Consider the following 71854-nt stretch of genomic DNA (forward strand, 5'->3'; position numbering starts at 1 on the left):
TTGTTTTTTGTTTTGTTTTGTTTTGATTGTCTCTCTGATGACTTTAAGACATAGTCTCACTAACTTGCCAACCTGGCCTTGAACTCACACTATTGTCCAGACTGACCCAGAACTTGAGATAATCCTCCCTCAGGGCCCCAAGTAGTTTCCATCACCAGCCTACGCCAACAGACCCAGCTTCCAAGAATGTTTCAGCAAGAATAGCATCAGACACACATTGTCTTAGTTGGGATTTTTATTGCTGTCCATGACCATGGCAACTAACAAAGAAAACATTTGATTGGGGTGGCATGTTTACGGTTTCAGAGGTTCAGTCCACTATTGTGATAGAGAGCATGGCAGCATGCAGGCAGACATGGTGCTACAGCAGCTGAGGGTCTTACATGTTGCAGGCAACAGGAAGTCGACTGACACACTGGGCGGTATCCTGAGCATAGGAAACCTCAAAGCCCACCCACATCAACAAAGGCAACCTCCTAACAGTACTATGAGATTATGGGGCAATTATATTCAAACTACCACACACATTAACCAGGTATGGTGACACACACCTTCCATCCAGCACTCAGGAGCCTGAGACAGGAGGATCACTTGAGCCCAGGGTTGGAGACCTTGAACACATGCAAAGACTCCATCTCAGAAAATAAAAGGAGCACAGTTTCTCTAAGTCATTGCTACTGAAAATAAAACTCTTTATTCTGACAGTACCTACCATGTTTTACCCACAGTAAGCAATTCAAGAAAAGGAAAATAAATAGAGCATCCATATTTTTAGATTACTTTTTATGTGTATGGGTTTTTGGCCTGTGTGTATGACTGATACCTGCAGAGGACAGAGTGGCCACTGGATCCCCTGGAACTGGAGTTAGAGCCGCCATGCAGTTTGTGGGACTCGAACCGAGTCCTGGGAAGAACAAGTGCTCTCAACAGCTGAGCCAACTTCCAAGCCCCAGATGTACATGTTTTAATGTGTTATATTATGCTTACACTGAATGTTACACAGTTACATTTTATAAATAGAAAGATGGCGACTGGAGAGAAGACTCAGTGGCTAAGAGCATTTGTTACTCTAGCAGAAGACCCAGATTTGGTTCCCAGTGCCCACACTGTGAATCACAGCTCCAGTTCCGAAGGTCCAGATGCGCCCTTCTGACCTCCCCAGGCAGGAGGAACACGTGTACGTGGTGCCGGGGCATACATGCAGACAAGACACTCCTGCACATAAAAGTAAGCAAACAATCTTTCTTAAAAATACAAAGTCAAGGGGCTGGAGAGATGGCTCAGAGGTTAAGAGCACTGGCTGCTCTTCCAGAGGTCCTGAGTTCAATTCCCAGCAACCACATGGTGGCTCACAACCATCTGTAATGAGACTGGTTCCCTCTTCTGGTGTGTAGGGATACATGCAGACAGAACACTGTATACATAATAAATAAATAAATTTAAAAAAAAAAAAAAAAAAAAAAAAAATACAAAGTCAAACTGGAAAGAATTCAGCAAATTGATCCTCTGAGTTAAAAGAATGAAAAGGAATTCTGTCTAAGCAGTAGCCATAACTCATGAAGCCAGAAATTATTTCTCATTCTTATGTTCAAGCTGTAGCCTAGGATTAGCGATCAGAAGATATGAAAATAACATGAGTAGCAGGGAGTTGTTTTTAAAACATTTCTAATTTTCTGATATCATTTCAAATACTTGAGAGAATAGTCATTCACCTATAAACAAACTTATCTCCCCTTCTTTGTCTGCTCAATGGACTTCTCCTTCCTCACCCCGTGGGTCAATACTGGACACTTTGTATAAGGTAAGACCCTCCCAGACCTGAGAAGACTCAGTCTGGGAGATAGGTCCCAGATATCACTGTCCTGAGGACCGGTCATTTGGAGATCTTCAGATCACAGATGGAAAGCCCCCAGGGAGCAGGGATCTCCCCCATTCCCCCACGAAGATCACTGTGTGGCCTTGATTCAGCAGCAGACTGCTCTCAACTTTCACGTTCATTACTTCCACGAGGCTTGCAAGCAACGGAATATAAAACCCCAAGTTCATCCTTTTTTAACTAGACAATTCTAACAGCAGCACATCTTAGGATCTCATTCTTGGATTCCTTTCATCTCGGTTTCAAAGACGAAGCTACTGGAATCCATCTGAAGGGCAGGAAAGGAACGAAGTCCTAGATAATCTAGGACTTTATCAGCCCCTTGGTAACGTTACCATAACCACCTCTTACTGTTTCAGGTTAAGTCCTCAAAAAATCACTGGAAGCCAGGCATGGTGACACACACTTTTGGTCCTGGCACTCGGGAGGCAGAGGCAGGTGGATCTCTGTGAGTTCGAGGCCAGCCTGGGCTACCAAGTGAGTTCCAGGCTAGCCATAGCTATATAATAAGAATGCCTCAAAGTTTTTTTAAATGCACTTGAATTTCTGGTTCTTTTAGAAAGAGCTTTCACTGAGCGTTTACTGAGCCAGGATTAGACATAGGAAGATTATGGGCTGAGAAGGCCATTCTGCTTTTGGTGTTATTAGACTCTGCCATGCTGAATCCAAAAGGTGAACATGGTACATCCAGATCACAAACAAAATGGGGACAGCTCAGAGGGAGGGAGTCCTTCCAAGCTCTGTGGTAACTGAAGAAAGAAGCGGATCAGGGAAGGCTTCGGGCAACACGAACAGAGGTGAAGGGTGAGCAGGTGTGGGGCCTTCCAGTTAGTTATTCAGTGAGCATGAAAGGAAACCCGTGATCCATCTGGCTGCAACCTGCAAGTACATGGGGTGAATGTAGGGACAGTGGGAAGGAAGTCTGTCAAGTTTAAAACATGGAAGGGCTAGATGATCGGGAAAGTTTTATGAGAACTGTGTGAGTTAGAACTAAACGCAGTGCAAATCGTGAGCTTAGAAAATGAGACAGGAGACAGAAAGGCCCTTTAGGAAGTCATTTAAATCACACAGTGGAGGAACGGCTATTCTAACTGTACAGCAGTTCGCCCATGGTCTCCTCAGTCCAGCCATTCTGTTTGTGTTCTCTATGTAGATAAAGCCAAAGCTGAAAATTTGGGAGCCATATGAGGAACCAGAAACATTAAAATCATGGCATGGGTAAGAGTGAGCCGAGCATTGTGGTTCACACCTTGAATCCCAGGCAGAGGCAGGTAGCTCTCTACAAGTTCAGTGCCAGCCAGGGCTAAACAGTGAGTTCAGTGCCAACCAGAGCTAAATAGTGAGTTCAGTGCCAGCCAGGGCTAAACAGTAAGTTCAGTGCCAGCCAGGGCTAAACAGTAAGTTCAGTGCCAGCCAGGGCTAAACAGTGAGTTCAGTGCCAGCCAGGGCTAAACAGTGAGTTCAGTGCCAGCCAGGGCTAAATCATGAGTTCAGTGCCAGCCAGGGCTAAACAGTGAGTTCAGTGACAGCCAGGGCTAAATCATGAGTTCAGTGCCAGCCAGGGCTAAACAGTGAGTTCAGTGCCAGCCAGGGCTAAACAGTGAGTTCAGTGCCAGCCAGGGCTAAATCATGAGTTCAGTGCCAGCCAGGGCTAAATTGTGAGACATTGTCTCAAGCTTCCAACTCCCCAAAATTATAATATTCCTAGAACAAGATGAGAATGTTATAAAAAATTACAATCGAAAGAAAAACTCGAGATATGATATCTTATACCTGCAATCCCAGCACTTGGGAGACTCGAGCAGGAGGAGAACCAAGAGTTCAAGACCAGCCTGCGCAACATTATGAGTTCTAGACCAGTCAGGATGCAGACTGAGACCTTGTCTCAAGAATAAAGAAGGAGAAAAAGAAAAGGAGAAGAGGAAGAAAAAGGAAAGAGTTTCAAGTAATGAATAAACAAGATCGCCCAAACAAAACTAATCTAAGTATACTAGAACATAAAATAAATAGTGAGGTATTGGTCAGTATCTTATCCTAGGTGGGATAAACAGACTGTTGTGAGACAGAGCCTCACATAGCCTAGGTGGCCTAGAATTCAACAGAGGGTGACTTGAAATCCCAATCCCCCTGCCTCTACTCCCCAGTGCTGGGATTACAGGCATGCACCACTTCACCTGGAAATAGATTTTTTTTAACTATCCTTTTTTGTTCCTTTTGTGCTTTGGGGTGTGTGTGTGTGTGTGTGTGTGTGTGTGTGTGTGTGTGTGTGTGAGAGAGAGAGAGAGAGAGAGAGAGAGAGAGAGAGAGAGAGAGAGAGAGAAACACACACACAGAGAAACACAGAGAGAGAGAGAAACAGACAGACAGACAGAGAGACACAGAGAGAGAGACACACAGAGAGACAGAGAGAGAGAGAAACGGGCTTTATACAGCCCAGGCTTAATAGGGCCCCACAGAGGCTCCCTAGTAAGGTCTTACTCAGGTCAGAAAGTCTGAGCTTGCTTTGCCCAGCAGGGCTGCATAATGGAATGATTTGGCCAAGGGCGTGGTTACCAGGTGTTTTGAAGGGTCTATGCTTGTTGGTACTTTATACCTCGACCTTGGAAGAGGGAGGTCTTTTGCCCATCCCTCGATGATGGATAAAAGGCCCATTATGAATAAAGTCGGGGCGACTGGGTATTGACCCGGGGCCCTCCCGAAGCGATCCTGTGTCTCTGTCTTTCTTTCTCTCCATCTACGTCTATATTTCTATCTAACATTTCCTCATTCCTCACTCCTCCCCCCAAGAACCCTTGGACATGTCAGAGTCCAGCTCCGACCTGTCTGGCCTTGAACTCTGTTCTTCTGTTTGACCTCTTGATCACTGGCATTATGGACTTGTAGCACCACATCCCTTTGATTTTGATTTTCTATTTTCTTCCTCTTCATTTTGTTTTCTTTTTTCTTTTTTTCTTTTTTTTTTTTTAATGATCTCATTGTGTAGCCCAGGCCATCCTGGGACTCACTATGTAGTGTAGGTTGGCTTAGAACTGTCAATTCTCCTGCCTTAGCCTACAGAGCAGTGATTCTCAACCTGTGGATCTCCACCCCTGTGACAGTTGAACAACATTTCACAGTGGTTGCCTAAGACCATTGAAAACCACAGATATTTACATTACGATTCATAATAATAGCAAAATCAGTTATGATGTAGCAACACAATAATTTTGTGGTTGGGGTCACCACAAGATGAGGAGCTGTATTAAAGGGTCCCGTCACTAGGAAGACTGAGAACCACTGCTCTAGAGTATTTAGAACACTGGTCTATATTTCCATGCTCCACCAACCTTGAGCTTTTCTTAAGGAAGCCTGAGAGCAGGAGGGTAAAAATCAGAAGGCTCTACTTCAAACGAACAGATCCTAAGAAAGAACAGAACCTAATGGAAAAGGAGTTCTAGAATAAAACACTTCTACAACTGAAAGTCCAAAGTGAACAGGGCACCTGAGGGGCCCATTCTATGGGTTTCAAAACAATTGAGGAGCAGGAGAAATGGCTCCGTGGTTAAGAGCACCTATTCTGCGCCACGAGGACCTGAGTTTGGATCCATGTAACAATCCAGGTGTTGCTGTAAATGCCTGTTACCCCAGCTTCAAGAAGGGAAGAGGTAGGAAGATAGCCCGGGGGCTGGCTGATCAGCCGCCTGCCCAAGAAAACACAAGCCCCAGATGGAAGGAGAGACTCTGCCTCGAAAGGGGTAAACATGGGTGATGGAAGAGGACATCCTACTCCCTTCGACCTCTGCACCCTCACACTCACACAGACAAATAAAAGTTTATTTTAACGTTCCTTACCCCCCCCCAAAATTAAATACACATCACTGTAAATTTTCAGAGCAATACCAGGCGTAGTGGTATACGCCTTTAATCCTAGCACTTAGGAGGCAGAGGTAGGCAGATCTCTGTGAGGTCAGCCTGGTCTACAAAGCTAGTTCCAAGACAGTCAGGGCAACACAGAGAAACTCAGTCTCAAAAAACTACAAAATAATAATAATAATAAATAATAATAATTGCAGAACAAGGAGAATAAACAAGTGGTCCTGTCTTAGGTGAGTGGCTTCCAAATGCATTCACAGGGTCTAGGATTTGACAGTTTCTTTGGAGAGGTATGTTAGTTTCTTTTATTGTCTATTCTTTTCTTCTGTGATAAAATATTTGATAAATGCCACTTAAGGGGATAAGTGCTTATTTTCAGCTTTCAGTGTGAGCAGTCACGGCAAGGAAGGCTTGTAGTGGCAACATTAACAGCCATAGTCATGAAGGAGAGAGAGAGAAATGTTGGTGTTTGGCTAACTCTTCTCTTCCTGGTCTGGAATGCCAGCCATGGGAGATTGCAAACTAAATTCAAAGTGGGTTTTCCTTCCTCGGTCAAACCTTTCTAGAAATCCTTTCTTTCTTTTTAAGCCTACAGCACACAGTATCCCCAGGCCGTCTCCCACCCAAGTGCTAACCAGGCCTGATCTTGCTTAGCTTCCTAGAACAGATGAGATCAGGTGCATTCAGGGTGGTATGGCCATAGACTAGAAACACTTTCATAGATATACCCAGAGATGTGTTTCCATGGTGATTCTAAATCCAGCCATGTTTGCAATAAAGGTTAACTGTCACAGTTCTACCCCTTGTCAACTTGGCACATCACTTTTTTTAATTGTACTTCATTTGGGTTAGGGAGATGGTTCAGTGGGTAAGAGTGCTTGCTGTGAAAGCAAGAGGATCTGCTTTCAAAACTCCACCAACCACATTTCTTTCTTTATAGATTTATTTTATGAGTGTTTATCTACATGTATGTATGAGCACCACATACATGCCTGATACCCTGCAGAGTTCAGAAGAGGTCACTAGAGCCCCTTGAATTGGGGTTACAGATGGTTATTGTATTAGTCAGTGTTCTCTGGAGAAACAGATAGAACTGACAGAATATATATATTCTATATATGTGTGTGGGATTTTTTAGCATGGCTTACAGGTATAGATTATGGTCTGACTGTTCCAATAATAGCTGTCTCCTGATGGAAAATCCAAGAACCCAGTGGTTGTTCAGTCCTCAGGCTGGATGTCTCAGCTGGAATCCTGAAGAAGTCGGCTCTACTACCAGTGAAGGAATGGTCTTGCCAATGAGAGTGAGGGCAAGCAGGCAAAGAGAAAAAGCTTCTTTCTTCCATGTCCTTTACACAGCCTGCCACCAGAAGGTGTGGCCCAAAGTTAAGGTGGATCTTCCCACCTCAGAAGATCCAGATTTAGGGTAGGTCTTCCCACTTCAAATAATTCAATCAAGAAAAATCCCTCACAAGTGTACCCAGCTGCTTGGTTTTTAGTTAATTCTAGTGTAGTCAAGTTCACAGTCAAGAATAGCCATCACAATTATGAACCACCATATGGGTACCAGGAACTGAACCCAGGTCCTCTGCAAGAGCAACAAGTGCTCAACCAGAGTCATCTCTTCCCCCTCCCCAAACCAGATGAAAACAAAACAGAGACTGTACATACATGCCTGTAACTCCAGCATTGGAGAGTGGGACAGGTGAATCCCAAGAGCTTACAGGCTGACCAGCCTAGCTCAAACTGTCAGTTTCCAGTCCAGTAAAAGACCATGTCTTTTAAATAAGATAGACTAGTGGCTTATTTAATCCCAGCAGAAACAAATGGGTTTCTGTGAGCTCATGTCAGCCTGGTCTACATAGTGTAAACTAAAACTCCTGAAAAGAAACTATGTTTGCAGAAACTGAGTGATTCAATTTTCAGTACTGTGGAGAGAGTGAGATGTTGCAGATCCAGAGGATAATTACCTCATTTGGGGCTAGTTCTAGCCCTCTGGAGCAGCCAGTCTTTACCCATCTGTGTCAGAACTAACATCTTGTGAGTACTGGGAACCTTTTGTTATCTATTAACTTAGCAGACCAATACCAATCCAAACGCCTACAGATACTGTAAGCAAGTGTTGCAACTCTGGGGAAAAACTGCCAGGACAGCTCTGACAGCTGGAGTTGCAATGCAACAGCTCAGCTCTGGAGGGAAGGTATCCTGACTGTTCGGGAGTCAGGCTGTACCTGGAGCTGCCAGGACAGCTCTGGCCCCTGGAGCCGCAACGGGACGGCTCAGCTCTGGAGGGAAGGTATCCTGACTCTTCGGGAGTCAGGCTGTACCTGGAGTTGGGGTATGGTGGGGAATGGTCACCCTGAAGGATATAGCAATCCTGCTCCTTTGCTGGAGAGCTGCTACAGCTGATTTGCTCAGCTCCCACTTAAGGGGGCTTCTAGGCAGAGCTCTGCTTCTTCTTCAGCCCAAGATGTTGCTTCTTTTGTTTCACTAAAGAGGAAATTCCCCGCAGAAATGTAGCAATCTCCTCTGCTCCTGCAAAAAGTTGTTACTTTTTCTGCTCCGCCTTTGCTCAGTTCCCTAAGGGATGTCTCAGCAAGATTCTCTTCAGCTTCGCCTTGCTTAGCCCCCGCTAAGAGAACGTCTCTGCAAGGTTTTTTCTGCTCAGTCCCCTAAGCGAGTCTTGGCAAGAGTCTTGGCAAGGTTCTTCTCCGCACTGACAAATGAAGATCTTCACACCCAAGATTCTTTTGAGAAAGAGATTTATTTGGGAAGGAGTCGTCCAGGAGAGTGACTACCTCTGCCCGAGTGGGAAAGAACAGCCAACAGCTGAACAGGCAGGGTGGTTTATATAGGGCTTCTTGGGGGTGGAGTTTCTCCAGGGAGAAGATTTTCTGTTCAGGGACTGGTTAGTTTTTCCTGCTCAGAGACTGGTTAGTTTCATTGGTCAGGGTCAGAGATGGCCCTAATTTCAGAGCCTAACTGTGTTTCTTTCACTGGCCTTTCTTAGTTTTGGCTTTGAGGCCAGGGCATATTTCTTTCACTGCCTCTGACTCCAGGGACAAAGTGTGTTTCATACACATCACATATAAAAACAAACTTTTAAAAACTGCACCGCCTTCAAGTTTTCAGGACACAGGCAGAATTGCATCTGGTTTCTTCTCAAGAGTATAATACAAACTGCCTCTAACACAGTCCCTGATATAGTACTTGTTCCTCCTGAAACTCATGAGCTGGGCCTCCACTGTTCTATTTCTCTTAGCATTCTGTTTTGTTTTGTTTTGTTTTTTTTTTTTGGGGGGGGGGGGGTTCAAGACAGCATTTCTTTGTATAAGTCCCAGGACTCGCTCTGTAGACCAGGCTGGCCTCTAACTCACAAATCCACCTGCCTCTGCCTCCCAAGTGCTGGAATTAAACATGTGCACCACTGCCACCACCCAGCTCATTCTGGTTTTCTAAACTCCCACCAGAATGGCCCTGTCAAGCCCTGCTTACAGTATTCTAGGGCTTCTCTAGCCTGCAGCTTCCAACTCTCCCCCATTTCTCCTGCAAACTAGTTCTAAAGGCCTAAGAACCACACAGGTTTATCACAGAAAAGTCCCAGTCCCCAATTTTCTGTATTAGTTATTTTTCTCATTGTAACAAAGTATCTGACAAAAACCAATTTAAGGAAGGAAGGGTTGTTTGGCTCAGAGTCTGAGGACACAGTCCATCAGGACAGGGAAGGGTTGGTGGCGGATATGGAAGAAGATGGCTGCCACGCTGTGTCTGCAAAGAGAGAGAGGTAAGTGTGGGTGCTTAATTTGCTGTCTTTTTATTCACCCCCCAAGCCCCAGCCTACGGGATGGTGCTCCTACATTCAGGCTAGGTCCTCCCTCCTCATTTATATCATCCTGGAAGCACGCTCACAGAGACACACAGGTGTCTAGCCAGAAGTTTTCTCCGGTCCTGCAGAATCTCTCCATCCCCCGTCCCACAGCCGCTTGGTCCCAAATAAACACACAGAGGCTTATATTATTTTTAAACTATGGCCATGGCAGGCTTCTTGCTAGCTAGCTCTTATATCTTAAATTAACCCATTTCTATAAATCTATACTTTGCCTCATGGCTTACCGGTACCTCTACATCTTGTTTCTCCTGGCAGCGGCTCGCAGCATCTGCCTTGCCTCTCCTTTCTCTTCCTGTCTATCTGTTTGGATTTCCCACCTGCCTCTAAGTTGCCTTGCCATAGGCCAAACAGCTTTATTTATCAACCAATCAGAGCAACACATATTCACAGCATACAGAAAGACATACACAGCACAGGTGATTCCATTGGGACTCTAAATTCAGCCCATGTTGACAATGAAAAGCAACTACTGCAGCAGCTGACCCCAAAGAAATAGTACAAGAGATGGGGGCTGGAGAGATGGCTCAGAGGTTAAGAGCACTGATTGCTCTTCCAGAGGTCCTGAGTTCAATTCCCAGCAACCACATGGTAGCTCACAACCATCTGTAATGAGATCAGGTGCCCTCTTCTGGCCTGCAGTCATACATGCTGTATATATAATAAATAAATAAATCTTTAAAAAAAAAAAAAAAAGAAATAGTACAAGAGAAGCGGCAAGTCAGTCATGGAAGGAAATGTTTACCTGGCAGGACACCATGATCACAAAGGTAGTTTTCCCAAGACAAGTCTCATCTGTTCCATTAAATCGTGCTGAGTGCACTCTACCAACTCAGCTACATCCCAGCTGTCCCCTCACCAATTCAAAATTTCTTAATGAAGGCCTAGGGAGATGGCTCGGCAGGTAAGAGCACTTCCTGTTCTTCCAAAGGACCAGAGTTTGGTTTCCAGCACCTACATGGGGAATTGCTTGTAACTCCAGCTCTAAAGGATCCAGAGCCTTCTTCTAGACTCCTAAGGTACCTGCACTCACCTGACATCACACACACACACACACACACACACACACACACACACACACACACACAATCTTGCTTATGTGTATGGGTGTTTTGCCTGCATGTAAGTAATGGGGACTATTGGGGTCCAGCCGCTCGATAGCCCACTCTCAGGGTCTGTGAAAAAATCTACAACCAGCTGATAATCTAATCTTTAATGATATTAAATGAATCTACATGCACGAAACTCTTTAGTCCATACACTTTATTCTTCTGAGCCAGTTCTCTCTACATAGCTTCTTTTCTGCTCTCACACTTAGCTCCTTTCTTTCCTGATTCTCTTTACATCTTTCTGCTGTTCCCTCTAAGACTACCTTAATTCCTTATAAGACAAATTGCTAAATGGTCTTATTAATTAAAAACCCGGAGCCAGATATTGGGGTGAAAACAGAGATCACAGGAATAGGACAAGCCACAGCCATCCTCACCTTACCGACTCCTCAGCCTCCAAAGAGACCTACTTCCTGTAATATCCACGCCTATATGCCTTTCTGTCCCTGCCCTCTGACTTACTTACTGGGGTCCTCTTTCCACCCAGCTCTATCACTTCCGGTCTGTCTGTACAGACCTACAGACCTCTATGGTTAACTAGTGCTGGGAATTAAAGGCGTGTGCCACCATACCTGGCTCTGTTCCCAGTGTGGCCTTGAACTCAGAGATCCAGATGGATCCCTGCCTCCTGAATGCTAAGATTAATGGTGTGTGCTACCATTGCCTGACTCCTATATTTAATATAGTGGCTGGCTTTTTCCTCTGGTCCTCAGATAAGTTTTATTGGGGTGCAAATAAAATATGACAATTCCTTTATTTAATTCTGCCCCATCTTGGTCTTTCTCATCTCGTTCTTACCCACCCAGTTCTTCCCTCTTCCTCATCGTCCATCTCGTCCTTCTAGTTCTCTCTAGTCCTTCGATCCAGTTCTCCTCTAATCCAGTTCTCTTCTTATCTAGTTCTTCCCCATCTCAGTTTGTTCCTCTCCAGTTCTTACCCATCCAGTTCTTCCTTTCTCTTTTTTCTTCTCTGTCCCTGCTCTGAAAATAAAATTGCCTTTTATCCCTTTGGCCCTTATCTCTCCAAGCCGTTTTCTGGGGGTGGGAAGTGTACTCAGTCTCTAGGCAACTCCCATCACAGCTAAATGTACCTGGTAATTGTTAAAAGGAGATCTAAAACTAGAGATAAGATTTGGAAAAGGAGAAAGTTAAGCTTAATTAGCACATCTGCCAGGCCTTCTCAGATAGTCTGGATGCTTATGTCTGTTCTTAGAAATCTGTGAGGTATCTCAGATAAGATACTTTCGTCTGTCCGTCTAGGAATGGTCCTGGCTGGATGCTGTTATTGACGGTAATTACAGAAAGGCCTGAAATTAGGGATCCTGGCTGTGTTACTGCTCAGAAGGTTATCTAAATATTCCATTAGTAGAGGGGAAATTGTGCCCAATGAATGATGGAAAAGCTACAATAGCACACAAGAAATTCATCGCAGGAAACGGCTAATAATCAAAAGTCAATATCACCAAGACTCCTTGAGCGTCGGCTTGACCTCTAGAAGAGTTCTTAACTCCTCCAAGTCTAGCTTTATCATATCAGCTGAATTCCTACTTCATATATTTTTTTAGCCTGCAGCATGAAAGTATGTGTACCACATTCATGCCTGGTGTCTGTAAAGATCAGAACTGAAGTTACAGATAGTTGTGGTATAGCCCCAAAAGTAAATCCTAAAGAGAAGTGGAAGAGTGGGGAGCTGGAAAGACAGCTAAGCTAAAGACAGTTCAGAGCATGTCCTGCTTTTCCAGAGGACCAGAGTTAAGGCAGTTCACAACAGCCTGTAACTCCAGCTCCAGGGCCATTCAATGCCTTTGGTCTCCTCAGACACCTGCACAAACATGCACACATCCACACACAGGTACATACACATGATTACAAATAATAAAATTAGTCTGGTCGTGGTGGTGCCTCCAACACTCTGGAGGCAAGGGCAGATAAATCTCTGTGAGTTCAAGGCAAGCCTGGACTATGGAGCAAGTTCCAGGACACCCAGGGCTAAAAGGAGAGACCCTGTCTGAAAAACAAAAAGATTCTGAATGAGCCAGCTTCCTAGACCCCAAGCATCCCAAATGGACCTATTAGACTGGTGCAACTTTTCTTCCCCTTGAGATAGTTCTGTGCCCTGTATGGACAAACCTCTGTAAGTGTTCATCAAGGGTCTCCACTCCCACACCCTACTGTGGCTTCTCAGCTTCCACTGCCACTCTCAAGACCTATGATACAGCAAGCCCTCAGCTCTGCATCTCAAACACCATCCCTAACTCACCTGCTTCAGGCATTTGGTTCCCTATAGAGACTTTCATAGGCAGTATGTCTCTGAAACTCCTCCACTATAAAATGATTATAAAACTGTACATGAGATCTGTTCAGACCACTTACATATTAGGCTAAACTAAACCCCATTAGGGGCTATTTCTGACCACTGAACTTAAGTCATCTTTAAATGGTCACACTTCCCGGATTTCAGGTGAACTTTCAGTATAGCACAAATTGAAGACTCCTCTCACAGTGACTAAATGCTAGCATATCACAGTCCTGTGGTGGGGGTAACTTACTCCTTTGGATAAGGTTTGCAAGTGCCATTTCACCTTTCCATTCAGATAAGCTGGAAGGTTAGTGCTGTGACACACCAGTCCCAGGTCTGTCCCAGGGATGGCTGATGGATGCCATCATGGGGGCAGGGGAAGGATCATCAAATCCCAACTACCTCCCAAAGGCCCATGGATGCCACTGGGGGTGGGGGGGTGGATCATCTAACCCCAACTACTTCCCAAAGGCCCATGGATGCCATCATAGGGGCGGTCATCTAATCCTAACTCCTCCCAAAGGCCCATCTCCAAAAGCCATTACCCTATGACTTTAAGGATTAAATTCTCAACATATTAATTCTGAGAAACACCCAAACCAGCATTGCAGCTGAGTGCAGAGGTCCAAAATTTCCAATACACAGGGGAGTGGACAGGGTAGGTGCAAGCCTTGATTCCAGCTAAAAGTAAAACTGTAAGCTTAAGGGATATTTAAACATCTATGTACATATGTATGTATGTATGTATGTATATATGTATGTATGTATTTTTGAGATAGGATTTCTGTATACAGCCCTGGCTGACCTGGAACCTGCTATGTAGAGGGTAGGGGCAAGCACTGATTCCAGCTAAAAGTAAAACTATAAGCTTAAGGGATATTTAAACATGTATTTATTTATTTATTTATTTATTTATTTATTTATTTATTTATTTATTTATTTTTGAGATAGGATTTCTCTATACAGCCTGGCTGACCTGGAACCTGCTATGTAGACCAGGCTAGTCTTGAACTCATAGAGAGCTGCCTGTCTCTGTCTCCTGAGTGCTATGATTAAAGGCATGCAACATCCATGCCCAACTAATGCTTATTTTTTGATTGACACAGTAACTGTATATATCTGTGGGGTAACCTCTTTGATTTTTACATTTAGGAAGTGAGTTCCCCCAGGCCTGTGGCTAGGTTATAGCTCTGTAGTAAAGCACTTCCTGGCATGCATAAGACTCTGGGTAAAATCCCCAGTACAGGAAAAATGGAAACAAACAACCAAACTTCCCATGTCTGCATGACTGCTAAGAAACCACAGCAAACCAGTGAGCCAGTGACAGTCGAATATCAAAAATGCAAAGAAGTCACTCAAAAATTATTGACCAAAAAAAGCCTTCAGACTGGGATGTGGCAGAGGTCCCTGCTTCCTCACCATGGTCAGCCTCCCTCATTACAGCATCTTGACCGGTTCCTTCTGCTCCAGATCCCTGGTGAGGATCAAAAGCCCAGGGCAATGACCGCTCCTAGAGTGTCTAGGAGTTCAGACACTAGGAGCTCCTTAGTGTCTAGGAACTAAGAAAGCAACAAACCATGGCCAACATCTGCCATACAGACAGAAGTGTGTGTGTGTGTGTGTTCCTTTGAAACATAATAAAACACTTAACAAGTGACATTTAATAGTTTGTGTATTTCTACATCTGGAGGCAGGTGGCCTCTGGGACCAGAGACCATCTCCTGGCTAATCAATCAGGAAAAAAACAAAGTGTCACCTTCACTCCTCCTGGCTGACAACCAGCAAAGGGGAAAGGCACTTCAGTCCTGTGGCTGTAAAGATGCACACACACCCTCTGCCAATGGCCTGAGACACTAGAATGGACACTTGCCTGGCCACGTCTCCAAGAGAGAACACTACCTAACCCGGTTCCTTATCGCCTTTGTGAGCTCGTGTTGAATGCACTGCTTAACTGTGGCCAGGCTCCTGACAAGACAACGAATGTATGTTATTCTATACGCCTGAGGTCAGGTTACACAGCAACAGGGCAGCACACAATAAGCCAAGCCGAGGAAGGAACAATTAGCTGCAGTGGGATCTGTTTAAAATATTTTATGCTCCATTTAAAATGGAGGTAGAGCAGACATCTATAATCGAGGCAACAGGGAGGTAGGAGCAGGAGGATCAGGAGCTCAGGGTCATCCTCAGCTACATGGTGAGTTTAAGGGCAGCCTGGGCTACATGATGCCCTGTGAAGGTTAAGAGAGTTGAGGCAAAAGAAGGCTATAAGTGATCCTTCAAAGGATTATGGGCAGCTGCTTAACATAAAGAGAAAAGTATGTATAGTGATAAAATATGAGCAGGCTATGCTGAGAAACACTGTCATCTCGGGTACAATCACCTATAGGTCAGTTACAGCAATCATCCTGATAAAAGAACAGAAAGATATTCAAAGCTATGCATGAAAATCAGAGGGGAACACTGTAGCACAACTGTGTCCAGCCCAAATAGCCTCAGGAAATACCTGATATCTCAAGTCTTTTCTAAGTGAAAGGACATGAACAATAGTTGTTAATAGTACTTTATTTAGTGTTGTTTTTAGTAAGCATACAAAACATTTTCACATGCACACCACTCAACTTTGCTCTGACTTGCTGCTCCATTTCTGTCTGCTACCCCACCAACTTGTCAACACTCCCCCACTTTTCAGGTCCTCTGTGGGTGTGCGTGGGTGTGCGCCTGCCTGCTCGTGCATGCATGTTTAGGTCAGTCACAGGAAAACTTGAAAGTTACCCTGTCCTTCCACTGAGGGTTCCAGGGATTGAACAATCCCAGGTTGTGAGGCTTGCATGCCAAGTGCAGACTCATCTTGTCAACCCCTAAAACTCATTTCTTTATAAAGCACCCAACCTCTAGTACTTTGTTATAACAATAGAAAATGGACCAAACACTAAGAAACAAATACTCCAAAACCATTTAATTCCAGGAAGCTAATTTAATAAATAAGGAACCCCAAAGTCTTCAAAGATGCACCAAAAATGAAATGAATAATCAGTCCCGTCATTACTCATGGGAAAATTAAAAAGAAAAAAGGGAGAAGAAATAGAGGTTGATAACCATTCTTTCCATAGAGATAAATACTGTTTTAATGACTCAATGTCACTGAAAGATATGACTAGGAAAGAGGAAAATAGGAGTCCACATCTGCTTTATACAGTGCTGGGAAGTCAATTACCTGTCACACTGTTCAAGAATGGCTTGCTAAAACGTTGAAGAAATGAAAGACTTCATCTTTGTCATAGACTGCCACTTCAGTGGAACACTCTGTGCACATGACAGGGTGATAGATTTCCTCCATGTCTGTCTCCACGGGATCTTCAGGGTTAGACCTCATCTTCTTAGCACCCCACTTTTTCTTCCTGTTTTCTGGATTCTTGTATCTTAGAACCTCCTCTCTGTTGACAGAACAATTCATCACAAACATTGCTCTGTACTGAGTCTTGTAGGATTCATGCCTAGAAGGAGAATGAAAAGGAGAGTTTGGATTTAATAGTAGTCATTTTTAGATCAAATTGAGAACACCTACATGAACAGCCACCAAAATAAAGATGGGGATTAAATTTGAAAGAGTCGTTTATTTACTTATTTTTTTTTTGAGACAGACCTACAAAAGCTAACCTAGAACTCACAATCCTCCTGTCTCAACCTTTCAAATAATGAGAATGCAGGCATGCACCATCATTCCGTGGAGAAATATATTTCTTAAATGTAATGTAAGGTTGGGCACAGTGGCACATGCCTTAGATTCCAGCACTCTAAGGAGGCAGAGACAGAGGGGTTTCTGTGAGTTCATGGCCAGTCTGATCTACATAGTGAATTCTAGGACAACCAGGGCTATATAGAGACTCTGCCTCAAAAATAAATAGATAGTCAGACAGACAGACAGACTACTACATAGTGAGTTGTAGGACAACCAGGGCTACACAGAGACCCTGCCTCAAAAAAAGATAGATAGATAGATAGATAGATAGATAGATAGATAGATAGATAGATAGATAGATAGATAGTAGACAGACAGACAAATAAATAAATGGGAACATATTGCTGGGTTGGAATATAGTTCAATGGTAAAGCATACCCAAAGTCTTGAGGTTTGATCTCCAGCACTGAAAAAATTAATTTTTTTTAGACAGAGTCTCACTATGTAGCCCTGACTGGCCTGGAACTCCATATGTAAACCAAGCTGGTATCATACTCACAGAGATTTGCCTGCTTCTGCCTCCTGATTACCAAGCTCAAAGGCATGTACCACCATGCCTGGCTCCATTTGAAGCTTTTAAAATTTTATTTTCCATTGATACAAAAATACTCAACAAAATATTGGCAAACCGAATCCAAGAACACATCAAAAAAAAATTATCCATCATGACCAAGTAGGTTTCATCCCAGGGATGCAAGAATGGTTCAACATACAAAAATCTGTCTATGTAATACACCATATAAACAAACTGAAAGAAAAAAAAACCACATGATCATCTCATTAGATGCTGAAAAAGCCTTTGACAAAATCCAACAACCCTTCATGATAAAGGTCTTAGAGAGATCAGGAATACAAGGAACATTCCTAAACATAATAAAGGCAATTTATAGCAAGCCAACAGCCAACATCAAATTAAATGGAGAGAAACTCAAAGCGATTCCACTAAAATCAGGAACAAGACAAGGCTGTCCACTCTCCCCATATTTATTCAATACAGTACTTGAAGTTCTAGCCAGAGCAATAAGACAACAAAAGGAGATCAAAGGGATACAAATTGGAAAGGAAGAAGTCAAACTTACACTATTTGCAGATGATATGAGAGTATACATAAGTGACCCCAAAAATTCTACCAGGGAACTCCTACAGCTGATAAACTCCTTCAGTAAAGTGGCAGGATACAAGATCAACTCAAAAAAATCAGTAGCCCTCCTATACACAAATGATAAAAGGGCTGAGAAAGAAGTCAGAGAAACATCACCCTTTACAATAGCCACAAATAATATAAAATACCTTGTGATAACACTAACTAAACAAGTGAAGGACCTTTTTGATAACAACTTTTTTTTTTTTTTTTTTTTTTTTTGGCTTTTCGAGACAGGGTTTCTCTGTGTAGCTTTGCGCCTTTCCTGGAACTCACTTGGTAGTCCAGGCTGGCCTCGAACTCACAGAGATCCGCCTGGCTCTGCCTCCCGAGTGCTGGGATTAAAGGCGTGCGCCACCACCGCCCGGCGATAACAACTTTAAATCTCTAAAAAAAGAAATTGAAGAAGATATCAGAAAATGGAAGAATCTCCCATGCTCATGGATAGGTAGGATTAACACAGTAAAAATGGCAATCTTACCAAAAGCAATCTACAGATTCAAAATCCCCATCAAAATCCCAACACAATTCTTCACAGACTTGGAAAGAAAAATACTCAACTTCATATGGAAAAACAAAAGACCCAGGATAGCTAAAAGAATCCTGTATAATAAAGCAACCTCTGGAGGCATCACCATCCCTAACATCAAGCTCTACTATAGAGCTATAGTAATAAAAACAGGTTGGTACTGGTATAAAAACCGACATATGGACCAATGGAATCAAATTGAAGACCCTGACATTAATCCACGCACATATGAACACCTGATTTTTGACAAAGAAGCCAAAACTATACAATGGAAAAAGGAAAGCATCTTCAACAAATGGTGCTGGCATAACTGGATGTCGACATGTATTAGAATGCAAATAGATCCATATCTGTCACCATGCACAAAACTCAAGTCCAAGTGGATCAAAGACCTCAACATAAATCCAGTTACACTGAACTTGATAGAAGAGAAAGTAGGAAGTACTCTTGAACGCATTGGCACAGGAGATCACTTCCTAAATATAACACCAGCAGCACAGACACTGAGCACAACAATTAATAAATAGGATCTCTTGAAACTGAGAAGCTTTTGTAGGGCAAAAGACATGGTCAATAAGACAAAAAGAGCCTACAGAATGGGAAAAGACCTTCACCAATCCCACATCTGACAGAGGACTGATCTTCAAAGTATATAAAGAACTCAAGAAACTAGACATCAAAATACTGAACAATCCAATCAAAAAATGGGCTAAAGAGCTAAACAGAATTCTCAAAAGAAGAATCTCAAATGGCTGAAAGACATTTAAAGAAATGCTCAACATCCTTAGTCAAAGAAATGCAAATCAAAACGACTCTGAGATATCACCTTACACCTGTCAGAATGGCTAAGATCAAAAACACTAATGACAGTCAATGTTGGAGAGGATGCGGAGCAAGGGGAACACTCCTCCACTGTTGGTGGAAATGCAAACTTGTACAACCACTGTGGAAATCAGTATGGCGGTTTCTCAGAAAATTGGGAATCGATCTACCTCAAGATCCAGCCATACCACTCTTGGGCATATACCCAAGGAATGCTCAATCATACCACAAAGATACATACATGCTCAACTATGTTCACAGCAGCATTATTCATAATAGCCAGAACCTGGATGCCCGTCAACAGAAGAATGGATTAAGAAAATGTGTTTGACCCAGAAGGACAAACATGGTATGTACTCACTCATAAGTGGATTCTAGATATAAAGCAAAGAACAATCAGACTGCAACCTACAGACAGAACCAGGGAGGCTATATAGCAGGGGGGCCCTAGGATGACTCTGGCTTATAAGTTTTGGTTTTACTCAATTACTGGGCAAGCCTCAATGAAACATTTCACTATTAGGATAAGAATTTATACTGTATCAAGCTGATAATAGAAAAATAAAAATAAATAAAAAAATAAAATAAAATTTTGTTTTCTCCTTTTGAGACAGGTTCTCACTATGTTTCCCTGGCTGGCCTGGAACTCTCAGAGGCCCACCTGAAAAAGACCGCTGTACATTTCACAGGGAAACTTTGTCTCAAAACACCAAAAAAATAAACAAACAAACTTAGGAAGACAAAAAAGTTGCTGGGAATTTGATGAAAAATGTTTAAATTTTTGTTTATTTATTTATTTATTTGGATTTTTGGAGATAGGGTTCCTCTGTGTAACAGTCCTGGCTGTTCTGGAACTCACTTTGTAGACCAGGCTGGCCTCGAACTCACAGAGATTCACCTGTCTCTGCCTCTGCCTCCCAAGTGCTAGGATTAAAGGTGTGCGCCACCGCCGCCGCCCCCCCCCCCCCCCCCCCCCCCCCCCCCCGCCACTCCCCACCGCCACCACCACTCGGCTATGTTTAAGTTTTTTGAGACAGGTCTTTACTCAGACCAGCTCTGTAACTAAGGCTGGCCTCTAACTCCTGGTCCTCAAGCTTTGCCTTCCAGGTCGGGGACACAGGCATGCACCACCATGCCAGCCCTGCATCTGTGGAGGTGGGGTTTGGAGAGGTGGGCACACAGCACAGAATGTGTGTGGAGCTCAGAGAGAGTCAGTTCTCTTCTCCCACGACACAGGTCTTGGAGTGGAGCTCAGGTTGGGTGGTTTACCAACACCTTTATCATCTAGGCCATCTCACCTAAATTTTATTTTTCAAGACAAAGTCTTGCTATACAATCCAAGCTGGACTTGAACTTGATATGTAGCTGAAGTAAGCGTAGAAATCGGGCTCTTCCTCTCCACCTTCCAAATGCTGTGGTTTTAGATGTGTGCTGCTCTGAGCAGTTTGAACCAAATTCTAGAGAACTCTTACAGGAAGGAGCCAACAAGGAACCACAGTATATTGGAGACGAGAAAGGACTGCCCAGAGTTTGAGGCCTGCCTAGTCTACATAGCGAGACTGTTTCCGAAAAGAAACAACGACAAAACACACACTTTAAATCTCCATATGTGCAGAAATACTGAACTGATTCAAGTCTAAAATCAAATTGGAAACAAAATGCAAGTAAGAGGACCATGATACCTCACAACAGTGGCTGACACTTCAACGAAAGTCAGAAACACTTAATGCTCTGTCTAGAATTATTTGAGGTTTGTATTGTTTTGTTTAAAAAAAAAGTTTAGGCCCCAGAGAAGCTAGGTAACAAGGAGGACCCTAAGAGGGACACATGGATCACCCTGGGAAGGGGAAATAGATGAGATCTCCATGAGTAAACTGGGGGAAGGGGGAGTGTGGAGGGATGGGAACATAAGGAAGGGATCAGGATGGCCGAGTTGGGAGAAGGACAGAGAGGGAGAGCAATGAAAGAGAGATCTTGATGGAGCCATTATAGGGTTAGGGAGAAACCTGGTACCAGGGAAACTCCCAGGAATCCACAAGGATGACCCCAGCTAAGACTCCCAGCAATAGTGGAGAGGGTGCCTGAACTGATCTTTTCCTGTAATCAAATGGTGACTACCCTAATTGTCATCATAGACCTTTCATTCAGTAGCTGATGGAAGCAGATGCAGAGATCCACAGTCAAGCACTGGGCTGAACTCCAGAAGCCCAGTTGAAGAGTGGGAGGAGGGATTATATTAGCAAGGGGGCGTCAAGATCATGACTGGAAAACCCACAGAGACAGCTGACCTGAGCTTGTGGGAGTTCACGGACTTGGACCAACAGCTAGGGGGCCTGCATGGGACCAACCTAGGCCCTCCGCATGTGGGTGAAGTTGTGTAGCTTATTCTGTTTGTGAGGCCCCTAGCAGTGGGACCAGGACCTGTCCCTGATGCATGAGCTGGCTTTTTGGAACTTATTCCCTATGGTGGGATGCCTTGCTCAGCCTTGATGCAGGGGGGAGGAGCTTGGTCCTGCCTCAGCTTGATATACCATGCTTTGTTGACTCCCATAGGAGGCCTTACCCTTTCTGAATGGAGATGGAAGAGGAGTGGATGGGGAAGGGGTAGAAGGGAGGTAGGGGGAGGAAAGGGGGGGAGAGGAGGGAGGAGAAACTGTGGTTGGCATGTAAAATAAAGAAAAAAAGAAAAAAGATTAGGCCAGGAGCAGTGGCACACGCCTTTAATCCCAGCACTTGGGAGGCAGAGGCAGGCAGATCTCTGAGTTCAAGGCCAGCCTGGTCTGCAGAGCAAGTTCCAGGACAACCAGAGATACACAACAGAGAGAAACCCTGTCTCAAAAAAAAAAAAAAAAATTTATTGTATTTTTATATGTACAACTGTTCTGCCTGTATGTATGTACACCACATGCATGCCTGATGCTTGCAGAGGTTAGAAGAAGGTGCTGGATCCCCTGAGCTGCCCTCTGGGGGCTGAGAACCAAACCTGAGTTCTTACAGATGTGTTTATTTATTGTGTATTCAGTGTTCTGCCAGCATGTACGCCTGCACACCAGAAGAGGGCGCCAGATCTCATTACAGATGGTGGTGGGCCACCATGTTTGCTGGGAACTGAACTCAGCACCTCTGTAGCCAGTGCTCTTAACCTCTGAGCCACCTCTCCAGCCCATTCTTGTTTTTTGAGGCAGGTCCTCACTTTGTAGCTGAGAGCAGTCTTGAACCTATAGCAATCATCCTGTTTGAACCTGCAAGTACTGGGATTATAGACCAGCAGAGGTTTGAATTACTATTAGTGAATAATTGCACTAATAATAGCTTTTTTTTTGGGGGGGGGGTTTCAAGACAGGGTTTCTTTGTATATCCCTGGCTATCCTGGAACTCACTCTGTAGACCAGGCTGGCCTCAAACTCACAGAGATCCACCTGCCTCCACCTCCCAAATGCTGGTATTAAAAATGTGCTTCTCCTCACCCGGCAATAACTGTTAATAACTGTTATTTTTAAAAACTGTCTCTTATGCTCGATTCAATTCAGCAGCACATATATTAAAACTGAAACAATACAAAGAAAATTAGCATGCCCCTGTTCAAGGATGACATTAATTTTTTTTTTTTTTTTCCTGAGACAGGGTTTCTCTGTGTAGCTCTGTAGTCCAGGCTGGCCTCAAACTCACAGAGCTCCTCCTGCCTCTGCCTCCCGAGTGCTGGGATAAAGGGGTGCACCAAGCCTGCCTTGCTCTCGCTCCTGTGTTTTAAACATCACACTACCAGAGAGATGAACTTTTAGCAAACCCACTCTGTTCTTCAGATTCCTGCAACTGTATCGTATGTTACAGTTACTACTTTTCTACATTTTGGTCAAATAAATGTTTACATAAACAGCAAAAAAGTCTACTTCTGATTTAAGCAAAGGCCCACCAAACTGTTTTGGTTCTGGGAAAGGTTTGTTCGAGGGTGGGAGTACGCTCATTTGGGTGCATGTGATATGTTTACCTCTGTCCCTTACCTTTGGCAATCAAGGCACAGTGTAGTCATACAGGCAGGGCAATTCAAAACAGCATCGCTGTTTGGAACAGGCTGTTGTTTCTGATGTGGTCTCCGCAATCCAAAAGCATGATAACTAAAACAGAAAAATAAATTAGAGAAGGAAAAATACATTAATCAACCAAATCCTGGTTTCTAATGTCACTGTCCAGAAAATGGAATCAGTACTCAGAGAAATGACTAGCTACTTTATTATTATTATTTATATTTTTGATCTATTTTTCTTTAAGGATATGAATGTCTTATCTGCATGTAGCTAAGTGCACTACATGCATGCCTGGTGCCCTGGGAGGTCAGAAGAAGGTGTGGGGTCTCCAGGAACTGAGAGTCACCATGTGGGCGCTAGAAACCAAACTCAGGTCCTCTGTAAGAACAAGTGCTCTTAACCCATGAGCCATCTCTCCAGCACCAGAAATGGATAATTCTAGGGATCTGCTTTACAAGATCTATCTAAAACATCTTGGAGAGGCAGAAAGTTAAAAAAAAAAAAGTGCTCAAAAAAAATTAAATCAAATCAAATTTCAAGGTGGCAGAGCCTAACTCCTTAAGTCTGGACTGCACACAGTCATTTTCTTTCAAAGCAGACAGTGTGGTGGGATGTGGTGGTTCATGCCTGAAATCCCAGCACCAGAGACAGAAGCAGGGGGATCCAGAGTTCAAGGTCAGTATGAGCTAAAATGAGATGTGTCTCATAAAAACCAAACCTGACAACAAACCAAAACCCGTAGTATCAGTGTGATTCTGAGGAAATCTCAGGTGAATTCTAACAGGAAACTAACTCTTTCTCACATCTGGCCATGATTCAAGATACTTAAGAGACCAAAAACAAGGAAAATCTAAGAAACTATTTTTACATTTGTAGTCACAAACTTAAGCCAGGTGCTGGTGGCCTTTCACTCCAGCACTCTGGAGGCAGAGGCAGGCAGATCTCTGAGTTCAAGGCCAGCCTGGTCTACAGTGTGAGTTCCAGGACAAACAGAGCTATACAGAGAAACCCTGTCCCCTGTCTGAAAAACCGTAAATCGGCCAGGCAAGGTGTCCCACACCTGTATTCCTAGCATGAGCTAAGAGCCCAAAGCCCACATAAAGAGCAGGCACAGAGGCACGGGCCACAGTGCTCTCCGGGACAGCAGGATAGAGCCAGGCAGATACCTGGAACTCAGCCGGGCAGAGCTCTGGGTTCAGTAGAGACTGTTACAAAAACTGAAGATAGAGGAGCTGGTAAGATGGCTTACCAGGTAAAGGTGTTTGCCACTAACATGACAACCGGAGTTCAACCTGGAGAACTTACATGATGGAAAGAGAACTGACTCTCAGAAGCTGTCCTCTAACCTCCACAAGGATGCCTTGCCATGCATGCACATAGCAATACTAAATTTTAAATAAATAAATGTAAAGTAAAATAAATTTGGAAAGCTAAGGCAGGAAGAACAAAAGCTCCCAATGCCAGCCTGAGCTACACAGTAAATCCCAGGCCAAACCATGCTTCCTCAGAGATCCTGACCCCAAAACAAAATAAAGGAAGTTTCAGGAAGTAAACAGCAGGGGGCGCTGGAGGAAGCAGCACGGGCATAAATGCAAGCCAGGAAAAGGGCACAGGGAAAGAACTGGAGCTAAGGGTGTGTACAGAGATCCCACAGCAACATCAACCCTCCCGACCTGGAAAACAGCCATCCATCCCCATCTGGACTGAAGCACAGCCTCCTGGGCACCAGGTGTAGCTCAGCAGCGTAGTACCTGCCTAGCATGTACAACAGCATAAATTCAATCTCCAGCACCACACACACAAGCACACAAAAAGCTAAAACACAGAATTACCACGTGATCCTCCAACGCTCCTCCTAGATTTGTAACCAAAAACACAGAAGTAGGGACTCAAACAAACATCTGTACACCAGTGTTGCCAACACTACTCATGACAGTCAAAAGGTACTTAGAACATCCTTCGGTGGACATCTGGATAAAAAAAATCAAGATATACACATGCAATGGCACTGCTCAGCCATAAAAAGAGTACTGGGCTACAGTGCAGACGAGCCACCAAAGCATTTTGCTCTTGGGCGTGCAGTAATGCAAACTTTTAATCTCAGAACTCGGGACTAAAAAACAAAATAACAAAAAACATGTGGGAGGCAGAGGTAGACAATCTCTGTGTATTCAAGGCCAGCCTGGTCTACAGAGTGAGTTCCAAGACATCAAAAAATAAAATTAACTTAGAAGCTAAAATTTTGTTCTCAAAATAATTTAAAATTATAAAATAAGCCTGGTGGTACATACTCATAATCCTGGTATTTGGGAGGCCAGGGTAGCCCTGGGACTTCAAGGCCAGTCTGGGACAGACCCTGTCTCCACAAACAAAAAAAATAAAAAAATAAAAAAATAAAAGTTTTAACATGTCTATTAGGGAAAAGTTAGTTTGGAAAGACCAAAATACAAACCAACCAACCAACCACTGAAAAGTTAGTTTTATAATCAGGCCTACTGGTACAGGCCCATAATCCCTGCTTCTGATATAGCTGAGGCAGGAGGACTGCAAGTTCCAGGCCCACTGGGCTACAGAGTGACTTCAAGACCAGCCTGAACAACTTAATGAGACCTTGTTTTAAAAAGCAAAAAGCCAGGGCTGGAGAGACGGCTCAGTGGTTAAGAGCATTGGCCACTCTTCCAGAGGTCCTGAGTTCAATTCCCAGCCATCACATGATGGATGGCTCACAACCATCAATACTGGGATTTGATGCCCTCTTCTGGCATAAAGGCATACATGCAGGTAGAGCACTCATATACATAAAATAAATAAATAAAATTTTTAAAAAAAGGTTAAGGATAGAGATCCGTGATACAACACTTGCCCAGTATGCTCAAGAGCCTATGTTCAAACAATTCCTAGTACCATGGGGTGGTGGTAAGAGGGAAGGCCAGGCATAGTGGCACATACCTATAATCCCAGCACTTACAAGGCTGAGGCAGGATTGCTGTACAGAGCAACATACATAATGAGTACCAGGCCAGCCAGGGCTGCATAATAAGACCCTGTCTCACAAGAACAATTCTTAAATGAAGAGACTGACTATGACAGTTTAGATCCACCAATAACTCAACAATTAACTGCTGTGGTGACACAAACTTATAACTCCAGATGGCATCTGGAAGGTGGAGGCAGCAAGACCAGGAGTTTAAGGCCAGCTTCAACCACATACTAAGTTTTGAAGCAGCAGGGGCTACATGAGAATCTATTTTAAAAATAAAGAAAAATTCAGCCAGGTAGTGATGGAGCAGACCTTTAATCCCAGGCAGAGGCAGATGGATCTGAGTTCAAGGCCAGCCTGGCCCATAGTGTGAGTTCCAGGACAGTCAGGGCTAGACAGACAAACCCTGTCTTGCAAATAAATAAGTAGATAGATAAATAAATAAACAAACAAATGAATGAGTAAATAATCAATTACTTAACTAAAATCTGGTTATTTTCAAATAAACTATTCAAGTTTTCATCTTCAAATTGTTTTTGAAGTGTTTGTGTGAAAATAAATACAAATACAGTAAAATACGAAAGCAGGGAAAAAGCACTCTTTCTCTAAAGATTACAGATTTAAATTCTTACCCCCTTCTCTGTGCATCAACCCAGGCTTGGTCTCTGTTGTCTTTCTCAGGGTCATACAGCAGCTCATCATTTGTTGGGATCCTGCGCTGTTTCTTCTTCTTTTTCTTGGTCACGTGTGCTAATTTTTAAAAGGTTGAGACTATGAATCAGAATCATGTTTAAAGTTTACAATTCTTTAATATAAAATGACTCCTGATTCCCATACTATGTATTATTCTATTTACATTATCTTTTAAAAGGATGCCTAAAGCCTTCCTTTAGCCAGCAATCCCAACCCTTGGGAGGTCGAGGCAGGAGAATTGCCACACCTGGACTACACAGTGAGTCCCAGGCCACCCTGGCAACAAAAACAAAACCTTACCCCAAAAAACATTACATGAAATTAAATAAATACAGCTATTCTTCAAGTAAGAGTTTTGTCCAATTAAGACACTAAATTAAAGATAGAGGAGGCGTGGTAGGGCACGCCTGTAATCCCAGCACTCCTGAAGCAAAGGCAGGTGAATCTTTTGAGTTCAAGGCCAGCCTGGGCTGCATAGTGAATTCTAGGTTAGATGGGGCTACACTCTGAGACCATCTCTCAAATAAATACTAAAATCAGAACAAAAATATTTAAAACTGAAATGGTAATTCTTTTAAGGTTTATTGCTTTTTATTTTATGGATATAAGTGTTTTGCCTGAATGTATACAAATATACTCCATGAATGCCTAATGCTTGCTGAGGCCAAAAAGGGGCCCCAGGTCCTGTGGAACTGGAATTATGGACAGCTGTGAGGGGCAATGTGAGTGCTGGGAACTGAACCCAGGCCCTCTACAAGAACAGCGAGTGCTCTTAACTTCTGGACCATCTCTCTAGCCCAGCGTTTCTCAATCTGTGGGTTGCGACCACTGCTCTAGCCCCTTGCCTAACATTCTTGAGGACCCAAAGTACTTAAAACAAAAAAGCAGACTTCTAAAACTATGCTCTTAGGCAGGTGTGGTCCTTTAAACCCAGCACTGTGGGGTTGAGGGTAGTAGGGCAGAGGCAGCTGGGTCTCTGTGAGCTGGAGGCCAGCCTAATACATGTAACAAATAGGTGGAGGTCAACATAAAAACCTAAGAGCCGGATGGTGGTGACACACGCCCCTGAAAGGGATGTCTGAGTTCAAGATCAGCCTGGTCTACAGAACAAGTTCCAAGACAGCCACGGGCTACAGAAAAACCCTGTCTTGAAAATGGGGAGAAAAAAATATTTATATATATATGTGTGTGTGTGTGTGTGTGTGTGTGTGTGTGTGTGTGTGTGTGTGTATACACACACACACCCATACACATATTTATATATACACATGTATGTGTGCATGTATCTAAACATGTATGTATGGATACATAAATATAAAATTTAGTGATTAATTACAAAAACAATAAGTAATTATATATTGTGGAATATTTATTTTTAATTACAAATAAACAAAATTTTGTCTTGAAGCTTGGTGTAGCAAGGGTAACAATAACAACAGTAAACTACACTGCTACATTTTGCGACAGTGTGTATAAAAAGCCAACCTCAGTGCAAAGGTTTAGACTGCTTCTTTCTCACCAGATCAGAAATTCTCAGGGCAGTCTTTGCAAAAAGCACAGTCTACTTCTGTATTTAGACTTGATAACCAGTAAGCTGGAACACCCTGTTTCACAAAGATATGTTGTTGGAAATGGAAGAAGGTGTAACTCAGTCTCAGAGAAAAGAGGAAATGACTGCAGACACTCGATCCAGAATTCTGTAATGGCATCGTAGAGAAGTCAGTTCTCACTGCATGGCTGTTTATGTTCAGTGAATTCCTCTTGTGCTGTCTCACCTTTTTATTTATTTATTTATTTTTGCCAAAGCTGAAGTTTCATTTGGAATGATCAGATCTTTTCAGACAAATCTAGGCATGCTGCATTTGGTCCGTGCAGTGATAAATTTAATTCATTCAAGGTGGCAAAGATGTCCACCAAGTAAGCTATTTTCTGCAATTCATTTTCATCGCTGAAAAGTGCTTCCAACTATGGTCTTGCTTTCTGAGGGGGCTGGAGAGGTGGCCTAGCGGTTAAGAGCACCAGCTGCTCTTCCAGAGGTCCTGAGTTCAATTCCCAGCAACCACATGGTGGCTCACAACCATTTGTAACATGATCTGATGCCCTCCTTCTTCTGGTGTACATGAAGACAGAGCATTCATGTACATAAAATACATAAGAAAATAAGTCTAAAAAAAATTGAGTTCATCACAAAGCTCAAAAACACTTTTAAAACATTTCCTCCGGACAACCATCACACTTTAGTGTGAAATAGCATAGCTTTGTTCGGAGTATCCAACTCACTGCAGTTGTAAAAACAGTCGACTGTTTAAAGTGCTCTCATGGTGACAAACTGACAGAACTTATGACGTTTTCCATGACTTCTTGTAACCCTTGTGGCAGCATCCTCACTGCTAATATTTGCCCGTGAATCACACAGTGAGGCCCGATGACTGTGGTGCCTCACTGAGCACCACACTGAAGTCCAGATCGACACCCTAGCTCAGCAGGAGCACCGTCTGTGCCAACACCACAAACCCTTTTCCAAGAGATCTTCCGCTCTTTCAGAAATGAACCATGTCAAATACTTCACGTGCAGTGGTTGTGGATTCAAGAGCTTTGCAAAAAAGAAACTCATCTTTAACGTTGCCATCATTAATATACCTCCTGTAAAACAGTAACTATGAACAGTTTGCAGTGTCTGTGGATTCATCGAGCTGCACAGTAAATATGGAGTGGAGCAGATTTGATCTCCTGGATTCAATGATCAAGAATATCAGCAGACATGCCATCTATTCTTCTGCAGACAGTGTCCTTAGATAAGGAAACTGTATTAACTATGTAACAAGGTCATCTCCAATCATAACTTGGACACTGTCTTTGGCCACAGGCAACAGTAAATCCTCAGCAACGGTGTGAGATGTCATAGCTGTGGCGAGTCTGAGTGCCACCAAATATGAAGATTCAATGACTGCTCTATTTTGTTTGTGGTACTTGCCACCAGTGTCAATTTTGGCTTTCCTTTTTTGGGGGGTTTCTTTTGAGACAATTTCTCTGTGTAGCCATGGCTGTCCTGGAACTCACTCTGTAGCCCAGGCTGGCTTCGAACTCACAGAGATCCACCTGCCTCTACTTCCTAAGTGCTGGGATTAAAGGCGTGTGCCACCGCCGCCTGGCAAGTCTGGCTTTCCTGAGTCCATCGGCTTTGCTTCTAAATTAGTTGGTATCCTTGCTGGCAGAGCTCAGAGGCTCGCTATCAAAATGGCGTTTAGTGTGTTCAGCTTCATAGGCTTTGCTAATAGAATTTCACAACAAATAACAAATCATGATTTCTAAATTTCTGCTCTAATTATTGAGATAAAACCATACTGTAAAAAAATTTTCACTACAGTTTCTTAACATTTTTCTATACATAATCCATTGTCATAGGATGGTTTTCTAATGAAAACAATATATAACAATAGCTTTTATAAGACAAAAGATGATACATAGCCTATTTCAGTCAATGCAGTTCATTAAAATTTCCTATGACTGGCCAGTTATTCCCAGCACTTGGAAGGCAGAGGCAGGTGGATCTCTGTAAGGTTAAGCCCAGCCCAGTCTACAAAGTGAGTTTCAGGACAGCTCGAGATGTTATGCAGAGAAGTCCTGTCTCGAAAAACAAAAAAATTCCTATGATTTACCATTCTGTTTTTTGTTGTTTTGTGGTTTACATACCTGTTACTATCTACTATCAATAGGGGGCAGTATTCACATCAACCACGGCAGAATATAAAAGACCAATCAGCAGCCAGATAAAGTTCCCATGGTACAGATTTTTTTCTTGCCGTAGTTGATGATTTTATATTACCCAGTAATTACAATTCATCAAGTGTAGTTTTATTTCCAATACTGCTTCTTTCAACACATCAGCTGCGGTGGGTCTACACAAGTACATTACTGCACCCAACCTGTCACACACACCTTTATTTGTTTAGGGTGTATGTGAAGGGGTTGGTACTCACATGTGGGTGTATCTGCATGTGGGCAGACTACAGAGAGGTGGATAGAGGAGCAGTGTCTCAGTTCCTAAGAACACTGGAAATATGTGTTTTCTGATGCTCTTCGACGACCCCTGTGAAAGGGGTCATAACCCACATGGTGAGAACTGCTGTTGCAATGCACACATCTGCACCCCTGCCTTTCTTACTAACCAATTCTGCACCTCCATCAACAACATACAATTTCTTTCTTTTTTTTCTTTTGAGACCGGGTCTTACTGTGTAGCTCTGGCTGGCCTACCTCTGCCTCCCTGAGTGCTGGGACTAAAGATGTAGCCACCACACTTGGCTTAGTCTATTGTTTCTTAAAAATAAACTTTAGGGGTTGGGGATTTAGCTCAGTGGTAGAACGCTTGCCTAGCAAGCGCAAGGCCCTGGGTTCAGTCCTCAGCTCCGAGAAAAAAAAAAAAAATAAAATAAACTTTAAATAGAGGAGCTGGAAAGATGGCTCAGCAGTTAAGAGCACTGGCTGCTGTTCCAGAGGACCCAGGTTTGGCCAGGGGACCCAGGTTTGATTTCCAGCACCCACATGGTGGCTCACAAATATCTCTAACTCCAGTTCTGGGGAATCTAACACCCTCTCCAGGCCTCCAAAGGCACCAGGCATGCACATGGTGCACAGATATACATGCAGGCCAAATACCCATTAACATAAGATTAAAAAAATAAATAAAACTCAGATGAAAAATCTACTATCAAGTAACTGCTAAGGCAGATATTATTCATAGAATATACCTGCTAAACAAAAGGAACTCACCTGCTTTGTCTTCATCCTCAGAGTCGGAATCAAAATAAATGTCGTCATAGTACTTCGCTGTAACTCCTCCACCACTCACAACTCCTGAGGAAGTCCCTACCAAACCAGAAGTAAAGTTTACAAACTAAACCACATCTGATCCCAAAAAAGAACAAACGGCCTCCATATATATCTCCATCACTTCAAATAGTATTAATTTATTCACAATCTCATTTGTGTGTCAATATGTTTATACCAGTGACTCATGTGGTGTCTGTGTCCTATGCATAAATAGGGAATTACTCCTTGACGAGTTTTCCAAATTAGGAGAATATCATTCTTTCTCCCCAAAAATCCAATTAAAACTTAAATGCTGTATTTCAGGTTTTCAGCATATATATTCTATATATTTTTTAATTCACAATACAAATAGCCATGGAGAACAGGAAAGGGATGTCTTGCTTCAAGGGGCATCAGACAAGGCGATGGACCAAAAACAAACTTCCTCTCTCCAAATTGTCTTCACATGTGTGTGTCCCTGACTCTTCTTCTGCTTCAATTACATCTTTCAGTTCTTAAGTTATAACTTTTCAAGTTGGTAAAAACATGAAAACCAGTTCTGATCAGTCCTACTTTCACAAACCAATTTTTGGGTCAAGTAAATTATACATAAAGAGCTAAAAAGAAATATGTTTATTACTCACTACAAAGAGACAGGAATTTGCAGTGACATGCCATCAAATCTGCCATCAAACCCTAAATATGTTTTGCATGCTTGTGTGGTTTTCTTTGTGTTTTTTGTTTGTTTGTTTTTTTTTTTTTGAAACAGGGTTTCTCTGTGTAGCCCTGGCTGTTCTGGAACTCACTCTGTAGACCAGGCTGGCCTCAAACTCAGAGATCTGCCTGCCTCTGCCTCTTGAGTGCTGGGATTAAAGGCATGTGCCACTACGCCTGGCATGTGTTAAAAACTACAAAAGGAAATAATACAAGTACTTGCTACTAAATAGTATCTTTCCAATAACATATGACACATGTCAGTCATTAGCAAAAACTCTGGTAGAGATTGTCAAGCACATTCATTCCTTCATTTAGTAAGTACTGTATTAATCAGACCCATTCATGCAGATCTGCCACCAGCTACTCAGGAGGCAGAGGCAGAAGGATCACGAAGGCTACAGTGAGTTCAAGGCCAAACTGAGTAACTTGGCCAGACCCTGTCTCAAAATTTTAAGAGGCTGGGCTGTAACTTGGTGGTAGAACATTTGTCTAGTAAACACAAGACCCAGGTTTACCCCTATCACCACCCATCATTCATACACTTCACACGCACACATGTACGTACAAACACACAATGAATGATTCTTGAGCACCTACACAGAGAGACACAGAAGAACACAATCCATTACAGGCTGTCTGTGAGAACTGAGCCCAAAGCTTACCTGTCCCCATAGAGGATAACTTATCCTCCATTGTTTTGATGGTAGAGTTTAGTTCGGCTTCCATTTCCTTTTCAAATTCATCTTCACTAGATGACTCACTTTCTCCAGTAAGACATTCTCGGATGAGTTTTCGTTTTTGGTCAGGAGTTCCATGTAAAAGCACATCCACTTCATCTTCAGAACTAGCATACATTTAAAGCACAGGAAATATGAATATTAAAATATTTTTTAATTTATTTATTTACTTTATGTATATGAGAGCTTTATCTGCATTTATGCCAGAATAGGGCATCAGATACCACTATAGATGGTTGTGAGGCACCATGTGGTTGCTGGGAATTGAACCCAGGACCTCTCTGGAAGAGCAACCACTGAGCCATCTCTCCAACCCCGAATATTAAAAATATTAAAATCAGGGCTGGGATGTGGCATAGTGGTAGAGCACTCACATAGCATGTGCAAGGCCCTAGGTTTGAAGTGTAGCATCACAAAACAAAATAAAATCACTTAAAACTTCTATCATCTTACTGCTCAACAGCAAATATAAGTTTTACAAATTTACATCTGACATACCTATCACATTACATATAGCAATGATCATTAGTAGGCAATACATCAGCTAATCCTTCCAATTTTCAGGGGTTTTGTTCTAGTTTTTTTATTTGGTTGTTTGGTTGGGTTTTTGTTTGTTTGTTTGTTTGTTTTTGGTTTTTCGAGACAAGATTCCTATGTAGTCCTGCAACTCATCTGTAGACCAGGCTGGCCTCAAATTCAGAGATCCATCTGCCTCTACCTCCTGAGTGCTGGGATTAAAGGTGTGCACCACCACTGCCTGGCTTCTTCTTTTGTGTGTGTGTGTGTGTGTGTGTGTGTGTGTGTATGGGTATTCTGCTTGTATGTATATCTGTGCATCAACTGTGTTGCCTGGTGCCCACAGAGGCCAGAAAAGGGCACTGGATCCCCTAGAACTAGAGTTACAGTTATATGGTTGTAAGCTGCCATGTGAGTGCTGGGAATCAAACCCAGGTCCTCTAGAAGAGCAGCCAATACTCTTAACCATTGAGCCATCTTTCCATCCCTCTTTCTAACCTCTTGTATTATCACATTGCTTTCCAATACTTGTACCAAGTCATAAGTCTATCAACTAATAAAGCTTACTTCACAGAACTGAGTTTTATTTAGACAAAATATATATACAATTAATATACAGTTAATATATCAACATAAAATATAAAGCAATTAAATACTATAATTTAAAAGATACAGTGCTCCAGAAACTGTAAAAGGAGAAAACTATGCACAATGATGATTTTTTCCTGGTGCTGGTAACTGAACCCACGGCTTCCCGCACACTAGGCAGCTGCTCTACCACTGAGCTATAGCACTAGTCCCAAGAAACTTACGCTACCTTCCGAATTCTCCTAAACAACTTCTGTCAATTTATATTGCCTTCTGTGATTAGTTTCCTATCAACAGAATTATAATAGAATTAAATCAGAAATTAGGAGGAATAAAACAACAAAAATGAATTAAGTTGGGGCCAGCAAGATAGCTCATCGGCAGGTAAAGTACCTGCCACCAAGTCTGATGACCTGAATTCAATCCCTAGGACCCACATGCCCACATACACAAATTTAAGGGGAAAAATGTTATTTAAAATATTTAAATGAATTAAGTCAGACATGGTGGTGAGAACCTATAATCCCAGCACTTAGGAGGCCAGAGGGTGAAGAGTTCAGGAGCATCATCGGCTACACAATAGAGTCAAAGCCAGCCCTGGGCTACCTGAGACTCTGTCTCAAACAAGAACAAATTAAATATCTAAGACCTCTCTAATACAATATGAAGAACATACATGATAATAAGGATGAAGCTGTAACTGAGTCGGAAGAGTGCTTGCCTGGCAGGCACAAGGCTGGGTTTGTGCACCAACATCACACAAAACCTGTGATGGTGGATGATTGTAACCCCTGCACTTGAGAAATGGAAGCAGGAGGACCAGAAGTCACTAGTCTGGGATACATGAGAAGCTGTATCAATAATAATAGCAGATTCTTCATGAGCAGAATATTCCTGACTTCTGTTTTCTTTTGTTGTTGTTGTTGTTGTTGTTGTTGTTGTTGTTTGAGACAGGGTTTCTCTGTGTAACAGCCCTGGCTGTCCTGGAACTTGCTCTGTAGACCAGGTTAGCCTCAAACTCACAGAGATGCACCTGCCTCTGCCTCTCGAGTGCTAGGACTAAAGGGTATATCAACCACCACCGCCCGGCTTGACTTCTGTTTTCTTATTGAACAATGCTTTTCAAGGCTCCACCAGAGAATTAATCAGAAAAATGCAATCCACTCCAGTGAATTTTGCTGATGACTAAGGGTGGGTTGCTTGTCTGTTTGCCTGTTTGAGACAGGGTTTCACCATGCAGCCTGACTAGCCTGAACTTACAGAGCCTCCCAAGAGCCAGGATTAAAAGCAAGTGCCACCACGCCTGACAATGGCTAAGGTTTTAACCAGAATCTATTCCCAAGAAAATGCCTTAAATTGGCCAGCACGCTAGACTCCCCTATTACTCCCACAGTCACAACTATTTTCACTTAACTCTGCCTCCAGCAACATATGTCAAGGACACCCTGTCCTCAAAACTGTCTCCTGTCTCTCTCTCCTCCCTCTCATCCATCCTACCAGCAGAATGCACTCCTAAAGGATTCTCATCACATCATCACCCAACTCAGGAGCCAGTTCTCTGAGCACAGCATTCAAAATGCCTTCCACAAGGAAGCTCCAACGTATCTTTCCCACCTTACTGCTCACTACTAATTACCCTCTATGTCCCTATCCAAAAAGGCCAGTACTGCTCAGGCAAGAAGACTGTTCCTATACTCTAGTCTGACCAAAATATAAAGCACATATTATTTGCCAGGTGGTAGTGGCACACAACTTTAATCCCAGCACAGGGGAGGCAGAGGCAGGCAGATCTCTGAGTTCGAGGCCAGCCTGGTCTACAGAGCAAGTTCCAGGACAGCCAGAGCTACACAGAGAATCCCTGTCTCGAAAAACAAAAACCAAAAACAGCAGCAAGAGGGGAGCTAGATACAATGGTGCACACCTGTAATCCCAACACTCAGGAGGCAGGAGGAAAAAAAGAGCTAATGTGGTGACGCACACCTATAAGGCAGAAGTCTGAGGCCAGCCTGAGACACATGAGTACCAAGAGCAGAGAGGAAGGAGAACAGCATTCTTGCAGGCAGTAAACGGGATCCTTGTACTACCGTGTTCTGTATCTTCACTGTTTTCAGTGTTCACGTCGCGTCTGTTGTTATGTGTGCAAGTGCATTTGCAAGGCAGAAGACAACTTGGAGAAACTGGTTCTTGCCTTTTGCCTTGTGAAGGAAGGGTCTTTCTTGTTTCTGGCAGTATACGACAGGGTAGCTATCCTCAAGCCTCTGATGGCATCCGTCTCCCCTTGTCTCCACCTCCTATCTCACCACACAAGTGCTGGGATTAAAGACAGAGTACTAACACACCCAGCTTCTTACACAAGTTCAGGGGCTAGAACTCAGGTCCTCAGGCTCACACAAATTAAATCGTCTTCCCAGCGGGCATGCCTTAATTTTCTGCAGTGGTTCTCAACCCACGTCCTCGACCCCCTTGTGAGTCACATAGCAGATACCCTGCATATACATATTTACATTATGCTTTATAACAGCAAAATTATAAAGTAGCAACTGTAGCAAGAAGAATTAGTAGAATCATTGTATCTACATTAGAATGAAACAGTTGTTTTTCATTGTATCAAAGGTAAACTTCAAAAGGAGTAGTTGTTTTCTCGAAGTACTTTGACCTTGAAGAAATCATTGTGGAAAACAGTGAGCCTTTGCTGCTATCTATGGAGTTGTCTTTCTGAAGGAGCTTTAGAGCCTTTGCATGACTTTGGTCACAAGATGGTCCGGGCACACCTAGATACCCTGGATTATTGGGTACTGCAAACAGTACATAGTAAGGACTAAAGGGGCATAGGTGTGATGTTTTCTTCAGAAGGACATATGACTTTAGATCAGGGGCTTTGGGATGGGGAACTTGTTTTACTCAAAGAAAAAAACCAACTTCTGTGTAACAATCAATAAATACATCTTTGTACAGTTATTCAGGGTTCAGTTCATAGAAACTGTTCCTCCCTGCTGCCAGAAAGCCTAAAATTCGTCTTGGAGTGACCTTCTTTCTTTGACCAACCCACACAACACAGAGCACCCAGACAAGCAACGAAATAATTTTATGGTTGAGGATCACCACAACATAAAGAGCCATATTAAAGCAACGAAATAATTTTATGGTTGAGGATCACCACAACATGAAGAGCCATATTAAAGGGTCCCAGCATTAGGAAGGTTGAGAACCACTGTTCTAGAATCTAGGTTAATAGAGGGGTAAAGAAGCCAGGTGTGTGTGTGCGAGCCTTTAACACCAGCACTTAGAAGCAAAGGCAGGTGGATCTCTGAATCCAAGGCCAACCTGGTCTACAGAGTGAGTTCCAAGCCAGGCAGAGCTACACAATGAGACTGTGTCTCAAAACTAAAATTGAAATAAAAAATATATATATATAGATAAAAATATCCTGGTTTAATACTCAGCAAGGTTTTAAGAAAAGGGGGGGAAAGATATAGATGTGTGTAAGTAAAAACACTCCAAGTTCCCCTCAAGTAGGATAAATACTCCCTTTCCAAAAGTACCACAGAACTTCATCTATGCCTATCAGAGGTCATCTACGATGGCCTTCGAAGATACGCACTTCATTCCCCGTTATAAGATAAGCCCATGGAAGACAAGAATTTTGTATGTATCTCTATCATAACCCAAAAAAACTCCCCGTTCAGTATTCCGTTATTTCTATTTGACAGTCTTCCAGATGAGTACCTCATGCTAAGGCCCGTGGCCCTCACCAGTTCCACACTCGTATTTTCCATTTACAGATGCGAAGCCGAGAACCGACTTGCCTTCAGTCCCAGTGCTAGTAAAACGGTAAGAAGCAGGGCTCCATCTGAGGATTTACGCTCGGGGCCCGCGTGATTCCGGGACACCCCTCTTCCCGCACTGCTGTCCGTCCTGGCTCCCCAGAGACTGAGCAGCCTCACCAGGCACCCCGAGGCTCCTACAAGCGAAGCGGGCGACGCGGCGCCCAGGCTCGGCAGGCGCGTCGAGCACAACGGCCTCGGCCAAGGCCGGGCGGACACCGCGGGGCGGCGGCCCACCTGCTCAGAGCCGGCTCCTCGTCGCTCGGCTCTTCCACCGCGTAGGGGTCGTAGTCATCCTGGAGCCGGTTCATGGCGGCCTAAGGGAGCCTACGGGGACCACGGACGGCCCCGGCGTCTGTGTACTCCGCGGGTTCCTTCCCTAAAGCGTCCGGAGACTCGACTTCCGCTCGTAACCCGAGTCCTTCCGGTGCGCCTGCGCAGGCCTTCCCAAGCTGCGAAGCGGGGACGGGATCACCTCGGTACTTTGCGTTTTCTTTTCCGCTGAAAACAGCAGTTGTCTTTTTATGGATTTTTGTTGTTGTTGTTGTTGTTGCTTTAGTTTTCGAGGCGGTCGCACTGGTCTCACTGACCTGAAACTCGCCGTGTAGCCCAGGCTGACTTCGCTCCGCCCACCTTGACCTGCGGAGCGCTGAGATTACAGTTGTGTGCCACCACCCACTCTGATTTCTTCCTTCCAAGTTATTATCTTGGCCTTTCTCCCCAGGTTTTTATTAGTCTTAGTGACTGTGTGCAAATAAATGATAGAACTCAGAAAAATACCATGGAAAAAAAGATTTTCTATAAGTACTTAAACATTACAAGGTTGAATCTCCTAGAGCTGAATCTTGTGAGGATGAGTTCCATCCGCTGGCGGAAACGACGAGCTAGAAGGGTTTTTTTTTTTGCCCAAAGCCTGTGAGCCCCTGGGCAGCCCCGGACCTCGAAGATACGTTTTCACCTCCCTTTTGGTTTCCAGACTTGACCGTCAATCAACAACAAGCCCCGACCCTCTGGCCTCCAGCCTTAGCGGGCGGAGTCTTACTTTAGTGTCCCACACACGCGTTCCCGCAACGTCACCACAGAGGCGTAGTGCATGTAAATGACATGCACGCAGAGGATGCCGGTTCACCGCACGTAGACTTCCCACGCCGTAGATGGATAAGATTCACATGAGGTCTAGGGTGTTTTAAGAGTGCACCGTTAGATCAAGGGAATGGGAGGGAAAGAAGGCATAGTAAAGAAAAGACCGTAAGTGTTGCGTATGTCTGTAATGATGGAGAGCCTGGGCCCGGCCCAAAGAACTCATACTTACCTGGCAGGGGAGATACCATGATCACGAAGGTGGTTTTCCCAGGGTGAGGCTTATCCATTGCACTCCGGATGTGCTGACCCCTGCGATTTCCCCAAATGCGGGAAACTCGACTGCATAATTTGTGGTAGTGGGGGACTGCGTTCGCGCTCTCCCCTGATTTTGAAAGTTTAAAAACAGAATATTTTGACTTATGATGACAGTGGTTCTTGCACACTAATAGAACTACCACAACCTAACTATTAAGAGTTTTTTTTTGTTTTTTTTGTTTTTTTTTTTTGTTTTTCGAGACAGGGTTTCTCTGTGAAGAGTTTTGTTAGTTATTCAATGGTCGTTAAAATATTAAAATGTTTGGTAGTATACTGCCCTTAAATGATGCGAAACTGAAAGGTACCATGTTCTTACGATATTTGGGTTGTAGACCCACACTATTTTAAGAAACCACATCTTTAATAATGTCTACCGTTGGATCCTGAGGTCGTTTTGTTTGTGGTGGAGATTCAGCCCTGAGGGTGGTACCGCCCCTGAGTGGTCGTGGGTGCAGGAGATGGAACAACATTCCTTCTCCATGTCGTCTGCTTCAGTTTTTGCCCCCCGGGTTTCTTTTGCCTTGATTCTTGCCCTTTCTTCAGTGATACACGGTGATGTGAACTGACCAAGTTGCTTTTGGTCATGGGGTTTTATCACAGCAACAGAAACCCTAAGATAGGCATCATTTGTTGTGACCCAGTGAATTTCATTAAGCTTGTCTGTATGCGTGTGGAAATATGTCACTAGGAGGAAAAGTCTCCCTAGGAGTGCTGGGGTTACAGATGTGCACTAGGAGTGCTGTTGTGCTAAACGATCATGCTGTCAAACTGCCTTCTAAATATGTATATTTATACCCAGATTTGTGTTGTTCTCAACTGTCTGGTCAGAGAAACGTTTCTCTGCTGCACGTTGATGTAGTGGTGAAAGACCCTAGCCCTTCAGGCTTACACCCCCAAGCCTCAGAAAGAGAGAAACTTCAAGCACCAGGAAATGAGAAACTAAAAATCTAGTTCCCAGGGCAACCTGACTCAGCCACTACTCAATCACCCCTGTAACAACATAGCATGTAAAAAGATTTCTGTTAAGAGATGTGCTCAACTGTGACTGGGATAGTTGCAGGTGTTCCAGGAAGGACCACCGTGACCTGTACTCCACTCCCACCCTGATACCCCCCTTGAGGTTTATGTAACTGTACCCCCTCTGTGATCACCCTGTGATCAGACCATGTTCTTGTAAAACGAAATTGTATGGGAATTGTAATCTTATGACTTTTGTGGGTTTTTCCTTTAAAAGCCCTTATGGGGCTGCAGTAAGATTCGACTCTTGCTCTTTGGAGCCGAGTTTGCCCATCTGTACAGATGTTTCTTTAATAAAATCCTCATGCTGTTGCATCAACTGGACTGGAGTCTGGGTTCTTGGGGCACCCACTTGTGACCCTAAACTTTGGGATCCAACAGTGGTTACTGCAGAGATCCACAACCAGTCAAAATTCTGAGAATAAGTAACTGTGAGTGCTCAACTGCTGATGAGTGGTCTACACCAACCTCCCCCACCCAAGCTTCAGGGAACTCAGAAGAGGGCCAGAACAATGTAAGAACTGACAGTGTGGGAGGAGAGCTGTGAAATGTTGTCTTTCCAACATGATGCACCCGTTGTGCACATCACCTCACAGAAGCTGTGTTTACAGGCACTCACAAAATCTGCACAAGGGGCTGAAGAGGTAGCTCAGTGATGAAGAGCACTCACTACTCTTGCAGAGGGTCAGCGTTTCCAGCGCTGAGTCCGGGCAGCTCATCTGTTGTAATGCCAGTTCCAGAAGTAGAGTCCTGACTCTGCAGGACAAGCTGGCTATAGACTTATAGACTAGCTGAATCAGCCAGCCCCGGTTCACAGCAAGAGACACTGCCTCAGTTTTTAAGAGAGAGAGAGAGAGAGAGAGAGAGAGAGAGAGAGAGAGAGAGAGAGAGAGAGAGAGAGAGAGAGAGAGAGAAAGAGAGAGAAGAGAGAGAGATCAAGGAAGATATTCTATTGCAAACTCTAACTTCTGCCCACATTGCACATACATGTGCAAGTGCACACGTGTCCCCACACTTTTGAACATGGTGCACACCACAAACATGTCCATGCATAATTTTTTTCCTTTTTTTTTTTGTTTGTTTGTTTTTGTTTTTGTTTTTTTTTTTTTCCGAGTCAGGGTTTCTCTGTGTAGTTTTGGTACCTGTTCTGGATCTCACTCTGTAGACCAGGCTGGTCTCGAACTCACAGAGAGCCGCCTGCCTCTGTCTCCTGAGTGCTGGGTTAAAGGCGTGTGCCACCACCATCCGGCTTTTTTTTTCCCCCTATGCACAATGAGGTACATCTTTAACCCAGCATTCAGGAGGCAAAAACAAGGCAGATTTCTGTAAGTTTGAGACCAGCCTGGTCTATATAATGAGTTCCAGGCTACCCAGGGCTACGTGGTGAGAGCCAGTCTCAACAAAATAATAGACATTTTTAAATGTTCCCATGGGGAGGAAAGCACCCGCTGTCGCAGGAGCCAGCTCACACCTGCCCTGTGAATTCTGGGAATGGAACTCAATCAGCTTCAGTGGCAAGGGCCCTCACCTGCTGAGTCATATTTTTCTTTACTTTTTTTTTCTTTTTTTTTTTTCCTCCCTCCTGGAACTCACTATGTAGACCAGGCTAGCCTTGAACTCGCAGAGATCTGCCTATCTCTGTGTCTCAAGTGCTGGGGATTAAATGCCCAGCCCTAAGAACTTTCTAATTTTTTCCCTTTTTTTATTTTTATTTTATGTTCATTGGTGTTTTGCCTGCACGTATATCTGCACGGGTGTGTGTCACAAGCCCTGGAACTGGAGTTATGGAGAGGTGTGAATTGCAATGTGGATGCTGGGACATGCACCTGGATCCTCTGGAAGAGTAGTCAGTGCTCTTAACTGCTGAAGCATCTCTCCAGTCTCAATTTTTAAATTTTCAGAAAGTCATTTTTATATATATGCATGTGTGTGTGTGTCACATGTGTATGGGTACCTGCAGAGACCAGAGGAGGTTATTGGATCATATCTTAGGGGCTATAGTTATAGGCAATTGTGAAACATCTAAATTGGGTGCTGGGAACCAAAGTTAGGTCCTCTATAAGAGCAGCAAGTGCTTTTAAACGATGAGTGAGCTATTTCTCCAGTCCCCAAAATAAAATTAAAAAAAAAAATTAAAGCTTGCTGGGCAGTACTGGCCTATAATTTCAGCACTCCAGAGGCAGAGGCAGGTAGATTTCTGAATTTGAGACCAGCTTGGTCTATAGAGTGTGTTCCAGGACAGCCAGAGATAAACAGAGAAACCATGTATATAAATAAAGAAATAAAAATGTAAAGCTTTAGCTGACTAGGGGTGATGGTGTGTACCTTTGATACCAGCACTTAAGAGCAGAAGCAGGCAGACTGACTCTGTACTACTCTAAGGAAAAACTTCCCATCCGGTTTAATGACTTACACCTACAAAGGTATGTGTCACCACATCATGCTAAACCCTGTCATTTTTTTTTTAAGAGACAAATGTGTCTAATTTGGTTTATGGTTCCCAGGAGTCCATAATAATCCATAGAGAGAGCAAACTGCTAGTGGGCAAAGATATAAGCTCCTGAATCTCACACCCCCCCACACCCACACCCACACCCTCCACCCCCCATGATATACTTGTTCCAGCAAGGCTCCAGTCCCAAAAGCTCCATAGCCTCCCCAAACAGTGTGGCCAACTGGGGAACAAGTGTTCAAATATGTGAGCCTATGAGGAGCATTTGTCACTGTCAAGTCCCCAGCATGGTGGGGGGAGGATGGGAGGGGAGGAAGAGCGGTGGGAATTCTAAAGGAAAGTTCCATTCAGATTCCGACTCTGGTCTCCTATGAAAAGGGAGATTGAAATAAAAATTCGGTCTCCATTGGTCGATATTTAAATTTGCATGTTACATCTGATGTCTAGGTGATGAACTGAGATCTCTGAAGATGTTCATCTTGGCAGTTGAAATAAGAACAAGGTCAGAAAAGGGACACAAGACTCAGTTGGTTCTTTTGTGAACAGCGCATATGTGTGGAACACCTAGTCAGCAAATGACTAGGAGATGAGACACCATTATAGAATTTAGGCCCTCAGTCCCTAACCATAAACCATGGACACATAAACCATGCCTGAAAACTGAGGCATGCCACTTGTAATAGTAATTGGCAATAGCAATTAGTTTAAGAGGTGATTGGGTGCCCAGGCCTTCACTGGTTTTAACACTAAGACAGAAAATAGTTCTGATCAACCAGACTGGTAATTAAGAGCACAATGGACCTAAATAAATAAACTCAACATAAATCTTTTCCTCCACTGGATGCTTCTACATCCTTATCTTTTAACAATGTTCTTAGAATTTATCACCCTGGACCACATATACATTGGGCCTATTATTTCTTCAACATTTAGTTATTCTTTGTCTAAAAACAGCTTATTTTGGTCATTTCTTTGGACCTCACTCTTTTGGGAATATCCTTGAGTACATGTAAACTGAGCAAAATTTCATTAGCACTTATTAACTGAGTTCTATATGCAGCCAAATAACCCAAATAGGAACTAAGGTCTCTCTCTCTCTCTCTCTCTCTCTCTCTCTCTCTCGTTCTCTCTAGCTCTTTATCTTTCTTCTCTCACATTGAACAGCTTAAAACAATAGAAATGAGCTGGGTATGGTGGCACACACCTTTAACCCCAACACTTGGAAGGCAGAGGCAGACAGATCTCTATGAGTTCAAGGCCAGCCTGGTCTACAGAGCTAGTTCCAGGACAGCCAGGATTACACAGAGAAAGCCTGTCTTGATAAACAAACAAAAAACAAAACAAACAAACAAAATAATAATGTACTATCTCATTGACACCCTACCATTTTAAAAATCAAGTGGAGGCAGGGGAGACTGAAACTGTAAGTAAGCCCCCAATTAAATGCTTCCTTTTGTAAGCGTTGCCGTGGTCATGATTCCTCTTCATAGCAATAGAACACTGGCTAAGACCTTGACTTGATACTGTAAGGAAGAACTTTCTAGCTGTGTAGTGGCTTATGCCAGTAACCCCAGCCCCTGGGAGTCTGAGGCAGGAGATTGTCAGTTTGAGGCCACACTTTGTTTGGGCTACAAACAAAATCCTGCCATTTTAAAACTGGGATGGAGTGGGAGGCAAGGAGGACTTGACAGGTAAAAGCATTTGCTTCTCAAGCCTGATGACCTGACACCCTAATAAAAGCTGAATGTGGGGGAGCATCTGTAACCCCAGCCCTCTAGTGCACATCTGTAACCCCAGCCCTCTAGTGCACATCTGTAACCCAAGCCCTCTAGTGCACATCTGTAACCCCAGCACTCTAGTGCACATCTGTAACCCCAGCCCTCTAGTGCACATCTGTAACCCCAGCACTCTAGTGCACATCTGTAACCCCAGCACTCTAGTGCACATCTGTAACCCCAGCCCTCTAGTGCACATCTGTAACCCAAGCCCTCTAGTGCACATCTGTAACCCCAGCACTCTAGTGCACATCTGTAACCCCAGCACTCTAGTGCACATCTGTAACCCAGCCCTCTAGTGCACATCTGTAACCCCAGCACTCTAGTGCACATCTGTAACCCCAGCCCTCTAGTGCACATCTGTAACCCAGCCCTCTAGTGCACATCTGTAACCCCAGCACTCTAGTGCACATCTGTAACCCCAGCACTCTAGTGCACATCTATAACCCCAGGCCTCTAGTGCACATCTATAACCCCAGCCCTCTAGTGCACATCTGCAACGCAGAACTCCTAGTGCACATCTATAAACCCAACACACTCATAGTGCACATCTGTAATCCTAGCACTCTAGTGCACATCTGTAACCCCAGCACTCCTAGGACAAGATAAAAGGCAGAGACAGAACTGTGTAGAAGCTTGTGGGTCATCCAGACTGCATGCAGCACAGCAGCAGGAAGAAGGTACAGAGTGAGGACTGACTCCTACAAGTTATCCTCTGACCTCTGCAAGAGGGGACGGATATGGCTGAAGTGTACTTACATCTCCCTCCCCTCCCCTCCCCTCCCCTCCCCCCTTTCACACACAGAGTAAATCACTTTTAAGTTAAAAAAGGTAGGAGAGACAAGACTCCTGCACATTTTGTCGTTGTACACATATACACACAATGCACAACAAAAAATTTCTTTTTGAAATTTAAAAATGGAAAAGATGGCGATGGGGAGACGGCTTCGCAGTTAAGAACACTTACTATGAGGGGTGTGGTGGCCCATGCTTGTAATCCCAGAACTCTGGAGGCCAAAGCAGGGAGATCTTTGGGAGTTTGAGGCCAGCCTGGTCTACAAAGGTAGTTCCAGGAGCCAGGGATGTTACAGGGAAAACCTGTCTCGAAACCCCTCCCCACCCCACCCCCCGCCCGCCCACCCAAAAGAGAGCTCTTACTGGTCTTGCAGAGCACTTGGGTTTGGTTCCCAGCACCCACAGGGGGTTCCCAGTTCTGTCTAACTCCAGTTCTAGGAGATCTGATGTCCTTTCTGACATCCTCAAGTACAGGCATATGGACGACATAGAGGCAGGCAGAATACTCCTCCACATAAAGTAAGATGGCAAGTCTTTCTGGGTGTGTGTGTGTGTGTGTGTGTGTGTGTGTGTGTGTGCGTGTGCATGTGTGAAACCTAATTCATTCATAGACATCTAAAATGGATTTGCGTCTGTTTGTCTTTGGGAGGGTTCTTATGGGTGTTCTAGTGCTGTAAGAGATCCCATGACACACAACACTTGTAAAGGAAAACAGTTCATTGGGTCTGCTCTATAGAGGTTTCTTTAGTCCATTATCATCATGGTGGACACCATGGCTGCGGGCAGGCAGACGTGGTGCAGGAGAGGTAGCTGAGAGTTCTACCTCTGCATCTGTTGGCAGCAGAGAGAGAGAACCACGGGGCCTAGCTTGGGCATTTGAAACCCCAAAGCACACCCACAATGACACACTTCCTCCAATAAGGCGACACCTCCTAAAGCTACTCCTAAGCATTCAAACTTGAGTCCATGGGGCTGTTCTTATTCAAACCACCGCAGTTGGGTGTGGTGGAACTGAGAACAGACTGGGTCTCTCTATGTAGTCCTAACTGTCCTGGAACTCAGTAGATCCACCTGTGTCTGCCTCCTAAATGCTGGGATTAAAGGCATGCGCCACCACGCCTTTAGTCAAGATCTCTTGTAAATGTTCTACAAATGGCTAGAAGCATGTGAATTTTGTAGAATACTTTTGTATGTAATGCTAGCATTTTTATTTTAAAAAAATACTAGCATAGGGCTGAAGAGATGGCTCAAAGTCAGACTATGTAAACCATTAATACTGGTCTAGGTGAAAATTTGGTGAACAAGCAGGCACTTTGTGTCTTTAACTGTGATAGAAGTGTTTCTAGAATTCTGGCACCAGAATACCATTTCTATCTTTTTATCCTGTCTTTCTTGGTTGCTTGGTGATGCCTCTGAAGGCAGCGGGCACACCCATGGGGCCAGGACATACACACAGGCAAAACACCCATGCACCTCACAGACAATAGAAAATATTCACAAACAGCGACTCTCAAGCTGCTGGGACTAAAGAAATTGATGGTGGGTTTGCTCCTCCCTTCCAAGGCAACCTCCAACTGCTGCAGAACTGCCTTGCCATTTTTTTTGGAACCGTGAAGGTGCTGTGTAAATGCTGAAGGATGGTTGAGGGCCAAATTGTACGATGGTTCTGTCCCCCAAGGGTTACTGTGGTTTTGATCAACGCGGTCTCTTTGGAGGGGAGGAAGTGGAGTAGAGTGCACCCTTAGCCTCTATTGTCTTTTTTTAAAAAAAAAATTTTAGGTTTTTACTTATTTTTATTTACTGTTTAGGGATGTTTTTACCTGACCACTGTCTGTGTACCATGTGTGTGCAGTACTAGAGAAGGGGTGGGTGGAGGAGAGGGAATCAGAACCCCTAGAACTGAAGCATCGTTGTAGTTACTGGGAAAGGTACCCAGGTCTGAGGGAAGAGCAGGTCAGGGCTGTCAATTGATCAATTGATCTGTCCATCCATCCATCCATCCACCCATCCATTCATCTAATCCATCCATCCATCTAATCTATCCATCCATCCATCCATCCATCTAATCTATCCATCCAACCATCCATCCAATCCATCCATCCATCTAATCTATCCATCCATCCATCCATCTAATCTATTCATCCATCCATCCATCTAATCTATCCATCCATTCATCCATCCATCTAATCCATCCATCCATCCATCCATCTAATCTATCCATCCATCCATCCATCCATCCATCCATCCATCCATCTAATCTATCCACCCATCCATCCATCTAATCTATCTTGGTTTTTTGAGACAGGGTTCCTCTGTGTAACTTGTCTGTCCTGGAACTCACTCTGTAGATCAGGCTGGCCTCGAACTCACAGAGATACCTCCCAAGTGCTGATATTAAAGGCATGAGCCACCACCGCCAGGTCCTAACTTACAGTTTTATACAGGTGTATGTAGTGGGTGAGGGCAGGGACTCAGATGGTCAAGAACAGCTCCAGTGAGTCTTACACCAGTGGACTGTGGGGATCAAATTCAGGCTGTCACTGTTTGTGTTCTTACTTTGTCTCTTTGGGGGCCTCCACCCAGCTCCCAGATAAATCACACACAGAGGCTTAATTCTTAATTATGAGTGTCTGCTTTCAGCTTGGCTTGTTTCTTGCCAGCTTTTCTTCACTTTAAATTACCCTGTGTCTTTCCCTCTGGACTTTTACCTTTTCTTACTTCTTAACCTTTCCTTTCACTCTGACTCCGTGACTTGCTGTGTAGCTGGGTGGCTGGGTGACTGGACCCTGATGCCCTCCTCTTTCTCTCTCGATGCTGGATCTCTTTTCTCCCAGATTTCTCCTATTTATTCTCTCTGCCGGCCAGCCCCTCCCATCCTTTTCCTGCCTCGCTATTGGTGGATCAGTTCTTTATTAGACCATCAGGTGTCTTAGACAGGCACAGTAACACAGCTTCACAGAGTTAAATAAATGCAACATGAACAAAAGTAACACACCTTAAAACAATATTCCCCAACAGTCAGCCATGACAGCAAGTGTGTTTTCCCCCTAGGCCGATTTGGCAGGCCCTGGATTAATCGTTAGAGTGCCCCTTGTGGGGTGGGGGTAGGTAGTAGCAGCTGTACAGACTAGCCAGGGGACTTTGGGTGGGGGTACCAAACATACATGATGAGTGGACAGTGCTAGGCTTTCTCACTAACACCTGGAAGAATAACATGTAGGGGGCTGGAGACATGGCTCAGCTGTTAAGCACACCAGCTGCTCTTCTAGAGGTCCTGAGTTCAATTCCCAGCGACCAACCACATAGTAACTCACAGTCATCTGTAGTGGGATCTGATACTCCTGGGGTGCAGGTGTACATGCAGATAGAGCACTCACATGCATAAAATAAGTAAATTGGGTTCTTTTTAGATTTATTATGAATATAGTGTTCTCCCAGCATTTATGTGTGCACACCAGAACAGGGCACCAGATCTCATTATAGGTGTTTGTAAGACACCAACCATGTGGTCAGCAGGAATTGAACTCAAGACATGTGGAAGAGCATCCAGTGCTCTTGTCCTTGGAATCATCTCTTGAGCCCAATAAATAAATCTTTTTAGAAAAACAAAAACATGTAGCTGGGCGTTGTGGCATTTTCCTGTAATCTCAGTGCTCAGGGGTGAGGAGGCAGGGGAGGACTGCTGCTCTAAGATTAAGGCCAGGCAAGACCACCAGTGAAAACCTGCCTAAAAGAACAAGGGAGACCAGGTGTGGTGGTGTACACCTTTATTGCCAGCTGCAGCAGGTGTCATTTCTGGTTCACACTCTGAATGCCAGCTGCAGCAGGCATCATTTCTGGTTACACCCTGAATGCCAGCCACAGCAGGTGTCATTCTGGTTACACCCTGAACTCCAGCTGCAGCAGGTGTCATTTCTGGTTACACCCTGAATGCCAGCTGCAGCAGGTGTCATTTCTGGTCACACCCTGAACTCCAGCTGCAGCAGGCACCATCTCTGAGTTTGAGGCCAGCCTAGTCTACATAGTAAGTTCCAGGCCAGCCACGGGCTACATAGCTGCTCCTCCCCAACCCATCCCCCACGGTTCCCCCTAATGGTTTGGGGGCAGCAAGGTGACTCATTGGGTAAAGGTGACTGCTGCCAAGCCTGACAACCTGAGTTCGATCCCCAGACCCCATGGGGTGGAAGGAGAGAACCAACTCCCAGAATCAGCCCTTGACCTGGACACGCTCGCTTGCTGTAGCACCCACACACGCTCACAACTAGATTTAATGAATGAAACCCAGAGGAAAAAGAATGTATGGGCATACTTAGGAAAGCTGCTCTGTGCCTGTGGAACAGGTCATTGACTAGCTGGCTGCCGGTCCCTGTAAACACATCCACTCTGGATCCCCTGCTGTGGGTGCTGTACATTGAGCATTTACCGATCATCCCCGCAGTCTAAGGAGAGGTGGCACTAGTGGTTGCCATAAGCATGTGGTATTCCAAGCCCAGAAGCAGACTTTGCCTACCCGGAGGGAGGCCCGGGATGTAGAGCTGAGCAGACAATGCAAGGTTTGGCAGCGAGTGTGAAGAAGGGCCGATCTGGAACCATAAGAAGCCGATTGACTTGATGACTTATTCCTACAGTGAGGCTGGAAGGCTGAGTGAAGCGGAGCACGGTGCAGAAAACGATCGAGAGAAACTCGGGTAATTAGAATTCAATACCTGCTCCATCTGGTGGCAGATTCATTATCAAGAGTGGGAGTGAGAGGCCTGAAAGATGGTCCATCTGCCAAGAGCCTGTCCTACAGGACCAGAGTGGGGTTCTCAGCACCCACTTTAGACAGCTCATGATGTCCTGTAACTCCAGTTCCAGGCTCTCTGGCACCGTCTTGGATTCTGTGGGTACCTGCACACAACACACATGTACACATAGGCTGTGCTGTAGCATTTTTCTGGGAGGTTGAAACTTCTTAAGTCAGGAGGTACATAATTCAAAATAGCTTCAGGAAGTCCCTGAAACTGACCAGACCCACCAGACTCCGTCCTCCCAGGAGGGCGAGAGTCCCCCTCAGAGGAGCTAGCCGCAAAGGAGCCTCTGAAAGCAGAGCAGAGGCCTGGAGGAAACAGAAACCGGCCGGCCAAGCTGTCTGGAGGAGGTGGAGATCTGCAGGGTGGCCTGGAGGAGGTGGAGATCAACCTAGACACTGGAGGGGACACGCTCTAGCCTGCTTGAGCTGCCTGCAGGCTGAGCACAGTGGACTAGTCCCGTGTGCTGGGGACGGTTGGGTGGTACAGCTGTCTTTGAGTCAGTTCTGCTCCCACGAGTGAGCCCTCATCCATATCCTTGTAAATAACCCCCAGAAAACTCCTTGGTTCACCAAGGTGGCCTTTACAGAATCCACACTCTTGTCTGCTGTGGGCTCCCCCTCTAGGGTGAGTAGCTGCGTATGCTGCAGCTCCCCGGGAAAAGACTTGGCACGACACATAACAACAACAGCCACAACAAAAAAGGCTTTCGAACAGGAGATGAGACACTCCTTGAACTCTACATTGTTGGGGTGGGGGTGGGGGAGCATGTCCACCCACATCCGTTTCCTTTAGAACAGCAAGCCAAATAGAAAGTGCTGGTGAAGCGCTCTCTGTTGGCATTTAACCTTGACTGAGGATCACTAAGAATGAGCACCTCAGACAGAGAGAGGAAGGACTTTTTCTCCCTCACCCAGAATGTCAGAAGAGCCTTTGGAGGGAGCTGTGTTCTGCCCTGCTATGAATCAGCCCACCTGTGGTCTCTGCCCCACCGGCCAGCTGCCCCAGCTCCAGGCCTCAGCCTGATTTCCAAGTAGAGCAGTGGGGGGGGGGGGGGGGGGGGAGGAAGACTGGAGCAGGGGCTTTGATTTTATTTCCTGGCAGATGCTCTTCCTGGCTGCAGCTGCTTTAGCTGGGGTTTTAAAAGAGGTCGGTGCTCTAGGCCAGAGCGGTCACCCTGCAGAACCCACAAGATGACTCGGTAGCGGAGAGAGAGCCAGGCTAACCTGGGACTGAATATTAAAGGGAAGGAAGGGAGGAGGAAAGGAAAAGAAAGAAATCACTCCTTCCATGTTTACCAAATGGTCAGTTAGAGGGGTGAGAAGTTAAGCACATGTGCCTATCGACCTGAGAGGACTCCCCAGGTCCATGTGAGGAAACGACCCCACCTCCAGTCGTCCTGGCCTCCACCCTCTCCCCGCCGCCATAAATATGACGTCAAGAATCAGAACCGATAGGTCCGGACAGTTCTCTGGCCTCTGCTTCGCAACTGTTAGGATGACAGGTGTGAGCACCACCGTCAGCGTAGTCATGGTTTCTGCTGAGAAATTGCAGCGAACTTCTGTGTGAAAGGAAAGTAGTTCACTGGGCCGAGGGTGCAGTTCGACCGGTGGATGGACTCGCTTGCCTGGCTCGCACAAATTCCCGAGTGTGTGACCCCAGCAGTGGACGATGGCACACAGGCAGGATCGGAGGTTTAGGGTCCGCCTAGGCTACGTAGTGGGTACGGGGAGTCCCTGGGGACATCGCAGTCGCCTGGCCAAAAAAAAAAAAGAAAAGAAAGAAAGGCACGTGGGGCGGGGCTATGCAAACGAGGCGGCGCGCAGTGGCTGCCGGTCCGGGGGGCTGTGAGGGCGGCATCCCGCGCGGCGACGATCCCGTGTGGGTGAGTGTGCTGTCCGTGGGGGCAGAAAGACAGCGACGGGTGTGGAGGGCGTGGGCGTCGATTCGGTGTGGCGAGGGCGGTGACCGTGCGTTCAAGGGGCGCGCGTGTGTGAGGCGAGCGAGCGGGCTGTGGCGGCAACTCATACTTACCTGGCAGGGGAGATACCATGATCACGAAGGTGGTTTTCCCAGGGCGAGGCTTATCCATTGCACTCCGGATGTGCTGACCCCTGCGATTTCCCCAAATGCGGGAAACTCGACTGCATAATTTGTGGTAGTGGGGGACTGCGTTCGCGCTCTCCCCTGACATTTGCGGTACAAAAATAAGATCGCGAAGAGACCGCTTTCTTTGTTATTACCTACTGTTGCAAGTGCATTAGTGTGTGTTTTTTGAGAACACAAATATCTTTGCTGCTTTGATGTCACAACAATCAACATTGTGTGGTCACAGTCCTTTTTTCCTCGAGTTGACACTTAATGAGCCATCATTAGAAAGTAGTCACCAGTCACCTACTGCCTGTCTGGCACAACTCCTAGTCCAGCAGGCTCCTTTGCCTCTACTTCGGTACTCCTGGAGTCCTAGAACCACTTTCTGTTAGAGCCAAGGAAGGACCTCACTGTGGCGTGTCAGCTCTTTTCTCCAAGCATCAGCACCCATGTTGTCCCCCATCCATCCATCCATCCATCCATCCATTCACTCTGCACAGTGGGCCCCTGCAGTCGGGTCGGGCAGCCCCAGAGAGAAGAGGCAGAGAGTACTCTGGGGGAGACTTCCGGTCCCCATTGGACAGAGTTCAATGGAGGACTATGAGACGCGCCAAGAAGGAGAGATTTTTGTTTTCGTAGTGGAAATCTAGTAGAGTCATTGATTCTAAGGTAAATATTGGAATGAAACAGCTGTTTTCTGGAAGTATTTAGACCTTGAAATCGATCTTTAAAACAGTGGTTGTGTTCTGTGATTTATAGAGTTGTTTTTCAGAAGGAGCTTTACAGCTGTGGCGTGAGTTTCGTCACAGTAAGGTCCTGGCAAACCTGGACTGTCTTGGGCTATTGAGTACTGCCAACAGTGCACATGAGGACTAAAGTTGCACGGGTAGCTGTGAGGTTTTCCTTCACGAACCATGTAGATCAGACCAAGGGCTTTGGTAAGAGGAACTTGTTTTACTCTAAAACACAACTTCTGTGTACCTATCAATAACGATGCTTCTGCGTGGCTGTTCGGGGTTCAGTCCATCGAGGCTGGACTGCCCTGCTGCCTCAGACCCTGACTACATCCTAGAGTAATTCTCGTCGTAACGATCTTCCCGAGTTAACTCAGAACACCAACTGTTTCATCCTCAGCTGTTGAGATTCGGGGTGCATCTGCCTGCCCAAGGCCTTTCTAATAATAAACTTAAAATCCAGCACCTTCTGCTCTCGCTGAGGGTCCCAGGTCATCCCTCAAGTCGGATGACTGCCACCCAGCCTTGCAGTTCCTGCACCGGAAGACCTCTCCCCTGGCTGGCCTCTGCACACACGTGGCATTCACAAACTCATAAATATCTAAACCAGGTTGAGCAGATGGATGGTTCCGGCGGTAGAACACTTCCGTGAAGTGCATGCACCTTAATCTCATACTGCATAAGGCTTCCAAACTTCTCAGCCAGGCGTGGTCGCTCTGAATTAGTGTAGTTCTGGGCCAGCCTGGGTGACGGAGCGACGAGACACCCTGTCTCAAATTCCCTCCCCAAAGCTGGTAGAAACGATTCCAGGAAAGGGAGTAAGTACTCTCTTTTTCAGGGTAGGTTCTGTGGCTGTCGCTCCTTTAAAGATGCGGTGGAGCATGGCCACCCCCGGGGACTGGCTGAGCACCATTAAACCGGTCCACACACACACTCTAGTCCTTTGCCGGGGCGGCACCTTTGTTCTTGAGGAGCTCAGGCCTCTAGGTCAGAGATCTCTTTGGTTCAAGCTTCTAGTGTCCGGTTTTCTGCAGAATCAAAACACTTCTAGGGTCTGGAAGTCTATCAGGGGGATAGCATGGTCGTATCTGTGAAGGCCCTCTTCTAGGTCCAAGTCACTACTTGGTGTCCTCACCGGGCAGAAGATACAGTACAGCTGTATTGGAGCACTGCATTTTGGGGCCCAAACGGTGCCTGTATCCTGGGAGTGAAAATGGATTGGGAATATGTATGGAAATCGTTGTCATGGGCACAGAAAGTGAAATCACACACACACACACACACACACACACACACACACACACACACACACACACACACCACATACAAGGGCAGGGATGGGGGCTGGAGAGATGGCCCAGCAGTTAAGAGCACTGGCTGCTCTTCCAGAGCACCCACATGACAATTCACAACTGTGTGTAACTCCAGTTCTAGGGAACCTGGGGGATCTGATGCCCTCTTCTGTCCTCCACTGGGCACTATACACATGTGATACACAGACATACATACAAGCAAAACACTTATACACATAAAATTAAAGTCACTCTCCCCCTATCCCTCTCACTTTTGTTTGTTTTTTTCCAGACAAGGTTTCTCTGTGTTGCCCTGGCTGTCCTGGAACTTGCTTTGTAGACCCAGCTGGCCTTTAACTTGCTCTGTACAGCTGGCTGGCCTCGAACTCAGAGATCCACCTCTCACTGCCTCCCAAGTGCTGGGATAAAAGGCTTGTACCACCATGGCCCTGATAATAAATAACTCTTCTTAAAAATATTGTTTTGGTGGCACATGCCTTTAGTCCCAGCACTCGGGAGGCAGAGCCAAGTGGATCTCTGTGAGTTCAAGGCCAGCCTGGTCTGCAGAGCTAGATCCAGGACAGGCACCAAAAATACACAGAGAAACCTGTCTGAAAAAAGTATTGTTATAAATACCGTATTGTGGGCCAGACAGTGGTGGCACACGGCTTTAATCTGAATACTAGAGAGACAAAGGCAGATGGATTTCTGTGAGTTTGAGGCCAATCTGGTCTACAGAGCAAGTTCAGGACAGCCAGAGCTGTTGTTACACAGAGAAACCCTGTCTTGGAAAAAAGAAACTGTACCGTTTCACGTGTGTGGATGTTTTGCCTGCGTGGATGTCTGTGCACCACCTTGTCAAAGTGCCCCCAGAGGCCAGAGGAGAAGTGTAGGCACATCGGGTACTGGAGTTACAGATGATTGTGAGCCACCATGTGGGTGCCAGGTGGGAGTGGGTGCTGGGAATTGAACCTGGCATCTCTGGAAGAGTGTAGCATGCTTTGTTGTGGCCCAGCAGCCCACGAATAATGACGTGGAGGCTTCCTATTAATTATGAAAGCTTGGTCTTAGCTTAGGCTTGTCCCACTAGCTCTTATAACTTAAATTGACCAATTTATAGTAATCTACATTCTGCCTTGTGGCTTTTTTTCATTCTGCATGTCTGACTCCTTTCATGTCTCCTTGGTGTCTATCATCTCCTACTTCCTTTCTCTCTCTGCCCGGCAGTCCCGCCTATACCTCCTGCCTAGCTATTGGCCATTCAACTCTTTATTAAACCAATCATAGCAATATATCTTCACAGGGTGTATAAATATCTCACAACATTTCCTTTCTGTCTAAATAAAAAGGAAAGGTTTTTAACTCCAACAGAGTAAAACTATATACAATAAGAACAATTATCAGGTAAGAATGACATTTACAATGTCCAGTCTATCTGTATTTGGCAAATTTAGAGAAAATATCTCATTATGTATCCTATCTTGGTGAGTCAAAAACTTGTATTACCAGCCTAAAATTACCTTTTTAGACCTTAAACCATTTTCTTTGATAAATAACTTAAGCATTCATGTCTCTCAACCTTATACACTTTATACCTGTTTTGTGAGGTTGTTTTTTCTGTACTCCATAACAAGGAAAGCTGTAACTATAAGTATATCGTCTTCAACTCCATCAGAGACCTGAGAAGGATATACTATTACCTGAGTAAACAGGAAGTGCAGAGCAATCAACTTCCAAAATTATAGAAATGACAGAAGCAGCTGGCTGCCTGGACAGTCACCAAGGTTCCTCTCCAACGTTGGGGCATCCATCTGATAGACTCCTGTGAAGCAGGAATTTTAAAGGACTGTCCTACCTTGTCTTGGCAGAATGTTACATATCTTGGGGGCTAGGGATAAGGTAAGCATAAGGTTACTAGTTGCTAACAGGATTCAGGGTATCTATAGATATCTATAGAGACATAAATTTTTATTCCCTTATCCTGCTTTTGTTGACACATTCAGATTTATTGTTGCAGTTCTACACTCCTCAACTTCTGGTCAGTTGAGCCCATTACTCTTTATATCTTGTTTTGCCAACTATAAGATACACAGATTTATTGTTTCAGCCTTATCTTTCCCATAGGTTCAACTTTTGGTCAATTCAAAAAACGCTGGTCAGCAAATACCTTTGGTGGAGGGTGGGGAAGCATCTCTCAAGATGGCTACTGATTTTTCCCTTTCAATAGGAATCTCACTCACACAACTTAAGTAAAACATAGCTCTCTAAACAGATGAAGATAGGTTTCTTCTCTATCCCAGAATCTAATCAATATTTATATGCATAATTCAGCTATTATTTGGCTTAAAAGGGCTTATTGGGAAATGTTATCATTTTTACTATTTTCTACAGAGAAAATATTTTCCAGTTTCAAAGAGCCCTGGGATTTTAAATATAACCAGTTTTTATGTTCAAGTTATCTGTGTATTATTTCTCCTGCAGTTGTACATAAAATGTTTTTACATTTTAAAAAAGGTACCAATACTATAGAATTATATTACATGAAATACATAGAATATGCAAATTCATAGAGATAGAAAGATCAGACGTTATCTCAAGATGGAGCAGAAAGGAATGTAGAGCAATGATTTCCTAAGTACAGAATCTCTGTTTTGTGTGATGGAAAAGCCCCCCAAATGGACAGTAGTATCAGGACAGAATATCATAAATGTAATAAATCAATATAATTAATGTAATTAATGAATATCATAAATAAAGTTATTGAATGAATACTGTGAATGTAATTAATGAATACAACAAATATAATTAATATCATGAGTGTAATTAATGAATATGATGAGTGTAATTAATATCTTGAATGTAATTCATGCCACTGAATTGTGAACTTAAAAATGGTTACAATTACAAATATTATGTTCATAAAAAAAGGTGGAATGTAATCACCATACATTACATGTGTGTATGAGATTGAGACAGCGATGTTCTGAAATAGAAAGTGATGATGGTGTTTCACTAAAGCTTGCCCAGTGATTGCCAAAACCAAAACTTACTATACTGCTTTGTATTTGATCCCTAACCTCAAAGCCATTATCAAAATATCTTAATCCGAGGTCATTCTAAGTCTTTGTTTCAGCCAAGATGCACTCTGAAACCTGTAAACACATCTCCCAACATTAAGATTAAAAGAATTAGGGCCAACGTGGCACCTGGGATTCATTTGTTTTCTTTTTCCTTTTCTTCTTTATTTTATTTATTATGTATACAGCATCTGTCTGAATGTCAGAAGAGGGCACCAGATCTCATTGCAGATGGTTGTGAGCCACCATGTGGTTGCTGGGAATTGAACTCAGGACCTCTGGAAGGGCAGCCCGTGCTCTTAATGTCTTAACCTCTGAGCCATCTCACCAGGCTCAGGGTACTTTCAAAAGTTGAGCTCAGCACTAGTGTCAACTATTCTGGGATGTTGAAGTTTCAAGCCTTTTGTGAAAAAAAAACCTAGGTGCGGTGTCTTCGTTTTTCACTTTGACAGCAAGTAACTCAGGTAACCCAGCAAGTGTGGCTCCCCGTGCCTCGGTTTAGAGGCATAACCCGGTGGGTCGCAGCACCCGTAGCCGGGGAAATATGCTGCAGGCCAAAAGCCTAATCCCAGGTTTTTGGATTTAGCGGGTTTTTTTGTTTATTTAACCAGTTCGTGCTGAGGATTGATCTCACACGCTAGGCATGCCCTCTCTCACTGAGTTATATACATGTCCCTGCCCAGGTCGCAGTTTTGTGTGTTGTTGTTTTGAGACCGGGTCTCTCCGTGTAGCTGTGGCTGGCCTAGAACTCACAGAGCTCCCTCCACACAACCCGGCCCTCGAGTCTTCGTGCTTCGGTCCTGTTCTGTGGCTCTGGCTGTCCCAGAACTCACTCTGTAGACCAGCCAGGCCTCCAACTCGCAGAGATCCGCCTGCCTCGGCCTCCTGAGTGCCGGCTGGGGTTATCCTTTGCCTATCGGTAACCATCCACGTACAGCAGCTATACGTAATAATTCCATTCACTAGTGACATCTTCACACGCACACAATGTACGTCAACCACGTTCACGACCCTGGTCACTCTCTTGACCGTTTTTAAAAACTATTTTTGTGTGTATTCACGAGTGACACACCACCTGTGTGCCAGGACCTGGGCATGTCAGAAGAGGCCGTCGATCGGATCCCCTGGGACCGGAGCTGGCAGACGGCTGTGAGCTGCCACGTGGGTGCGGGCATTGGAGCCTCGGTCTTCCCAAGAGCAGCCAGCGTTCTAAGCCGCCGAGTCGTTTCTCCAGCCCCACAACTCCACTCTATGTCTTGTCTGTTTGGTTTATGTGTTTGTTTTTTGTTTGCCTGTTTGTTGGTTTTGAGACGAGATCTCACCGGGGAGCCCTGGCTGGCCTGGAACTAGAGATGGAGACCACAGACGTCTGGCCTCGAACTCACGGTGCTCCTGCACCGCCGGAGCGTTGGGATTGATTAAAGGGGTTGTGCTGGCCAGTTGATTGTCAGCTTGACGCGAGATCGGGCTGAAGGCTGGAGAGCCTGAAGGGCATTTTCTTCATCGGTGGTGAATGAGGGAAGACCCAGCCCACGGTGGGCGAGGACTTGTGGTCCTGGGTACTCTGAGAAAGCGTGGCCCGCACAATCCCCGAGTGCGTGACCCCAGCTGTGGACGAGGGCACCCAGGCAGGATCAGAGTTGAGGGTCCTCCTAGGCTAAGTAGTACGTTCAGGGAGTCCCAGGGGCCATCGCGGTCGCATGGCAAAAAAAAAAAAAAAAAAAAAAAAAAAAAAAAAAAAAAAAAAAAAGCACGTGGGGCGGGGCTATGCAAACGAGGCGGCGCGCAGTGGTCGCCGGTCCGGGGGGCTGGGAGGGCGGCGTCGCGCGCGATACGATCCCGTGTGGGTGAGTGTGCTGTCCGTGGGCGCGAGAAGACAGCGACGGGTGTGGAGGGCGTGGGCGTCGATTCGGTGTGGCGAGGGCGGTGACCGTGCGTTCAAGGGGCGCGCGTGTGTAAGGCGAGCGAGCGGGCTGTGGCGGCAACTCATACTTACCTGGCAGGGGAGATACCATGATCACGAAGGTGGTTTTCCCAGGGCGAGGCTTATCCATTGCACTCCGGATGTGCTGACCCCTGCGATTTCCCCAAATGCGGGAAACTCGACTGCATAATTTGTGGTAGTGGGGGACTGCGTTCGCGCTCTCCCCTGGTGACTGTTGTTTCCTAAAGTAAGGTTTTTTTTTTTTATCGTTACCCTGTGATAATTCTGTGTTAGTTCGTGTTGATCGCTGAGTGTTCTGGTGGTTGCGTCACCCACTGGCTGTGGCAGAAAGTCTCCAACAGGCTCCTTTCTGGTTCTGATCTTCTGGGGTTCCAGAACCACTTTCTTAAGACCAATCTTTGCTTCAATCACCAGCACCCACGTTCCCCCCCCCCCCATCCATCCATCCACCCACTCTGCACAGTGGGCCCCTGCAGTAGGGTTGGGCAGCCCCAGAGAGAAGAGACAGAAAGTACTTTTTTGGAGACTTCCGGTCCCCTTAGAGTTCAATGGAGGTCAAGGAGGCTCAACACGAGGGTTGAGGGATTTTTTTCATTTCTGTAGTGGAAATCTAGTAGAGTCATTGTATCTAAGGTAAACATTAGAATGAAACAGTTGTTTTCTGGAAGTATTTATAGACCTTGAAGAAAACGATGTTTAAAACAGTGATTGTTTTCTGTGATTTACAGAGGTTCTTTATTTTTTAATTACACTCGAAGTATTTTTTAAATACATTCGGAGTATTCATTCAATAATTATACTTATGATATTCACTAATTACATTAATTGTATTGATTTATTACATTCATGATATTGTCCTGATAGTACTGTCCATTTGTGGGACGTTTCAACGCACAAAACAGGATATCATTGCTCAATTTATAGAATTTGATAAGTCTTTGCAGCCCAATAAGGCCTCTCCATCAATGCAGCAATCCAAATTAAACCGAACTGGAAAAGCCCAAGTTTAATGGGTAAAGCGTTCCCAGATGATTCCCGGCCCCTCAGAGGAGAAAGGGCCGAGAGACCGGAAGAACCACGTGTCTGTTTTCTGGGATGCTGCTTATAAACTCTGTGGGAGTGGTTTTGAGCCTCTCTGGGGGGAGAAGCTGTGTTTGGTGGGCTTTGAAGGGGTGGGTTTAAGAAAAGAGATGGGGAGGGCAGGTGAGGTAGGTCTTCCACCAGAACACCTCAGACTCTTTGGGTATAGGGATACCAGGATGCCAGGGGTGGAGGTGGAGCCAAACAGTTGTTTTTCAGAAGGAGCTTTACAGCATTTTTGGTGACTTTTGTCACAGTCAGGTCCTGGCAAAGTTGGACTGTCTTGGGCTATTGAGTACTGCCAACAGTGCACATGAGGACTAAGATGCAGGGGTAGCTGTGACGTTTTCCTTCACGAAACATGTAGATCAGACCAGGGGCTTTGGTAAGAGGAACTTGTTTTACTCTAAAACACAACTTCTGTGTAACAATCAATAAGGATGCTTCTGCGTGGCAGTTTGGGGTTCAGTCCATCGAGGCTGGTGTGCCCTGATGCCTCAGACCCTGACTACACCATGGCACAGATTATAAATAAATCTCTTTTTAAAAATATTGTTGCCAGACAGTGGTGGCCCACGCCTTTAATCCCAGCACTCGGGAGGCAGATCCAAGCGGATCTCTGTGAGTTCGAGGCCAGCCTGGTCTACAGAGCGAGATCCAGGACAGGCACCAAAAATACACAGAGAAACCCTGTCTCAGAAAAATATTGTTACAAATATTGTATTGTGGGCCAAACAGTGGTGGCACACGGCTTTAATCTGAATGCTTGCGAAGCAAAGGCAGATGGATTTCTGTGAGTTTGAGGCCAATCTGGTCTACAGAGCAAGTTCAGGACAGCCAGAGCTGTTGTTACACAGAGAAACCCTGTCTTGGAAAAAAGAAACTGTACCGTTTCACGTGTGTGGATGTTTTGCCTGCGTGGATGTCTGTGCACCACCTTGTCAAAGTGCCCCCAGAGGCCAGAGGAGAAGTGTAGGCACATCGGGTACTGGAGTTACAGATGATTGTGAGCCACCATGTGGGTGCCAGGTGGGAGTGGGTGCTGGGAATTGAACCTGGCATCTCTGGAAGAGTGTAGCATGCTTTGTTGTGGCCCAGCAGCCCACGAATAATGACGTGGAGGCTTCCTATTAATTATGAAAGCTTGGTCTTAGCTTAGGCTTGTCCCACTAGCTCTTATAACTTAAATTGACCAATTTATAGTAATCTACATTCTGCCTTGTGGCTTTTTTTCATTCTGCATGTCTGACTCCTTTCATGTCTTCTTGGTGTCTGTCATCTCCTACTTCCTTTCTCTCTCTGCCTGGAAGTCCCACCTATACCTCCTGCCTAGCTATTGGACATTCAGCTCTTTATTAAACCAATCATAGAAATATATCTTCACAGTGTGTATAAATATCACAACATTTCCTCCTTTCTGTCTAAATAAAAAGGAAAGGTTTTTAACTCCAACAGAGTAAAACTATATACAATAAGAACAATTATCAGGTAAGAATGATATTTACAATGTCCAGTCTATCTGTATTTGGCAAATTTAGAGAAAATATCTCATTATGTATCCTATCTTGGTGAATCAAAAGTTTTGTACCTAATTTACTTTCTACAATAGCTTGTATTACTAGCCTAAAATTACCTTTTTAGACCTTTGTAGATGTATCCAACCTTCTTATTAAATAATAAACACAGAACCAATGCAAAGAAGAAAGCCAAGAGGTCAGAGCTAAGAGCTAAAACCTTACCCTTCCTCCTGCGGTGGTCCTACCTCTCCGAACCAGAGCTACCCCTGTGTTAAAGTCTTTATATAGAGTTCCTGTCCTGCCTTCTCATTGGTTGTAAACCCAACCACATGACCGCCTCCTCACGGCCTGTCTGTATAGGCCTCCAGGTTTTCCATGATTGGTATTAAGATTAAAGGCATGTGTATCCAATAATGGCTGTATCCCTGAACACACAGAGACTTACCCAGCTCTGCCTACCAAGTGCTGGAATTACAAGTGTACGCCACCACTGCCCTGCTTTCCTATGGCTTGCTAATAGCTCTGACCCCTGGGCAACTTTATTTATTAACATACAAATAACATTTTTTTTTTCGTTTTTCGAGACAGGGTTTCTCTGTGTAGCTTTGCGCCTTTCCTGGGGCTCGCTTGGTAGCCCTGGCTGGCCTCGAACTCACAGAGATCCACCTGGCTCTGCCTCCCGAGTGCTGGGATTAAAGGCGTGTGCCACCAACGCCCGGCCATAAATAACATTTTAATACAAATAAAATATCACCATATTTCCCCTTTTCTATTTTAATAAAAAGAAAAAAAGAAAACCTTATAACTAATATAAGAAAAACTATATACAAAAGTACAATAACTATATACAATATATACAAGTAATAAATACCTAAACAATGTCTAGTCCATTTGTATTTGACAAATTCAGAGAAAATAATTTCATTATCTATCCTATTTTGGTAAGTCCAAAATGTATCCTAATTAATCTTCAACTATAACTAACTAACCTTCAACTATAACTAACTAATCTTCAACTCCCTCAGAGACCCAAGAAGGAAATAATATTAGCTAACAAAAATAAAAACAGGAAGTGCATGCAAGCAACTTCCAAAAAATTTGTGAGTTGACAGAAACAGCCAGCTGTCTGGACAGTCACCTGAGGTTTCTCCGCAGTGCTGGGGCATCATCTTCAGCCTATAGGCTTAGCATATCTGACAGACTCATTTGTGAAGTAGGATGTACACAAGGTCAACAGTTCAACCTCACATTGAGTGAGAGTAGTCCATGTACCAGAAACACCTGAATTCCACTAGTGTCATGTCATGATTCAGGATTTTAAATTCTGGAAATTGTTGATGGTTTTTTAATTCAGCTGTCCATTCTTCTTGGCTGTGTATATATGGCTTCATCTCAGCATCCCATTCTTCTCCACATCCCTCTATCAAATGCCAGTCTACTATTGAGAGGCGTGAGCTTAGTTACTCTTCAAGAATAACTGTTTCAGCTGCTGTTCCATTGCACATCAGAGGCCATCGGCCCACTGCCTGTTCAGCTGCCTTCGAAGAAAAGGGCACTGTACCTTTTCCGAATTGCGAAGGCCACTTCAGGGATGGTGCCATATTGTCCTGGCCTCTGAAGATGCCTTTTGATAAAGCCATAACCACACTTGTTTTGGCAAGAATCAGTAGTCCTTTGTTTTATGTCCTGTCTGTCCATTTTGTCCTGTTGATTCGAGGATACTTTGTTGTCCAGTGGCTAACTTTTGCCACAATGAAAGTTAACTCCATATGCAGTTTCTTCAATGCCCATATTTTCTCTGAAGTAGATTGGTACTGCCAGGAGCCGACATGTCTCATAGTCATAACAAAAAAGAAAAATTTTCTAAGTTATTAAAACATTTTAAATGCCATATTCTGTAGATCTCTGAAGGGTTTGAAGATAACCTGTCTATCTAAAATATATCTACTCAATCTTGAAAACATATCTAATATAACTACAAGTTCTATTATAATGTCTAACTACTAACTTTCATTTCTTTATATCCTAATAGTTGGTAATAACATTCAAGGATCAGAAAATTGCATTACATTGTTAGATGAACGGTACAATTAGAAAAATATATATAACATTTTCTAACAATATCAATTTCAATATATATAATTTGTATACAATATAAAACAATCCAATCCAATGTAAAGTATTTACATTTTTTTTAATAAGAACCTTAAATCTAATCTCCTTTGCTTAGCCTTTTTCCTAACCCTTGACAACAACTTGTAACCAACCCCCCTAATCAATGAAAATTATCCCAGACCCAAAACCCATTAAAAGACCAAAAAAACCAACCGCCCCATACCACCTCTTTGGGAATGTGGGCGTCGTATTCTTGAAATTGCTTCCTGCTGGGTATGGGCGAAGGTAACTTTATCCTGAAAGAAAAATTTTAGGTTAATTGTCAAATTCTAGGAAAGGTAAATATATCCTTCGTTATCCAGTCTGTGTATAATGCCAAAATTCAGGGTTTATCTCAAATCCTTATTCAAGTAGTCTTTGAGACTGGATCATCTCAGCTAGCTCTCTTAAAATTGCTCTGAGCACTTTGTAGTTCAAAGCTGATCTGTAGATGATGTTTGTCAGCTTAGTGATGTTATTATTGTCCACATGGAATTGTTGTTGTTGTGGGGCCCCATCTTCTTCCTGGAGACTTCAGTTGATGTTAGGCCTGACCGTGATTTCCTGCAGAAAACTGATAAGAGACTCGAACACAAAGACTATATATGCGACTTTTTAGAATTAGTTAGTACTCTATATGACCATTTATATCTTAACAAAGTTTAAAATGTATATATATCTATATATATTAATCTTGTAAATTTTGATATAAAATTCATACTTTAAGAAAAGTTTAAAGAATCAGAATAGAATCAAAGAGTTGAGATTAGTAATAGAATAGTCCCTTAATTAATTTGACTTTTCTCCTGTCCCATAGCAGAAGATGGCTCTTTTCTTCTGGCATGATACAGGGAGTTTGCATTTTCCTTTTAACAACATGCTTGAGTTTAAAGAAGGAGAGAGCCATTCTCCAACTCCAAAGTCAGCTTTAAATTTTAATTGAACTGGGACTATTAGAAGTTAAATAGTGTTAAATCTTTAAAGAAAAGCAGAAACAAACATTTAGGAAGACATAAAATTTTTTTAGATAACATACCCATACGCCATTTCACTCTGTTTCTTAGGATAGACGATTTGTCCCTTTTCTTCAGTTGTCTCATTTGTCCAGTGTTCTTCAAATTCCTTAACCTTCATTCTCCTAAAAGACAAAAACAAAAACCTTTCCCCAAGGTTTTTTGGGGATGTTCCTTTTTGACAAGTTATCTGATTAAATGAAAAGGCATGTGTTACCGGTGTAAGTTAGTTTAAATTAGATGTTTACGATAGTTGATGAACTATCACCTCCTCTAATTAAGAGGTCTCTCTTGTTCAAATCGAACCTTTATCAATTTTGATGGTACCCACAGCTTATCTTCTCCTGTAGAAATAAAAGCAAAACCTCGTCCCCAATGTAACACATATCCTGGTTTCCATTCTGAGGTCAGCACATCCTTAAAGTATATAGGCTGATTTAATTCTGTAGTTTTTTCTATTATCCAATGTCTCTCTGCAGCTGTTGTTCCTTTCTCATTGGCATTGAGAAAATTCAAAGTTAATAGAGCATTATGTAGTCTATTTCTGGGGGGTTTTGTTACTCCTTTTTGTTTATTTAGCATATCCTTTAGAGTTCTGTTTGATCTTTCTATAACTGCTTGACCTGTAGGATTATGTGGTATACCTGTAACATGGTTTATATTATAATAAGCAAAAAACTGTTTCATTTTAACAGAGACATATGATGGAGCATTATCAGTTTTGATTTGTGCAGGTATACCCATGATGGCCATAACTTCTAGCAAATGAGTGATTACAGAATCAGCTTTTTCAGAACTCAAAGCAGTTGCCCATTGAAATCCTGAATAAGTATCGATAGTGTGGTGTACATATTTCAGTTTTCCAAATTCTGCAAAGTGAAACACGTCCATCTGCCAGATTTCATTCCTCTGAGTACCCTTTGGGTTACATCCTGCTGGTAATGGCGTTTGATTGTAGAAGGAGCAAGTAGGACATGTCTTTACTATTTCTTTGGCTTGTTGCCAGGTTATGGAAAAATCCTTTTTTAAACCTTTACTATTTACATGATGTTTTTTATGAAATTCTGAGGCCTCCAGCACATTTCCTATCAATAATTTATCAATCTCATCATTGCCTTGTGCTAGAGGGCCTGGCAGACCAGTATGGGATTGGATGTGAGTTACATATAAAGGATGACTCCTTTTTCTGATTGTATCTTGTAATTGAATAAATAATGAAGTTAATTCTGAAGCATCGTGGATAAATTCTGCAGTCTCAATATGTAATACTACTCTTTCAGCATACTGAGAGTCAGTTACTATATTGAGAGGTTCTGAAAAATCCATTAATACCAACAGAATAGCATACAATTCTGATTTTTGAACTGAATTATAAGGACTTTGAACCACTTTACTTAAATTTTCTGATTTGTAACCTGCCTTTCCTTGTTTGTTGGCATCTGTATAAAATGTACGAACTCCAGATATGGGTTTTTTCCTCACAATTCGAGGCAAGATCCAATCAGCTCTCTTTATAAGATCAATTCTATTGCTTTTGGGATATTTGCTGTTAATTTCTCCCAAAAATTACTCCAAGCTTTTTGCCAAGCTTCATTTTCTATCCATAATTTTTCAATGTCCTCCTTAGTTAAAGGTACGACAATTTCTGCTGGGTCTATTCCTGCTAATTGACGAAGTCTCAATTTTCCTTTCCAAATCAAGTCAGAGATTTTTTCCACATAAGTTTTTAATTTTTTATTTGGTTTATTTGGTAAAAATATCCATTCCAATATAATATCTTCCCTTTGCATTAATATTCCTGTTGGGGAATGCCTAGAAGGTAAAATAACCAAAATGCAATCCAGCTTTGGATCAATACGATCTACGTGCCCTTCATGTACTTTCTTTTCTACCAAGGCCAATTCTTTCTCAGCTTCAGGTGATAATTCTCTTGGACTATTTAAGTCCTTATCACCTTCTAAGGTTTTAAACAAATTATTCAGTTCATCATTTTTTACCCCAACAATAGTTCTTAGATGAGAAATGTCTCCAAATAATCTTTGAAAGTCATTAAGAGTCTGTAGTCGATCTCTCCTAATTTGCACCTTTTGAGGTCTAATTTTTTGAAGTTCTATTTTATATCCTAAATAATTAATAGAATCTCCTCTTTGTACCTTTTCTGAAGCAATTTGTAATCCCCAGCAAGGCAAAATTTTCTTTACTTTTTCAAACATTCTTTCTAAAGTATCTGCATTTGAATCAGCTAATAAAATGTCATCCATATAATGATAAATTATAGATTTAGGAAATTTTTTACGTACCACTTCTAATGGCTGTTTTACAAAATATTGGCACAAAGTTGGGCTATTCAACATTCCCTGTGGGAGAACCCTCCATTGAAATCTTTTAACCGGTTGAGAATTATTATAAGTAGGCACTGTGAAAGCAAATCTTTCTCTGTCTTTTTCTTGTAAGGGTATTGAAAAGAAACAGTCTTTTAAATCAATAACTATGAGAGGCCATCCTTTTGGTAACAGAGTAGGCAAAGGAATTCCAGATTGTAAAGAGCCCATTGGCTGAATTACTTTGTTAATTGCTCTAAGGTCTGTTACCATTCTCCATTTACCAGATTTTTTTTTTTATAACAAATACAGGAGAATTCCAAGGGCTGGTTGATTCTTCAATATGATGAGCATTTAACTGTTCTTCCACCAGCTCCTCTAAAGCCCGGCGTTTCTCTGTTGTTAAAGGCCATTGCTGAACCCAGACAGGCTTGTCTGTTGACCATTTTAAAGGTAGAGCTGTTAGTGTTTTTTGGAGATTATCAGTTGTTGTGCCCTGTTCTTCTATGACATGGATGGCTGGTGAGCACTCATTAGAATAATATCTTTTAATATTTCTCTCAGAAACATGTACTAATTTATGATTTGTTTCTGAGATTGGAGGGATATTAATCTGAGTATTCCATTGTTGTAACAAGTCTCGACCCCACAGGTTCATAGCTATGTTAGCCATATATGGTTTTAATTTTCCTTTCTGTCCTTCTGGACCTATACATTCAAGCCATCTTGCACTTTGTTTCACTCTAGATAATGTCCCAATTCCTAAGAGTTGAATGTTTACCTCCTGAAGAGGCCAAGTTGGATGCCAAAATTCTGGTGCAATTATGGTAGTGTCAGCACCTGTGTCTACCAGACCAGACAACAAAACACCATTTATTTTTATTGTTAGTTTTGGTCTTTGTTCATTAATAGAAGTTTGCCAAAAATTTTTCTTTATGTTTTTTCCTGTATTTCCTATTTTCTCTGTTTCATCATCTCGACTAACATGATTTATTCCAATAGACATTTGGTTATTTAGTTGCTTTGAGTAGGGGTTTCCTCTACAACTGCAGGAAAGGTTTGAACTGGATTTACTGTGGGGGCCTGCCTGAGGCCCCTCTGGGAGTATCCCGAAGCTCGAGGCAGAGGGTTACCCTGTCTGTCCCTTGTTGATCTACAACCGTTGGTCCAGTGTTTTCCCTTACCACACCTTCTGCATACTCCAGAAGGAAGGGGCATTCTGTTGCCAGTGTTTCTTGAAGAAACATTATTTCTAGGAATGACCTGTTTACAATCCCTTTTCAAATGTCCTTGCTTTCCACATCCAAAACATCTAACATTGCTCAAACCTTTTGAAATTGCTTCTCCTACCCACATATCATCATGATCATAAGCCTCAACATTAACAGTGTCTCTAATCCAATCTTCCAAAGGTGCAGATCTTGCCTTTAACGGCCTGATTATTCTTTTGCACGCTACATTTGCATTCTCAAAGGCTAAAGATTCAATTATTATCTGACTAGCCTCTGAATTCGGGACCATTTTTTGTACTGCTGAAGTCAATCTTTCTAAGAAATCTGTGAAAGATTCTTTGGGGCCCTGTATAACCTTTGTAAATGACTCAGTTTTTTTTCCTGGTTCTTCAACTCTGTCCCATGCATTCAAAGCTGCCGTTTGACATAGAACTAGGGTTTGGACATCATATGAACATTGTGTTTGTACTGAAGCATATTGGCCTTCTCCAATAAGCTGATCCTGGCAGACTTGTATTCCGCTATCCCTCCATTGTCTTTCTATATTTTTAGCCTCATTATTGAACCACATTTTCCACTGGAGATTTTGTCCGGGTTCAAGAACAGCCTGTGCCAATTCCCGCCAGTCCTTTGGTAGAATCCTATTATAAGTTGACCAGGTGTTTAACATTTGCTTTACATATGGGGAGTGCATGCCATAAGATGCTATTGCCTCCTTAAATCTTCATAAGTCTAACATTTCAACTGGAACCCAAGTATTTTGTTCATTCTCTTCATCAGGTAGCTGCTGTACGGCTACTGGATAAATTAAGGGTGATTGTGTGAAAACTGGCTTTCTTTCTGTAACCTTATGATCCAATTTTGAAACAACTTCACTATTTATTTCTTCTGTCTGAATTTGAATTTCTCTATAATTCATTTTTACCGGTTTAACAAGTTTTTCTAAGACTGTTATCCTGGCACTTAAGTTGACGATCTTTTTAAATAGTAAAATGAGGATAAGAAAAGTAATAAACTGAATAATTCGTTCAATATTAATCTTTTCATATAGTTGTTCCATTGTCAGAGTGCCTAAAATTTCAAACAAAGCCCAATTTTCTTCCAATGTACACATAAAGCCCATTTTTTTTAATGTAGAAAAAAATTCTCTTTTAAATAGATATGTTAATTGACTTACCAAGTCTGGGTAGAACAGTAGAATCCCAGGGAATTTCACAGCCACCTGGTGTTCGAGGTGTGAATCCAGCAAGAGAGAGAGAGAGAGAGAGAGAGAGAGAGAGAGAGAGAGAGAGAAAGTGTAGCCGCTTGAGCCGAGTCAAGCCTTGGCTTTACAGGCAGGGGCAGGCCTGAGTTGTTTGTAGCAGTTGCAAGTAGCTCCAGCTGCGGGTCAGTCAGGCCTGGGCCCAAGCTAGGCAGCCAGGCCGCCCAGGCCGGAAACCGGACCTGCCGCCAAGCCAAGCCAAGCGGTTTTTAATGAATTCTTGTCACGTTGGGCGCCAAATGTAGATGTATCCAACCTTCTTATTAAATAAGAAGCACAGAACCAATGCAAAGAAGAAAGCCAAGAGGTCAGAGCTAAGAGCTAAAACCTTACCCTTCCTCCTGCGGTGGTCCTACCTCTCCGAACCAGAGCTACCCCTGTGTTAAAGTCTTTATATAGAGTTCCTGTCCTGCCTTCTCATTGGTTGTAAACTCAACCACATGACCGCCTCCTCACGGCCTGTCTGTATAGGCCTCCAGGTTTTCCGTGATTGATATTGATTAAAGGCATGTGTATCCAATAATGGCTGTATCCCTGAACACACAGAGACTTACCCAGCTCTGCCTACCAAGTGCTGGAATTACAAGCATACGCCACCACTGCCCTGCTTTCCTATGGCTTGCTAATAGCTCTGACCCCCGGGCAACTTTATTTATTAATTTAGTTTACTTTTTTAATTTTATTAATTTACTATCTATCATAGCTTGTATTACCAGCCTAAAATTACCTTTTTAGACCTTAAACCATTTTCTTTGATAAATAACTTAAGCATTCATGTCTCTCAACCTTATACACTTTATACCTGTTTTGTGAGGTTGCTTTTTCTGTACTCCATAACAAGGAAAGCTGTAACTATAAGTATATTGTCTTCAACTCCATCAGAGACCTGAGAAGGATATACTATTACCTGAGTAAACAGGACGTGCAGAGCAAACAACTTCCAAAAGTATAGAAATGACAGAAGCAGCTGGCTGCCTGGACAGTCACCAAGGTTCCTCACCAACGTTGGGGCATCCATCTTGGGCCTACAGGCCTAGAATATCTGACAGACTCCTGTGAAGCAGGAATTTTGAAGGACTGTCCTACCTTGTCTCGGCAAAGTTTAACAGTCTTTTTCCTCAGTGCCTTGCTTGTTCAGTTTGGGCAGCATACTGTCAGCAGACAAGACAAGAGCAGTTTCTTGCCCAAATAGCTAGTTTTGCCTCATTGAAAGCAAACTCCATATGGAGGTTCTTGGATGCCCATCATCTTCTCTGAAGTAAATCGGTGCTGCCAGGAGCAGACATGTCTCACTGTCATGAAAAACTTTGTGTTAACAAAACATTTTAACTGCCGTATTCTGTAGGTCTTTGAAGTGTTTGAAGACCATCTATCTATCTAAAATATATCCCTGTTTGACCTTGAAAACATACCTAACATGGTTACAAGTTTGATTGTTATAGGTAATGAACTACAAACCTGCATTTCTTTATTATCCTGAATAGATTGTAATAACAACTTCCAAGGACTAGAAATTACATTGTTAAATGAGCTGCATAGGTAGGTACAACACCCTAAACAAGAGCAGAGATGTGTATACAGCATGTTCTAACAAAAATAACCTTAAATTTGTATCAATATACAAAAATATCTTGAGTAGAAACATATATACGGTATAACAAAAATAACCTTAAATTTGTATCAATATACAAAAATATCTTTTTTTTTTCAGAGTTGAGGACCAAACCCTGGGCCTTGTGCTTGCTAGGCAAGCGCTCTACTGCTGA

The 71854-nt window shown here is 43.7% G+C and overlaps 1 protein-coding gene and 4 non-coding genes across 8 annotated transcripts; 4 read left to right on the forward strand and 1 right to left on the reverse strand.

The window, feature by feature from the left end:
* Positions 1 to 1462: 1462 nt before the first annotated feature.
* Eapp (E2F associated phosphoprotein) lies at positions 1463 to 38571 on the reverse strand. 4 transcript variants are annotated; one of them, XM_052738522.1, is made up of 7 exons: positions 38382 to 38556; positions 33142 to 33323; positions 31724 to 31819; positions 26890 to 27007; positions 23254 to 23367; positions 16236 to 16515; positions 1463 to 9496 (listed from the first exon to the last, which is right to left on the reverse strand). In XM_052738522.1, exons 1-6 carry the CDS (start codon positions 38453 to 38455, stop codon positions 16248 to 16250), a joined length of 852 nt encoding a protein of 283 aa, XP_052594482.1. In that variant the 5' UTR covers positions 38456 to 38556; the 3' UTR covers positions 1463 to 9496; positions 16236 to 16247. The 4 variants fall into 4 exon arrangements, 3 of the variants coding, with proteins under 3 accessions (XP_052594482.1, XP_052594481.1, XP_052594483.1); XR_008218313.1 differs by lacking the exon at positions 1463 to 9496 and adding an exon at positions 18178 to 18288 and having other exon boundaries at positions 16449 to 16515; positions 38382 to 38571; XM_052738521.1 differs by lacking the exon at positions 1463 to 9496 and having other exon boundaries at positions 15565 to 16515; positions 38382 to 38549.
* Positions 22765 to 22866, forward strand: LOC128111294 (U6 spliceosomal RNA). The gene has a single exon (XR_008218560.1). It is a non-coding gene; the product is annotated as a U6 spliceosomal RNA (small nuclear RNA).
* An 877-nt stretch (positions 38572 to 39448) lies between the features above and the next one.
* On the forward strand, positions 39449 to 39612 carry LOC128111299 (U1 spliceosomal RNA). The gene has a single exon (XR_008218564.1). It is a non-coding gene; the product is annotated as a U1 spliceosomal RNA (small nuclear RNA).
* A 12785-nt stretch (positions 39613 to 52397) lies between these two features.
* Positions 52398 to 52561, forward strand: LOC128111311 (U1 spliceosomal RNA). Its single transcript, XR_008218572.1, has one exon. It is a non-coding gene; the product is annotated as a U1 spliceosomal RNA (small nuclear RNA).
* A 6992-nt stretch (positions 52562 to 59553) lies between these two features.
* On the forward strand, positions 59554 to 59717 carry LOC128111323 (U1 spliceosomal RNA). Its single transcript, XR_008218583.1, has one exon. It is a non-coding gene; the product is annotated as a U1 spliceosomal RNA (small nuclear RNA).
* The last annotated feature ends 12137 nt before the right edge of the window (positions 59718 to 71854 follow it).

This window comes from Peromyscus californicus, unplaced genomic scaffold (assembly GCF_007827085.1).
Source record: "Peromyscus californicus insignis strain IS unplaced genomic scaffold, ASM782708v3 Scaffold_15__1_contigs__length_86483966, whole genome shotgun sequence".
In the NCBI taxonomy this organism is placed as follows: domain Eukaryota; kingdom Metazoa; phylum Chordata; class Mammalia; order Rodentia; family Cricetidae; genus Peromyscus; species Peromyscus californicus.

Coding starts and splice junctions, on each gene's coding strand:
- Eapp (XM_052738522.1), bottom strand. CDS start 38,455: ATGAACCGGCTCCAGGATGACTACGACCCCTACGCGGTGGAAGAGCCG. Junction 31,820..33,141: donor GTTATCCTCTATGGGGACAG/GTAAGCTTTGGG, acceptor CTGGTTTGGTAG/GGACTTCCTCAGGAGTTGTG. Junction 27,008..31,723: donor TGAGGATGAAGACAAAGCAG/GTGAGTTCCTTT, acceptor TTTAAAAATTAG/CACACGTGACCAAGAAAAAG.